Here is a 72,089-nt window from a genome sequence, read left to right on the forward strand (position 1 = left end):
GTGAGGTAAGTAATACAATAGTGTGCAGCAGAATTATGCTCGCTGCCCTTGCAAGCACTTGAGCAGTGCACCCTTGATTTTTCTGCAATTACCATATGGTGGCAGTTTGGTTCAGCTGACTGAAGTGATACCATTGAGTTAGAAGGTTGTGAGATCAGGCCCCACTTCGAGAACATGCGCACCTAATCATAATCATTATCGAGGCTGCTATTTCAGTGCTACAGTATTGGAGATGCTGTCCATTGGATAAAAATTAAGTTGCGCCTGTCTGTCTGCGCAGGTGGATGTTGCTGAACCCATGGCATTATTTGAAGGAGAGCTGAGAGTTCTCCTAATGTCCTGGTCAATATTTCATCCTCAAACAACACCACTAAATGTAATTTAACTGTTCACTCATCTCAGCTGGCCGTGAGTCCTTGCTGTGTACAAAATGGGCTGTTGCATTTGCCTACATAGCAATCGTATTTCAAAAATAATTCATGTGAAGAGCAGTGCTCTGGGATGGCCTTAAGCTGCTATTTAAAGGTAAACACTTTCTTTCGATATTTATCTGCAGTATGTTCTTGAAAGATGTTATTAGAAACATGCTATTGTGAGCTGAAAGAATATAGAACTGGATTTTCCGGTCCTTTGCGCTGCGGGTTTTGCCCCTGGAGCGCCGTGAAAGGCGATGAAGTCTCCAGCACTCCGCCGCGATCCTCTGGTCGGGTTTTGTGGCGGCGTTGAGCAGCACTGCTAGGGTGTGCAACGCTCCTGGTTGTGACCCCGGGGAGATGTACAATAACTCCCTTAGTGCTGCAGCCGCTGATGCAGGGCCCAGATGCCCTAACTTAAATACTAAAACGCAAACTATTCCCGGCCGCTAATTTTCCCGCCCATTATCACCATTATCGGACCGAAAACAGAAAAGCCTAAAATCCAGCCCATAATGTTAAAATGTGGACTTGAATCTTTGAGAAACAATGAAAATTTATATTTAACATAATCAAAATTGAGTGGTTCTGATGATGTAAGTCACAAGAGGGAAGAATGTACAGCTGATGACAAAAACTGAATTGAGAGATTGAATTACTGGTATAAATTTAATGTCATATATTTGTTATTCTTTGTACAATATAGTCTTACATAATTTACTTTAAATAATAACAAAATGTTTAGTTTTCTTACTGTTATGAGTGAAATCGCATGGCAAAGGCAGCAGGAGTGAAAGATTAATGAAGATGATAATAATGTGGAACTTACAGTAATATACTTGCTTTAATGTAATGCCTTAACATGTTGAAACATCTCAGAACATTTCACACAGTGAATTACTTATGAAGCACAATGACGGTTGTCATGCAAGCAACAAAACATTTCATTCATTTTGGGGATGTGGGCGTCACTGGCAAGGCCAGCATTTATTGCCCATCCCTAATTGCCCTTGAGAAGGTGGTGGTGAGCCGCCTTCTTGAACCGCTGAAGTCTGTGTGGTGAAGGTACTCCCACAATGCTGCTAGGTAGGACGTGCTAGGATCACAGCAATGATGAAGGAACGCCGCTACATGTCCGAGTTGGGATGGTGTGTGACTTGGAGGGGAACTCAGGGATGATGGTGTTCCTGTGCATCTGCTGCCTTTGTCCTTCTCGGTGGTGGAGGCTGTCTGTTTGGGAGCCTTGGTGTGCAATCATTCTGCATCAGCAATATCCCACAGGCAGTTGTGAGATAAATGACCAGTTCATCTGTTGTTCTCTTGGTGGTATCGGTTGCAGGAGAATACCAGGAAAACTCACTGCCCTTCACTACTCTCTACCCAGTCCCACTGCAACATTCAATTATCCATAGGCAAACCCTATGAATGAAACATGTCCTTATGCATGAATTAACTGTGTCAGCATACTACCGGACAAACAACGAGCTCTTTAATGCAATGGAAATAGTTTAAGATTTCACCACACACTCCTGGGCTGGGATTTTCCTCCTCAGCACAATCTGCACCGTAAATACAATTTCCACTTACCTGGGACAGTTGGCACTAAACTATTTTTCTTTAGCTTTGCACGCAATGTGAAGTATACATTAAATGAATAAATATGAGTGGATAGAATGTTGATGATTTATTTGCAGTGGATTATTAAAGAATTTGCCATTTTCTGATTCTGAAACTCATGCTATTTGTAATATGATCCAGACATGTGCACAGCCAAGGATGCCAAAGAACTCTGAATTGCCTTTCAATGCACATCAGTGCTTTCCAGTGGTCTTTTCTCTCTCACTCCATCTGTAATTTACTACACAAAATAAAAGCTCCTCTCGTTGATGTTAGCTCTTTGTCTCAGTCTCTATCTCTCTGGATATTTCATCGTACGACAATGAAAAGCTCCCTACTTTGTTCATCTGCTCCATGATCTGCACCCAGCCAGCCCATCTCAACAATGAACATTGCAACTGGTAGGTGCTATAGCACAGTATGGTAATTGGAGGGGGTGCAGTGCAGATTCACCAGAATTGTATCAGGATTTAAAGGGTTAAATTATAAGAACAGGTTGCATAAACTTGATTTGTGTTCCTTGGGTTTAGAAGGTTGAGGGGTGATCTACTCAGATTCTTAAAATGATAAAGGCATTCGATAGGGGAGCTATGCAGAAACTATTTCCTCTGGTGGGGGAGTCCAGAACAATAACATTTAGCATTTAAGTAGCTTCTTTAACATAGTAGAATGTTGCAAGGTGCTTCACAGCAACGTTTTCAAGCAGAATTTGACACCGAGCTACATATGGAGATATTAGGACAGGTGACTAAAAGCTAGGTCAAAGGCAGGTTTTAAGGAGCGTCTTAAAAGAGGAGGGGGGAGCAGAGTGGCGGAGAGATTTAGGGGATGGGTTCTAGAGCTTGGGGCCTCGGCAGCTGAAGGCACGGGCACCAATGGTGGAGCGAAGAAAATCGGGGAAGAACAAGGAGTATAAACTTAAAATTAGAGCTTGACGTTCAGAAATAAAATCAGGGAACCTCACACAAAGGGTAGTAGAAATCTGAAATTATCTAAGAACGTATCTGCCCCCTGAGCCTGCTCTGCCATTCTATAAGATCATGGCTGATCTTCTACCTCAACTCCACTTTCCTGCACTATCCCATATCCCTTGATTCCCTTAATATCCAAAAAATCTATTGATCTCTGTCTTGAATATACTCAAAGACTGAGCCTCCACAGCCCTCTTTGAATTCCAAAGATTCACCACCCTCTGAGTGAAGAAGTTTCTTCTCATCTCAGTCCTAAATCTCCCCTAAAGCTGTGGTTGCTGGGTTCATTGAAAATTTCAAGACAGAAATTGATAGATTTTTGTTCAGTAAGGGTATCAAGGGGTATGGAATAAAGGCAGGTAAATGGATTTGTGATACAGGTCAGCAATGATCTAATTGAATGGTGGAAGAGGCTTGAGGAGCGGAATGGCGTATTCCTGTTCCAATGTTTCTATGCTTATCACAAAGCATGCAACAGCCTTGCACAGTTATAAGTGCTCCCAGAATAACGCAATTATATTCTCTTACTTTTACAAGACTAACTTAAACAATCAATTGAAATTGTTGAAAATCTTGCATAAATAAAATGGATACGGGTGAGATACGTGTTCCACATTTCCCTGTGGTTGCATTTCCAATAACCTCCAATTTATATTGCATATCCTTTACATATGTAACTATTTAAAAGAGGTGATGCATCAGTGTGATATATCTTTGAAGCTCCTTGCATAGTCTCATTTCTCTATTGTGATTACCAGATGACATCTGATGAAGCTTTATCATTTTGAAATCAAGGGCTGCCAATATTCATCAAACAAATGCGCTATCCATCATTTCAGTGTCTGTAAAAGAACTGAGTGGCTTCGAGAGAATAGAACAGAACTGCTGCAGCTGGTGTGAATTCAGTCATTATTACCAAAGGAAGGAAGCAATCAACAATGAAGTTGGGTTGCAACGATTATAAAACCATCAGAGGTCCCTCACTCATTTCCCCGCGACCATTTTTGAGACTGAATAAACACGGGTAATAGCACTTCATTTTTTAAATCACTCTAACAAGAAACTCTTGACACTTTCTGAATAACAAATTACTAGGTGGAGAGTGCATCTAAACTCAGCGCAACCCTCTTTCCTCCCCTTTGAAACGTTTGCTTGTAAACAATTAGTAACTGCGTTACCTCTTTAGAAGCTGGACCGATTCTCCAGGCAACTGCTGCAATAAGACAATTTGAGCATAAATCTTCTTTGTAACTCCATTTATATGCAAAGTAACACACAGTGCCACATCTTCGCAGTTGAGTGGTATATTTTAATTGCAACCAAAAGGTAAAAAACAATAAAGAAGATGCTAATCAATCAAATTGAACTGGCAAATGTACAGCTGTTTGTTCACTAATTTAAGGAATCCATCACATTTTACTCTTCAGATCTGTAATAATTTAGATCGGTTTACAATACAACTAACACGAAGAATACTAATAAGTTACCCCCGCCCCAATTTTCTTGTCTTTTCTTCCTTCCTTTCCTCCACATGCTAACTCATGCTGGAGTATGGTACCATTGATGCCAACAGTCCTCGTGTGTGACAGATCTGAGGATCCTGTCCACTTCTGAGGAATCGCAATATTATTTATTTCCTATTCGAAACTGCAGCTGTGCCTAGTATTGAACCGACTTTAGAAAAGGGTTCCGTGATTGCATTCTGGGAGAGATTTCTGTTGTTTCAGTGAATAACCTGTATAGTTTTATATTGCAGTGTGGTGGGTGGGGGTGAAGGGTTGGGGGTTGTCAGCCTGCACTTTGTTTATGCCTTTGCCTGTAAACAGCGCTTCATCAGATTGGTTGAGCAGACTCCTCGGACTTGTGATACATTTAATATAAATACAAAGTTGGTACTGTGAGAGGTGGTACTGAGGATGTAACTAGTAGAGTGGACAAGGGAGAACCAGTGGATGTAATGTATTTGGATTTTCAAAAGGCTTATGACAAGAGATTAGTGTGCAAAATTAAAGCACATGGTATTGGGGGTAATGTATTGACATCGATAGAGAACTAGTTGGCAGACAGGAAGCAAAGAGTGGGAATAAACGGGTCCTTTTCAGAATGGCAGGCAGTGACTAGTGGGGTACCGCAAGGTTCAGTGCTGGGACCCCAGCTATTTACAATATACATTAATGATTTAGATGAAGGAATTGAATGTAATATCTCCAAGTTTGCAGATGACACTAAGCTGTGTGGCAGTGTGAGCTGTGAGGAGGATCCTAAGAGGCTGCAGGGTGACTTGGACAGGTTAGGTGAGTGGGCAAATGCATGGCAGATGCAGTATAATGTAGATAAATGTGAGGTTATCCACTTTGATGGCAAAACAGGAAGGCAGAATATTATCTGAATGGTGACAGATTAGGAAAAGGGGAGGTGCAACGAGACCTGGGTGTCATGGTACATCAGTCATTGAAAGTTGGCATGCAGGTACAGCAGGCGGTGAAGAAGGCAAATGGCATGTTGGCCTTCATAGCGAGAGGATTTGAGTATAGGAGCAGGGAGGTCTTACTACAGTTGTACAGGGCCTTGGTGAGGCCACACCTTGAATATTGTGTTCAGTTTTGGTCTCCATTCTGAGGAAGGACATTCTTGCTATTGAGGGATTGCAACGAAGGTTCACCAGACTGATTCCCAGGATGGCAGGACTGACATATGAAGAAAGACTGGATCGACTAGGCTTATATTCACTGGAATTTAGAAGAATGAGAGGGGATCTCATAGAAACATATAAAATTCTGACAGGATTGGACAGGTTAGATGCAGGAATGATGTTCCCGATGTTGGGGAAGTCCAGAACCAGGGGTCACAGTCTAAGGATAAGGGTTAAGTCATTTAGGACCGAGATGAGGAGAAACTTCTTCACTCAGAGAATTGTGAACCTGTGGAATTCTCTACCACAGAAAGTTGTTGAGGCCAGTTCGTTAAATATATTCAAAAGGGAATTAGATGTGGCCCTTACAGCTAAAGGGATCAAGGAATATGGAGAGAAAGCAGGAATGGGGTACTGAAGATGCATGATCAGCCATGATCATATTGAATGGCGGTGCAGGCTCGAAGGGCCGAATGGCCTACTCCTGCACCTATTTTCTATGTTTCTATGCTTCTATTGGCACTCCTTAATGGCTGAACAGTCAAAAATGAGCTTTGCTTCTGGGGTGAAATTAGCACTCTCTGGTTCAAAAAGATGCAGGTGTTAATGCCAATCAAAACAGTATGCAAACATCTTGTCATTAGTTCTTTGTTTTGATATTTACATACCAGTCTGTCTCCAAAGAGAGTGCAGGCTGGGAATAAGTGTGATAGATGCCAGTTGATTGCTTTAATTCATGTAAGTCCTCTAGTTAGCTGTACTTTCCAGTTGTGAGCCAGTACTTCATGGAGTCTAAAGGTTAGAAATTTGGTATCGCCCTTTTTGAGGTGTTAATCCTGTCTGGGCGGTAACACTAGCGGCCTTAAAAAGTTTGCGCCGTCTACTGCAAAATTAGATTTTCTGCGTCCCAAGAGGAAAAGGGAAAGTGAGTGCTAAATCAATCGATGCACAATTCTCTTCGGGCAGTGGAACCGAAAATCTCAGCGGTAAATTTCCAGAAGGGATGCGCTTGGTGCGACGGTAGCTATACATCACGTGGACAGCCAAATCTTCAAGGCATCGTCAAATAAGTATGCACATGTGCAGTTCCAACTTCTCAGTCTGATCCGAGCGGGAAAATGGAGGAGGCATTGGTGGAGGCAGTGGAGAGTCACCGGAATGCGCTGGAAGGAGGTCCGCTCCTGGAACATTCAGGAGGCTATGGAGGGAGGTGGCCCAGCACATCTGACACAGTGTCAAGTCTTTGCAGTACCTGCTCCTGTGTGTACCAGGCCATGGTCTTTGTAGTAAAGACACTATAAAAGTTCAGGCGCTGTTCAGCAGCCATGCCCTAGTCATTCAAGCGCTGCTTACTTTCTTCTTCCCTACTCAGTCTGACCCCTCCTAGAACTACCGTTCCACTCTTGTTATGCATTCGCACCACTTCAGCCTTATCTTAGATGGTGTCATCTCATCCCACTGCTCACACAGCCATTCTGCGCAGACACGCACATTCAAATTTAGATCTGCACACTTCCATTTGGTAGGAGCTATTCAACCATGGAAGGCACAGGTGGCACACGATGAGCTGCTCACTCACTCACACCTTGTTTCACTGTTATTCCTTCGATTGAAAGGCTGCATTAGAGGGAGCAGCGTGCGGCAGCCCGGCCCGGCCCGGAAATCACCGCGGTCCCGGCCTGCAAGACCATCAGCAGGCCGGGGCCATCAGAGAGAGCAGCGTGCGGCGGTATACCACTGCAGGAGGGCAACAGCTGCAAAGTCAGGTGCTGATTGCAGTGCGGGCAGGCACAGCAGGAGGGGCGAAGGAGCAGCAAGAGTTTGTAGAAGGAAGTGACCGGGGCCCAGGAGAGGCGTAAGTCTGGGGCCCAGTGTTGTGTATGCATGCCTGTTTACTGTGTGATATCTGTAACACTGTTATGCAACACTGAATGTACCCTTACACTGTACACACCTTGCCTGTACACCAGGGGTTGCTGCTGCTGGAGACCTAAGGGTTGCCTGCACACGGCAGGTAACCCAGTATAAAAACGAACACACAGCTTGTTGTCCTCACTCAGGAGCTGCAAATAAAGGACTACAGGTCTACACACTTTATGTATCATTGCCTGCCTCGTGGATGTCATTACTAAAGGTGCCTACATACGCTACAACTGGCGACGGGAATACGAGGTCACGAACCACAAACTCAGCATGTTGAATCTCAGCAACTTTCAGCAATTTACTAATGGGGAAGATTGGGTAGCTTTTGTAGAAAGATTGGAACACTTAAGGAGACTGGCTGCACCATGCGACTTTGGCGACCACCTAAATGAAGCACTAAGGGACTCCTAAACGACGAGAGCAGTGCACCGCATTGATACTTCTAAGGGCAGAAATGCTGCCTCGAGTCCCGCAACCCTGAGTCCGCCACATGGGGCAAACTGGCTAGCCCCGTGCTGGCGTTGTGGAGGAAACCACAGGGCCTACCAGTGCCACTACAAAGCCTATGCATGCAAAGAGAAAAGGCACCTTCAAAGGATGTGCAGAGAAAGCTTTACTCACCACGTCTCTGATGAGTTGGCTGATCACAGGGGCTCCGACACAGAGGAAGGTGAAGTTGCTCAATCCCTGGAAGAAGAGTATGGAACTCATACCTGCTCCACCAGAAGTTCTCTGTGGGCGATGAAAGTAGACATTGACGGGGTCCCAGTTTCTATGGAGAGCGACACAGGGGCGAGCCAGTCTGTGATGAGCCAAGCGACCTTTGAGGAACTTTGGATGAATCCCGCCAATTGACCATGACGGCAGCCTGTCCAAGCAAAGCTGCTCCCAGGCCTCCGGGCTCCAGCAATCGACCTCGAACATGGATCCATTGCAGCATCCAGAGGTTCCACTGTCCAGCTCGACTGCCCACAGCAGCCCGGCAAAATCTCCGAGACCGAGGATCCAACTCCACTTTCCGGGCCGGGGCAGCACTCCAAGAGGTGAACATTGACAAAAGAAATGGATTCCCAACATTCAGGATTGAACCTGTGGAAGAAAAGAGCACCACAGCCTACCTGCAGCAAGACCAGAAAATGGCTGCAGCACCACAAGCAGCAGAACCTGTAATCAAAATGGCCTCTGCCATGCCACAAGTGAACATGGAGGTGTATCACGTGACACCGCGCGGCCAATCGGATTTGAAGGCTCCCTTAAAGGGGACCGGTAACAAAAAAAAATCTAAAGGGTAAGTTTCAACTATTTGAGTACACGGACTTTAAAGCTAAAGATGCAATTAAAGGGTGCAAGTATGAAAATGTATGCAATGTAACCATGAATTGTGATGCTGGTTTAACTAATGTGACTAATGAGATGAATGCAGGTGTCAGTAAGGTTAAAAACAAATTTATTATGCTTAAGAATAATGATAAAGAATGTGCAATGCCTAATGTAACCATGTCTGTTGAAACCAGGACACCCAAAAGTGATGCAAATGCTAGAATATATAATGCAGGCTCAACTATGTGTGCTCAGAGCCAAGGTGTAATGTATACTGGTAGGACACTGCCAAAGGACATTGGGTCCGACAGGGACCATGCTGATGCCAATGGAATCTCCCTGTGGGAGACCCCCAGGTCCAGCAGACTACCTGACTATGTAGCCTGGACCTTTGGAATGAATGTGATGCCCCTTGCAGGACACACACACAGGCAGTTGGAGCAGACCCACTACAGGGACAGTGGTCAAAGGGCAGCCCAGCCACCACCAATGGCAACCTGCACCAGACCAGCCCTACAACCCCTGGCCACCAGGGCCAACACCAGGAGCATGAAGCTAATACCCTCCAGCTTCCCTGGCAAACCCTGGGATGACCTGACCCTCATCCCAATTGGTGGACAAGGAGCCCACCCAGTCTTGTGGCCCTGCCCACAACCCCACAACAACAGTGGACAAGGAGCCCATCCAGTCTTGTGGCCCTGCCCACAACTACCCACATCACAGTGTATACACACTACCCACTTCTGCCATGGCTACACCCCAAGGGATCCCACAACAGTAACACCCACATGGTCTGCGTGTGAGGGAGGGGAAACGTATGAGGCCATCCTCAAGCACAGGGGTCACACCTGGAAACCACACAACCCTCACCACAACCTCCCATAGCCCACCACTGATCACCTCCCCTGGGCATGACAATAAGGATATGAAAATGCTTAGGGGCGAAGTGTTGTTGTGTATGCATGCCTGTTTACTGTATGATGTCTGTAACACTGTTATGCAACAATGAATGTACACTTACACTGTACACATCTTGCCTGTACACCACAGGGTGCTGCTGCTGGAGACCTAAGGGTTACCTGCACACTGCAGGTAACCCAGTATAAAAAGGAACACACAGCTTGTTGTTGGCACTCAGGAGCTGCAAATAAAGGACTACAGGTCTGCACAGTTTAAGTATCATACCCTGCCTCGTGGAGTCATTACTAAAGGTGCCTACATACACTATACCCAGAAGAGGCGAGGGCCCAGGGACAGCATGAGCTAGTCCACACTGCGATATGTGTGCGCACTCGGTCTGTGCAGCAGAGCTGGTCTCCAGTTAGTCTTAGGTAATCCTTGCCACTGGACCAAGACCGAGCTCTGTCAAGCCCGAGTGGTGGCTGGTGTGCAACGGCCACCACACGTTTAAAAAAAATGCACACACAGGCATCTTCCACCCTCCAAGATGTAGTTCGGGATCTGGAATAGAAACATAGAAACATAGAAAATAGGTGCAGGAGTAGGGCATTCAGCCCTTCTAGCCTGCACCGCCATTCAATGAGTTCATGGCTGAACATGCAACTTCAGTACCCCATTCCTGCTTTCTCGCCATACCCCTTGATCCCCCTAGTAGTGAGGACTTCATCTAACTCCTTCTTGAATATATTTAGTGAATTGACCTCAACAACTTTCTGTGGTAGAGAATTCCACAGGTTCACCACTCTCTGGGTGAAGAAGTTTCTCCTCATCTCGGTCCTAAATGGCTTACCCCTTATCCTTAGACTGTGACCCCTGGTTCTGGACTTCCCTAACATTGGGAACATTCTTCCTGCATCTAACCTGTCTGAACCCATCAGAATTTTAAACGTTTCTATGAGATCCCCTCTCATTCTTCGGAACTCCAGTGAATACAAGCACAGTTGATCCAGTCTTTCTTGATAGGTCAGTCCCGCCATCCTGGGAATCAGTCTGCTGAACCTTCGCTGCACTCCCTCAATAGCAAGAATGTCCTTCTTCAAGTTAGGAGACCAAAACTGTACACAATACTCCAGGTGTGGCCTCACCAAGGCCCTGTACAACTGTAGCAACACCTCCCTGCCCCTGTACTCAAATCCCCTCGCTATGAAGGCCAACATGCCATTTGCTTTCTTAACCACCTGCTGTACCTGCATGCCAACCTTCAATGACTGATGTACCATGACACCCAGGTCTCATTGCACCTCCCCTTTTCCTAATCTGTCACCATTCAGATAATAGTCTGTCTCTCTGTTTTTACCACCAACGTGGATAACCTCACATTTATCCACATTATACTTCATCTGCCATGCATTTGCCCACTCACCTAACCTTTCCAAGTCACTCTGCAGCCTCATAGCATCCTCCTCGCAGCTCACACTGCCACCCAACTTAGTGTCATCCGCAAATTTGGAGATACTGCATTTAATCCCCTCGTCTAAATCATTAATGTACAATGTAAACAGCTGGGGCCCCAGCACAGAACCTTGCGGTACCCCACTAGTCACTGCCTGCCATTCTGAAAAGTACCCATTTACTCCTACTCTTTGCTTCCTGTCTGACAACCAGTTCTCAATCCATGTCAGCACACTACCCCCAATCCCATGTGCTTTAACTTTGCACATTAATCTCTTGTGTGGGATCTTGTCGAAAGCCTTCTGAAAGTTCAAATATACCACATCAACTGGTTCCCCCTTGTCCACTCTACTGGAAACATCCTCAAAAAATTCCAGAAGATTTGTCAAGCATGATTTCCCTTTCACAAATCCATGCTGACTTGCACCTATCATGTCACTTCTTTCCAAATGCACTGCTATGACATCCTTAATAATTGATTCCATCATTTTACCCACTACTGAGGTCAATCTGACCGGTCTATAATTCCCTGTTTTCTCTCTCCCTCCTTTTTTAAAAAGTGGGGTTACATTGTCTACCCTCCACTCGATAGGAACTGATCCAGAGTCAATGGAATGTTGGAAGATGACTGCCAAGGCCACCTCTTTAAGTACTCTGGGATGCAGTCCATCAGGCCCTGGGGAATTATCGGCCTTCAAACCCATCAATTTCCCCAACACAATTTCCCGACTAATAAGGATTTCCCTCAGTTCCTTCTCCTTACTAGACGCTCTGACCCCTTTTATATCCGGAAGGTTGTTTGTGTCCTCCTTCGTGAATACCGAACCAAAGTACTTGTTCAATTGGTCTGCCATTTCTTTGTTCCCCGTTATGACTTCCCCTGATTCTGACTGCAGGGGACCTACGTTTGTCTTTACTAACCTTTTTCTCTTTACATACCTATAGAAACTTTTGCAATCTGTCTTAATGTTCCCTGCAAGCTTCTTCTCGTACTCCATTTTCCCTGCCCTGATCAAACCCTTTGTCCTCCTCTGCTGAGTTCTAAATTTCTCCCAGTCCCCGGGTTCGCTGCTATTTCTGACCAATTTGTATGCCACTTCCTTGACTTTAATACTATCCCTGATTTCCCTTGATAGCCACGGTTGAGCCACCTTCCCTTTTTTATTTTTATGCCGGACAGGAATGTACAATTGTTGTAGTTCATCCATGCGGTCTCTAAATGTCTGCCATTGCCCAATCAACCCCTTAAGTATCATTCGCCAATCTATCCTAGCCAATTCACGCCTCATACCTTCATAGAAAAAAATAGGTGCAGGAGTAGGCCATTCGGCCCTTCTAGCCTGCACCGCCATTCAATGAGTTCATGGCTGAACATGCAACTTCAGTACCCCATTCCCGCTTTCTCACCATACAAAGTTACCCAACACAAAGTTCACCCTTCTTTAAGTTTAAGGGTAACTTCAAAGTTACCCTTCTTTAAGTTCTGGACCATGGTCTCTGAATTAACTGTTTCATTCTCCATCCTAATGCAGAATTCCACCATATTATGGTCACTCTTCCCCAAGGGGCCTCGCACAACGAGATTGCTAATTAATCCTCTCTCATTACACAACACCCAGTCTAAGATGGCCTCCCTCCTAGTTGGTTCCTCGACATATTGGTCTAGAAAACCATCCCTTATGCACTCCAGGAAATCCTCCTCCACCGTATTGCTTCCAGTTTGGTTCGCCCAATATATGTGCATATTAAAGTCACCCATTATAACTACTGCACCTTTATTGCATGCACCCCTAATTTCCTGTTTGATGCCCTCCCCAACATCACTACTACTGTTTGGAGGTCTGTACACAACTCCCACTAACGTTTTTTGCCCTTTAGTGTTCTGCAGCTCTACCCATATAGATTCCACATCATCCAAGCTAATGTCTTTCCTAACTATTGCATTAATCTCCTCTTTAACCAGCAATGCTACCCCACCTCCTTTTCCTTTTATTCTATCCTTCCTGAATGTTGAGTTCCCAGCCCTGATCATCCTGCAGCCACGTCTCTGTAATCCCAATCACATCATATTTGTTAACATCTATTTGCACAGTTAATTCATCCACTTTATTACGGATACTCCTTGCATTAAGACACAAAGCCTTCAGGCTTGTTTTTTTAACACCCTTTGTCCTTTTAGAATTTTGTTGTACAGTGGCCCTTTTTGTTCTTTGCCTTGGGTTTCTCTGCCCTCCACTTTTCCTCATCTCCTTTCTGTCTTTTGCTTTTGTCTCCTTTTTGTTTCCCTCTGTCTCCCTGCATTGGTTCCCATCCCCCTGCCATATTAGTTTAACTCCTCCCCAACAGCACTAGCAAACACTCCCCCTCGGACATTGGCTCCGGTCCTTCATTGAAACACCTGTGAACTCATTCCTTTTTGGCGTGGCGATGATGATGTCCCTGCGGCAATAAAATTGCCAACATTTCATACATACCAAACTTTGCATCATAGAAAGCATTGGTTTGCCTATGGAAGTTCCTTTTTGAATTTTGCATTCGAAAAATTATTTGCTCGAGTACAATCTCTAGTATTGCACCCAAAATGGCATTTTTCATGTGTGAGTTTAACCAGGGAGGATTGGCAGTCTGAGGTAAGTTTATCCAGTCCTCAGCTGATGTCCACATATGCACATTATCGAGCAAAGATCTCTCAATAGCAATCTGGAGCAAGATGTTTGGCTGACGTTTCCTTTCCTAACAAAGAAGCACAGAGATTAATTGTAGCACGCGCAACAGCTGAATCAGTGCAGACTGCAATTCAACCTTCCCGGATGGATGGCTCAATACAATATTGTGCAGTGCCCTTAGTTATTAAATTTTCTAAGGACTACTAATAAGATAATTTCATATATTAGAGTATCTATATTTAGATAATAAAAAAAAATTATATTGCAAATAAGTTACAAGATTATCAAAGTTTGATGGTATTGGATTTTTTTCTATGGCAGGTTTGCAGTCAAAGTTGGGTTGGGTGAGGCTTCCATTCACCACCCCAGGCCAGACCCGTCTTCCTAGGTTTATAATGCAGGGTGGTCTCCTGGCAGTATCGCCACCACATACAGGGCGGTAATGACCTGAAAATCTCAGGAAAGAAGTTACAGCTTTCCACCATCGCTGTAGCGATCGCCATTTTGCCGGGGGTCTTGGAACTGGTGGCATGGATGGGGCCTCAGGTCAACACTCAGCTAATATAGGTATTTAAATTGGGTTCCTATGTTGTCAATAGGACCCTGTGCTCTCAAAATGGACTGGATCTCCCATTGGTACTATCTGGCTGAACACCACAAGCAGGAAATAGCTACACAAACATCCCAGTGACAGCCTCAGTTAAATAGGGCCTTGCAAAGCTATATATTAATCGATTTCCTGTGGTGATGCATACAGGAAGTCAATACCATGTGCAGCACTCAGGTCAAGTTAGAAGCTGGGTGATAAGTTACATAACAACATAAGAACATAAGAATTAGGAACAGGAGGCGGCCATCTCGCCCCTCGAGCCTGCTCCGCCATTCAACAACATCATGGCTGATCTGGCCGTGGACTCAGCTCCACTTACCAGCCCGCTCCCCGTAACCCTTAATTCCCTTATTGGTTAATAATCCATCTATCTGTGATTTGAATACATTCAATGAGCTAGCCTCAACTGCTTCCTTGGGCAGAGAGTTCCACAGATTCACAACCCTCTGGGAGAAGAAATTCCTTCTCAACTCGGTTTTAAATTGGCTCCCCCGTATTTTGAGGCTGTGCTCCCTAGTTCTAGTCTCCCTGACCGGTGGAAACAACCTCTCTGCCTCTATCTTGTCTATCCCTTTCATTATTTGAAATGTTTCTGTAAGATCACCCCTCATCCTTCTGAACTCCAACAAGTAAAGACCCAGTCTACTCAATCTATCATCATAAGGTAACCCCCTCATCTCCGGAATCAGCCTAGTGAATCGTCTCTGTACCCCCTCCAAAGCTAGTATATCCTTCCTTAAGTAAGGTGACCAAAACTGCACGCAGTACTCCAGGTGCGGCCTCACCAATATCCTATACAGTTGCAGCAGGACCTCCCTGCTTTTGTACTCCATCCCTCTCACAATGAAGGCCAACATTTCATTCACCTTCCTGATTTCCTGCTGCACCTGCAAACTAACTTTTTGGGATTCATGCACAAGGACCCCCAGGTCCCTCTGCACTGCAGCATGTTGTAATTTCTCCCCATTCAAATAATATTCCCTTTCATTTTTGTATTCCAAGGTGGATGACCTCACACTTTCCGACATTGTATTCCATCTGCCAAACCTTAGCCCATTCGCTTAACCTATCTAAATCTCTTTGCAGCTTCTCTGTGTCCTCTACACAACCCGCTTTCCCACTAATCTTTGTGTCATCTGCACATTTTGTAACACTACACTCTGTCCCCTCTTCCAGGTCATCTATGTATATTGTAAACAGTTGTGGTCCCAGCACCGATCCCTGTGGCATGCCACTAACCACCAATTTCCAACCCGAAAAGGACCCATTTATCCCGACTCTCTGCTTTCTGTTAGCCAGCCAATTCTCTATCCATGCTAATACATTTCCCCTGACTCCGCATACCTTTATCTTATGCAGTAACCTTTTGTGTGGCACCTTATCGAATGCCTTTTGGAAATCTAAATACACCACATTCATCGGTACACCTCTATCCACCATGCTCGTTATATCCTCAAAGAATTCCAGTAAATTAGTTAAACATGATTTCCCCTGCATGAATCCATGTTGCGTCTATTCTAACCTAGATGTCCCGCTATTTCTTCCTTAATGATAGCTTCAAGCAGTTTCCCCACTACAGATGTTAAACTAACCGGCCTCTAGTTACCTTCCTTTTGTCGGCCCCCTTTTTTAAACAGAGGCATTACATTCCAATCCGATGGTACCTCCCCAGAGTCCAGAGAATTTTGGTAGATTATAACAAATGCATCTGCTATAACTTCCGCCATCTCTTTTAATACCCTGGGATGCATTTCATCAGGACCAGAGAACTTGTCTACCTTGAGTCCCATTAGCCTGTCCAGCACTACTCCCCTAGTGATAGTGATTGTTTCAAGGCCCACCCTTCCCACATTCCTGTGACCAGCAATTTTTGGCATGGTTTTTGTGTCTTCCACTGTGAACACCGAAGCAAAATAATTGTTTAAGGTCTGAGCCATTTCCACATTTTCCATTATTAAATCCCCCTTCTCATCTTCGAAGGGACCAACATTTACTTTAGTCACTCTTTTCCATTTTATATATCAGTAAAAGCTTTTACTATCTATTTTTATGTTTTGCGCAAGTTTACATTCGTAATCTATCTTTTCTTTCTTTATTGCTTTCTTCGTCATTCTTTGCTGTCGTTTAAAATTTTCCCAATCTTCTAGTTTCCCACTAACCTTGGCCACCTTATGCGCATTGGTTTTTAATTTGATGCTCTCCTTTATTTCCTTGGTTATCCACGGCTGGTTATCCCTTCTCTTACCGCCCTTTTTCACTGGAATATAGTTTTGTTGAGCACTATGAAAGAACTCCTTAAAAGTCCTCCACTGTTCCTCAATTGTGCCATCGTTTAGTCTGTGTTTCCAGTCTACTTTAGCCAAATCTGCCCTCATCCCACTGTAGTCCCCTTTGTTTAAGCATAGTACGCTTATTTGAGACACTACTTCCTCACCCTCAATCTGTATTACAAATTCAACTATACTGTGATCACTCATTCCGAGAGGATCATTTACTAGGAGATCGTTTATTATTCCTGTCTCATTACACAGGACCAGATCTAAGATCGCTTGCTCCCTTGTAGGTTCTGTAACATACTGTTCTAAGAAACAATCCCGTATGCATTCCATGAATTCCTCCTCAAGGCTACCCCGTGCGATTTGATTTGACCAATCGATATGTAGGTTAAAATCCCCCATGATTACTGCCGTTCCTTTTTCACATGCCTCCATTATTCCCTTGATTATTGTCCGCCCCACCGTGAATTTATTATTTGGGGCCTATAAACTACGCCCACCAGTGACTTTTTCCCCTTACTATTTCTAATCTCCACCCACAATGATTCAACATTTTGTTCATTAGAGCCAATATCGTCTCTCACAAATGCCCTGATATCTTCCTTTATTAACAGAGCTACCCCACCTCCTTTCCCTTCTTGTCTATCTTTCCGAATTGTCAGATACCCCTGTATGTTTAATTCCCAGTCTTGGCCACCCTGCAACCACGTTTCTGTAATGGCCACCAAATCATACCCATTTGTAATGATTTGTGCCGTCAACTCATTTACTTTATTTCGAATGCTGCGTGAGCTTAGGTAGAGTGTTTTAGTACTCGTTTTTAAACCATGATTTTTAGTTTTGACCCCTCCTGCAGCCCCTTTATATTCATACATTTTGTCCCTTCCTATCACCTTGTGGTTTACACTGACCCCAGTGCTACTCTGCTCTGTTGCCTCCTGCCTTTTGCTTTCTTTCTTGGGATCCTGTTCATCTGAGCTCTCACCCATACTAACTAGCTCAGAGCTCTCTCCTGTGTTCCGAATACTCCTTGCATTGAGGCACCGAGCTTTCATGCTTGCCTTTTTATTACACTTTGACCCTTTAGAATTTTGCTGTACAGTGGCCCTTTTTGTTTTTTGCCTTGGGTTTCTCTGCCCTCCACTTTTACTCATCTCCTTTCTGTCTTTTGCTTTTGTTTCCTTTTTGTTTCCCTCTATCTCCCTGCATTGGTTCCCATCCCCCTGTCATATTAGTTTAACTCCTCCCCAACATCACTAGCAAACACTCCACCTAGGACATTGGTTCCGGTCCTGCCTAGGTGCAGACCGTCCAGTTTGTACTGGTCCCACCTCCCCGAGAACCGATTCCAATGCCCCAGGAATTTGAATCCCTCCCTGCTGCACCACTGCTCAAGCCACATATTCATCTGAGCTATCCTGCGATTCCTACTCTGACTAGCACGTGACACTGGTAGCAATCCCGAGATTACTACTTTTGAGGTCCTACGTTTTAATTTAGCTTCTAGCTCCTTAAATTCGTCTCGTAGGACCTCATCCCTTTTTTTACCGATATCGTTGGTACCAATGTGCATCACGAGAACTGGCTGTTCACCCTCCCTTTTCAGAATGTCCTGCACCCGCTCCGACACATCCTTGACCCTTGCACCAGGGAGGCAACATACCATCCTGGAGTCTCGGTTGCGGCCGTAGAAACGCCTATCTATTCCCCTTACAATCGAATCCCCTATCACTATCGCTCTCCCACTCTTTTTCCTGCCCTCCTGTGCAGCAGAGCCAGCCACGGTGCCATGAACTTGGCTGCTGCTGCCCTCCCCTGATGAGTCATCCCCCCCAACAGTACTCAAAACGGTGTATCTGTTTTGTAGGGGGATGACCGCATAAGGATGGCGGGGGGGCAGTGAGAAAGAGAAGGGAGAGAGGAGGCAGAAAGGAGGGGATGGGGAAATGGTGGAGGGAGAGGAGAGGAATGGGTTGGAGAACATAAGAACATAACATAAGAAATAGGAATAGGCCATTTAGCCCTTCGAGCCTGCTCTGCCATTCAATAAGATCATGGCTGATCTGATCCTGGCCTCAACTGCACTTCCCCACCTGCTCCCCATAATCCTTGACTTCCTTATCTTTTAAAAATCTTTCTATCGCCATCTTAAATATATTCAATGACCCAGCCTCCACAGCTCTCTGGGGTAGAGAATTCCAAAGATTCACGACCCTCTGAGAGAAGAAATTGGTCCTCATTTCTGTTTTAAATGGGCGATACCTTATTCTGAAACAATGCTCCCTTGTTCTAGATTTCCCCACGAGGGGAAACATCCTCTCTGCATCTACCCCGTCAAGCCCCCTCAGAATCTTATACTTTCCAATAAGATCACCTCTCAGTCTTCTAAACTCCAATGCATATAGGCTCAACCTGCTCAACCTTTCTTCATATGACAAACTCTTCATCTCAGGAATCAACCTAGTGAACCTTCTCTGAACTGCCTCCAATGCAAGTATATCCTTCCTTAAATAAGGAGACCAAAACTGTACGCAATACTGGTGAGGAGAAGTTGAGGAGAAGGGGAGGGGGCTGGAGGGGATAGGAAGCTGGGAGGGGAAGAGGGAAAATGTGCTTGGAAGTATTCATTTATCCTGTATTTTTCAAGTTAAAAGAACATGTTAATCTTTTTCTTCCTTCAACCTCTCATTTTGGAGGTGGGCGCATGTTTGTTCAAAACAAAAACATTCTTTTAAGTTTTTAGCAGCTAATTTAAAGCCCAGACATCAGTAGTTAAGATGGTCACATCCTAGGATAAAATAAGATATACCTCTCTACGTCAATCTTTGCCAAAATTGTGTTCAAAACTCGGGGTAAGCTAACTGAGGCAAAGACTAAGACTCATTCAAGAGACAGTTCGACGATGTGGTCGGGGGAACACACATGTTTTTACTCCTGATGGGTGAGCTAAGATCTGTCGAATGGGTCACCTCATCTCTATCTGTTTTGCACCTGCACATATAAAACATACTCATGATTTTGTGGGACCAGGAGTGTTTGTAACAGCTGATTCCATGGCTGACTCCAGATGTAAATATCCAGTATCGTATTTGATCCATGAGAGGATTCCGTTAGTGTTGTTGATTCAAGGTCTTGTGGAGAGGAGATGAGTTGAGATAATTGGTAAGAAATGAAAATATTGATATAGTTGATAATTCAAAACCACTTGCTTCAAAAGAAAACGTTGCTCTCCGTGAGTCACTCATGAGCTTCTCCTAAGAGAGAGCAGGTGAATGGACAACCTCCACCAATGTTGTTGGGAAAATGGCAGCAAGGGGATACTCAAGCATGTTGTATTTCATTCTTCTTTCCCCTTCTCCATGTGGAAGGTAGGATCTGACCTGTTTTCAGCACATCTCTTCACCCTCTTCCCAACCATTGCAGCTAAGATTGGGATTGACGTAATGTGGGAATCCTGACCATGATCCCCAAACCCGCTTCTCTCAGATGCTGTGCTTTGGTGCCACCATGGCTTATATTTTTACATTTTTATTCTTGTCTTCACCTCAAAGGGAACAATAGCATACAATGGAAAACGGTGAGATTCCAGTCTCAAATCAAAATGGAATGGAGAAGGTTTTAGGCAGAATACTGTCACTTCAGTGCACTGTATGCTTGCAGATGAAGATCACAACTAGCCAAGGAGAGCTCAAGATAGGCTAAGAGTGTTTAATACAGTGTTGAGTTAGCTAATGCCAAGCAGGGAGGCATTGCTACAGTGTCATGTATCATTTTGCAGGAACATAAGAAGGCGACCAGGAAATAGCTGCAGCCATCTTGATATTTTGGGCTGGAATTTTGGCTTTCCCGATTTCGGGGCATTAATCGCGGCAGGGCGGTCCCGATACCGCCTGAAAAAAGTTTGCTCCTTCGAGTGAAAAATTCAGCAAAAAATGAGGATCCATGATCGTGGGCATTAAATCAGGCATTACACAGCGGACTTTGTGCGCCTGATCCGAAAATCGGGGCATTAAAAGAGGCGGCCATTTTGCACATGCGCAGTTGCGATTTTGTTTTCCTGGGCGCAGACGCTATTTCAAGGCACAGCAGCTTCCTCCGCACACGCGCAGATGATTCACCCGACTTCTGGCACTTCTGCACAGATGAAGCAGCAGGGGGCCAGGCAACATGCCAGGTATTTTTCCACAGAGGCTGCTGAAGCATAAGTCCACACAACGGAGAGGAGGTGGTCATCACTCCATCTGGCTGGGGGAGCGAGACCGCTGCCATCTATTTTTAAAAGAATTTGGCGTGAAATTGCCCATGAGGTACCTGCGGAAGATAAGCCACAGCCACTTTAGAGCTACCATTTAAGCTGTTGATGCTTAATGCAGATTCTGGGTGCAAACCCATATCGGAATTGCCCCCCGACCGGAAAGTAAGTGCACTTACCGATGTTGATGTTTTCTCTCCGCCCCAATCCATGGTGTGGATCTTGCCCCGATCTTCAGCTCGTTGTTGTGGACTTCTAGTTGGGGCGGCCCAGCTGAACCCGTGGCCACCATTGCCGGGTCGATCTCGGAGTTGGCCCGACAATTAAAATAAAATGGAGGCAGTGCGCCCTCCCCTTTAAGGACGGATGTGCCGCCCAGCCACACACAGCTTCCCACAGGGGAAAGCTGTCAGTGACACCGACTGGCAGCGGCAGCGCTCCCGCGGGGCAATTTCCCACAGGGGTCAATAAGGGGATCACGGCCGGTCGGTGTGGGATCGCCGCATGCCCGACCGGGCGGCAGCACGGGCGACGTGGAATACCGCTCCCGCTACTCCCGGCCCAGGGACAATTTGGGATGGGTCAGCCCTTCTGTCTGCCCCCGGTCGGTGAGGCCTATCCGCTCCATTGCTGCCTCTTAGAGGCGGTAATAGAGCTTAAGCAGGGCGGCAATTTCGCCCCATCGACTTGTTCCTTTGCATGTAATGTTCCCTTGTATCATCATTTGCTCCCATTATAGAGGATTACCAATCCAAGCATAATGTATTCTCCAATTGTTTTCATGTTTTCAAGGCTCATAAGGCTGCTGGTCAGTAAAGCCGGCCCCAGTGTTGGCGGGGAATTCGGGACATGCGCCAAACCTTGCAGAAAGGTCCGCCAGACCCCAAATGTGGGTGGACCAGGACGCGTTTCACTGGGCAGTAAACTTCCTTCTGATGCTATCACGACTGAAGTTCACCAGATGCCAGTAAACTGCAAGGTGTGAAAGCAGGGTGACGGAGGGACAATGGATGCTATCTACCTTGGCCTTAACTTAAGCCCACCCAAACTGTCCTAGAAATTGGTAGGATGAATACAGCAACAGCCTGCGGCCTTTGCACACCCCAAGTAAAGACTCAAGTCCCCAAGTGAAGGGAATCCGGAACCCACAGTTTCAGACGTCACCCTTGTGTGAAATACATGAAAAAATCTAAACAACTGGAGGTCGTGGTCCGACTCTGGCTCCCAGCTTGGCTTCCAAAGGTGGGATGCTTCTGGGAAGCTTCCTCGGCCTGAACTGATGGGGAAAGTTGGTGTTGAGGCCCTGGGAACAGAGATGAGGGCCTCAGTATCCACCTTCATTGTCGGTTCAGCCTGAGGAAACTTCCTGGAGGCATCACGCCTTTGGAAACGCTTAGCTAAGAGCTCATGAATACAAAGGCCGATCGAGTTTGACCCGCCAGACGTGAGCCCCAGCCTCTTGGGGGAGGTGCCCCTGAGGCACACATATCCCCTCCCTGGGAGTGAGAGCCCTTGGAACCTAAATGTCCCATAGGAATTGGTAGTGATCCTGTCACCAGTAGGCACGGACTCCTCTGAGCCAGCTGGTGCCAAGGGAAGACTCTTTCTCTTAAATCTGGGAAGTCTCGGTCCATATTTGTTCCGGGGTTTCACCCAATGGTGTGGAATGGGATGTCAGAGACTGGCTGGCTAGTGGCCCTAACCAGCCTTTCCACTCGACACCATCGGGCAACAATCAGATCGTCCCTTCTTGAGACTTTCCTGTTTAGTCGTAAGGTGGACCCCTGGCTGGCACTGGTTGGAGATGTCTGCACAGCCTGGACTTTATCCAGTGGCAGTGCAGTTAACCCCAAGCAGTGCCAAACTGAGCCTGGAGTTGGAGCAGGATTGGTGCTTGATGCCGATGCAGGGACATGAGGGCTAGATGGATCTGTGGGGGTGTTGGTTATTGGCTGCCAACTTAAAAACGAATTGAAAGATGTAGGGCTCAATTTTCCCCAAAGCTGTTTCTTGGCGTACTTGAAGTGTTACGCCCGTTTTTTGGGGGCCCAAGTACGCCAAAAAAAAGTTCCAAGTTTACCCTGTTTGATTTCTTCATTTTGGCGCAGCCTAACCTGTCCTTTAGTTTTGGAGATGGAGCCTTGATCTGCGCCAAAAAGATTGGGTTGTCACGGTAACCAGCGACACAATGCGGGCTGAGGCTGCAAAGTGAAACATGCAGCCAGCTTGCAACCTGCACAAGCACATTAAAAAACATTGCAGCAACTTACCTCCTTTAAATTATTAAAGTCCCCCACCCGCCCTCCCGATGTCAGTGCCGATCCCCGCACCTATCCCAGGCTGAGTGGCCTCCTCCCTCCACACCTAACTATATCCAAAAGGCTTCCACCCCACCTCTCCCCCTCTCTCTTACCTTTCCTGCTGCTGCTGTCTGGGCACTTGCCTGCGCCAATTTCCTTACCTGCGCTGATTTCCTTAACTCTCCAGAGGGTTTTTCTGCAGAGGCCACATATGGTGGCCTAAGCAGAACTGGAGTAATTCTCAGCTAGCCAAACTTGCCTAACTGGTCAGATTTGGCAATTCTGGCAGGTTACGCCCCCTTTGGCTGAAAAAAAAGTACCTAAAAAAAATCGTAACTAACTGAGTTACGCTGGTGCAAATTGATCGCGAATCTTGGGTTTTTTAACTTAGGCCAAAAAAAGCGGCCTGCGACTAAAAAGCGGCGCAAGTCACTGGGGAAAATTGAGCCCGTCGAGTTGGCGCTCAGAAATGGGTGGGACACAGAGGGATGGTGTGAGGAGAATTTCAGTTGCACTGTTCCCTCCTTTTGTGGTATCTCAGCTGGCATTGATTTAATTTCTGTCACAATGTGCTCGCTCTTGTGTGTCTGATCCACTTGTCTTTGCGGTTTTGCTACTCACAACTTTCATCTGTAGGTAGTTTGATAAAAACCACCCATTTCCTCTCTCTCATCCAGACGCCAACTGTGTACCTCTGGCAGAAGAATAAATTACAGATTTTTTAAAAATCGCTGGATCGCAACAAGACAACTACAGACACTTTAGAGCTACCCTTGTATAGTAAACCATTTAAGCTGTAAATGCTTAATGCAGATTCTGGGTGCAAAACATATCGGGGCCGAAATTGCCCCCCAGCTGGAAAGTAAGCGCACTTACCGATGTTGATGTTGATTGCGGATCTTGCCCCGATACTCAGCTCTTTGTTGTGCACTTCTGGTCGGGGCGGCGTTGAGGGGAGGAATTGCCCTTCGGTCGCGTCTGCCGTCCCAACGAGTCGTTAGTTAAAGGGGAGGGCCGCTGCGAGCTCTGCATTATGTTTAATTAGGCCCACTGGGCCACCAGGGAGGGTTTCGGCCAGGCCAGCGCCTTGGAACCCAAGAGGGGGTGCCGGGCTGCCTGTTGGCCACCATTGTCGGGCCGACCTCGGCAGTGCACCCTCCCCTTTAAGGGCGGACGCGCCGTCCAGGCACACACAGCTTCCCGTAGGGGAAAGCTGTCAGTGGCACTGACCGGCAGCAACGGCGCTCCCGCAGGGCAATTTCCCACTGAGGTCAGTAAGGGAGTCGGTGCGTGCCCGATGGGGTGGCAGCACGGGTAGTGCGGAAACCCGTTGCCACCGCTCCCGGCCCAGGGGCAATTTTGGGATGGGTTGGCCCTTCCATCTGTCCCCGGTCAGTGAGGCCTATCTGCTCCATTGCCGCCTCTTCGAGACGGTAATGGAGTTTAAGGAGGGGGGCAATTTTGGCCCATCGACTTGTTTCTTTTCATATACTGTTACTGGCCACAGATTCTGATGCCACCTGAATATTAAAGGTTCTGGAGTTGGGCAATGTACACCTTCTTCAGAATCAGAAAGATGGTCCAGAATGGCTGCAATGCCATCAGGTGAACCTGAATCACTGGCACAAGGAGCTTCTCTGACACAATCGGAGGGCATTTGGTGGCAGCTGACCTGGGCAGAGGTCCTTGGCAAGGATCCAGGGATTGGCAAGGTCCGAGGGTATCAGTAACACCTGGGACAAGAGTTTCTCATCGACTCCTTGTCCAACAGATTATCCCAGGGCCCAAGAGCAGCTGATCAGAACAACTAGCATGTACTGATCTGGTTTCAGTTTCCAGGATTTGAGCAATGATGTCTGCATGGTCACTACAGTAGATTATGCTGTTGCACACTCTGACTTTCATGGGGAATCTGGCTGGGGGAGCGAGATTCCTGCCATCTATTTTTAAAAGAATTTGGCGTGAAATTGCCCAGGAGACGTCTGTGGCAGATCAGACATAGGCACGTTAGAGCTACCATTTAAGCTGTAGATGCTTAATGCAAATTCTGGGTGCAAAACATATTGGGGCCGAAATTGCCCCCCTGACCGGAAAGTAAGTGCACTTACCGATGTTGATATTTTCTCTCCACCCCGATCCATGGGGCGGATCCTGCCCCGATCTTCAGCTCCTTGTTGTGCACTTCTAGTTGGGGCGGCCCAGCTGAACCCGTGGCCACCATTGCCGGGTCGATCTCGGAGTTGGCCCGACAATTAAAATAAAATGGAGGCGCCCTCCCCTTTAAGGACGGATGTACCGCCCAGCCACACACAGCTTCCCACAGGGGAAAGCTGTCAGTGACACCGACCGGCAGCGGCGGCGTTCCTGCGGGGCAATTTCCCACTGGGGTCGGTAAGGGGATCACGGCCGGTCGGTATGGGATTGCCGCATGCCCGACTGGGCGGCAGCACGGGCGGCGTGGAAACCCGCTCCCGCCGCTCCCGGCCCGGGGACAATTTGGGATGGGTCGACCCTTCCGTCTGCCCCCGGTCGGTGAGACCTATTTGCTCCATTGCTGCCTCTTAGAGGTGGTAATGGAGCTTAAGTAGGGCGGCAATTTCGCCCCATCGACTTGTTCCTTTTCATGTAATGTTCCCTTGTATCATCATTTGCTCCCATTATAGAGGATTACCAATCCATGCATAACGTATTTTCCAATTGTTTTCATGTTTTCACGGCTCACGTGACCTGAATTCTGAGCATATGTCTACTATTCATGCACTAACAGACCCTTGCAAAACACAGTAAGTGCTTGAATTTTATTTCCTGAAATTAAATTATTCAATAGCTAAGGTACAGACATTACAAACGAATGATTTTTAAACATGTTTTTCAGCAGCACCAGTTTATCTAAATCCTGCTTCCATGACACTCCAGTCCATTTTTAGACAAGCAAGTTTGTTGATCAGGATTCCTCAACTAGGTTCAACATCATTACTCCGGCATTCACATCTTCCATTGAATCCAATGTTAATACTGGAAGGTCATTAATAGAGTAGGTTAAGAAATCGTGACCACTATTTTAATACCGAGATGGAAGACATAAGGACCCCAGCAGGATTGTTTTTATAAATGGAAGGTAAGAAGAGATATGTCAGAAAGTAGAGGCTAGCTTAGGTCAATATTTGCAGGAGGAAGGGTAGACTGAGGGAATTAAGGAGTTCGCCCTTAGCATGGACTTGTGACAATGAAGATCCCGTTTTCCCACCCCAGAAAGCAATTTTATTCTTTTTATTTGTATTGAGAGTGATGACTTCCCCTGCCATGCTTTAGAATCGCACAGTGCAGAAGGAGGCCATTCGGCCCATCCTGCCTCTGCCAGCTCTTTGAAAGAGCGATCCAATTAGTTCCACTCCCCTGCTCTTTCCCCACAACCCTGCGATTCAAGCCCCTTCAAGTATTTATTCAATTCCCTTTTGAAAGTTGGATCTGTTTCCAACACCCTTAAATGCAGTGCGATCCAAATCCTAACCACTCATTGCGTAAAAAGAATATCCTCATCTCCGTCTGGTTCATTTGTCAATTATCTTCAATCTGTCCTTTGGTCACCGACCCTCCTGCCACTTGAAACAGATTCTCCCTATTTGCTCTATCAAACCCCCTCATAATTTTGAACAACTCAATGAAATCACCTTCAAGAGTTTTTTTATTTTAAAAAGGAAGACTGAATTGCATTTATATAACACCTTTCATGACCACAGGACATCCCAAAGCGCTTTACAGCCAATAAAGTACTTTTGAAGTGCAGTCCCTGTTGTCATATAGGAAATGCGGCAGCCGATTAGAGCACAGCAAGCTCCCACAAACAGCAATGTGATAATGGCCAGATAACCTGTTTTATGATGTTGATTGAGGGATAAATTTTGGCCAGGACACCGGGGAAAACTCCCCTGCTCTTCTTCGAAAAAGTGTCATGAGAATTTTTTACATCCATCTGAGGGGTCAGACAAGGCCCCAGTTTTAAAGTCTCATCTGAAAGATAGCACCTCCGACACTGCAGCACTCCCTCAATACAGCACTGGAGTGTCAGCGTAGATTTTTGCACTCAAGTCTCTGGAGTGGGATTTGTTCCCACAACCTCCTGACTCAAAGGCAAAAGTGCTACTAACTGAGCCACAGCTGACACTACATAAGATACAGCTGAGATCAGCAATCAAGGCAGCAAGCCTTAAATATTACCTGATATTCTTCACTGTACAGATGTGCATGGAGAAGTCTACCGGGTTAGATGGCCAGGCCCATTTGGTTATTTGTCTTGTAAGATCATTCACCAGGTTACAAAATGGAGAGTGAAATTGTCTATGTGGTTGATAATGAAGAGGAAAGTCATGGACTGTAGGAGGATATCAATCTACTGGTCTGGTGGGCAGAACAGTGGCAAATGGAATTTAATTCAGAGAAGTGTGAGGTAATGCACTTGGGGAGGGCTAATAAGGAAAGGTTATACACATTAAATGGTAGGCTACTTCGAAGTGTAGATGAATAAAGGGACCTTGGAGTGCTTGTCCACAGATCCCTGAAAGTAGCAGGCCAGGTGGATAAGGTGGTTAAGAAGGCATACAGAATGCTTGCCTTTATTGGCCGAGGCATAGAATACAAGAGCAGAGAGGTTATGTTTAAATTGTATAATACACTGGTTAGGCCACAGCTGGAATACTGCGTGCAGTTCTGGTCGGCGTATTTAAGGAAGGACGTGATTGCACTGGAGAGGGTGCAGAGGAGATTTATGAGGATGCTGCCTGGAATGGGGAATCTTAGCTATGGGGACAGTCTGGGTTTGTTCTCCTTGGAACAGAGGAGGCTGAGGGGAGACCTCATTGAGGTGTATAAAATTTTGAGGGGCCTGGACAAAGTGGATAGCAAGGGCCTATTTCCCTTAGTGGAGGGGGCATAGGTTTAGGGTGGTTGGTGGAAGGTTTAGAGGGAATTTGAGAAGAAGCTTCTTCACGCAGAGGATTGTGGGTGTTTGGAACTCGCTGCCTGGAAAGATGGTAGAGGCAGAACCCCTCACCACATTTAAAAGGTGCTTGGATGGGCACTTCAAGTGTCGTAACCTGCAGGGTTACGGACCTAGAGCTGGTAAGTGGGGTTAGACTGGATCATCATCATCATCATAGGCAGTCTCTCGAAATCGAGGAAGACTTGCTTTCACTCTAAAAGTGAGTTCTCAGGTGACTGTAAAATTCAATATGGGAATTACAGTCTCTGTCACAGGTGGGACAGACAGTCATTGAAGGAAAGGGTGGGTGGGGAGTCTGGTTTGCCGCACGCTCCTTCCGCAGCCTGCGCTTGTTTTCTGCATGCCCTCGGTGACGAGACTCGAGGTGCTCAGCGCCCTCCCGGATGCTCTTCCTCCACTTAGGGTGGTCTTTGGTCAGGGACTCCCAGGTGTCGGTGGGGATGTTGCATTTTATCGAGGAGGCTTTGAGGGTGTCCTTGAACCGTTTCCTCTGCCGACCTGGGGCTCGCTTGCCTTGTAGGAGTTCCGAGTAGAGCACTTGCTTTGGGAGTCTTGTAAGTACTTCAGGAGTCTAATACGGCCAGAGTGGTCTCCTGGACTAGTTTCGATCGCCTGGATGGGTTGGAGAGGAATTTTCCCAGATTTTTTTCCCCAATTGGCCTGGATTTTTATCTTTTTTTTGCCTCTCCCAGGAGATCCCATGGCTCCGATTGGGGTGGAGTGTAAAATGTTGCGATACATGGGGTATCGCAGTTGTGTGGGGCGGACTGGTTGGGTCGGGTGTTCTTTACCTGTCCACCATTGTTCATTGTTCATAGGTTTATATGTAACCTTCAGGGTTGCTGACCGAGGGCCGTGTGGCTCTTTGTCAGCCGGCGCAGACACGATGGGCCGAAATGGCCTCCTTCTGTGCTGTAGATTTATGTTTCTATAAGATGATGGCAACATGGCAACCATCCTCCCCTCCCCACCTTTGTTCTGTCACACAAAAAGGAACAGTTCAAAAAATAAACTAAAACTGCAATAATCAGAAAACCATATTGGAAACATTTTTATTGCAATGCTTTACTGAGCCAAAGATTCAATTGGGCCAGAAATGATCCAACAAGGTGATAATGCTCATTTAAATAAGGCCAGATGTTCCTTGGTTTAATCATGGTGTTGTGCCATCATTTTTATGTCCAACTGTAAAACGACACAGTAAAACACTCAAAAGGGTTAGAAGCTCATTTCTTGTCAAATACCCATTGGATACCGAAGCTGGCCTGGTCAATGGGAAAATGGAATAAAATATTGCATTGGTCAGTACCATCGTGCAAACTGGATATATTCTGATCAGTTCCTGTTGGTGCAACAGATTCATTATACTGGCTGAAATGTCATGTTGTTCTTCTCACTATAGAAATAGTGAAAACATTAGAAATGTTAAAATATGTTTCTCACACCAGCCTTCGTGTTGATCTTTCTGAGAGAGACTACAAGAGCTGAATTATGTGCAATTGTGCTGTAGGTTTCCATCTCCCAGAACTGGCCTCACTCCCTCTTTTAACTTGATGAATATAAAACTTGAGAATGTTATTACAGATTTTCCCTCTTATTCTGCTCAGGCATAATGGATCACTTGGGAAAAGCACCTGGAGGAAAATCAGGGAGAGAGGATTGCTCAGAAACAGGAGAAGAGGAGCTTTGCAATATGTACGCAATCTCCCCTGGCAGATTTCCCTCCATGCACTGTGCCCGTGTGATCCTTTAAACCCAAGTTCAAGAAGAGGAAAATCCCCTCCCATTTTCAACTCTTAAACTCATTTTGACATTGCTGTTTGTGGGTCCTGGCTGTGCGCAAATTGGCTGCAGCATTTCCTGCATTAGGTAGCACACTGGCCTCTGAGTCAGAAGGTTGTGGGTTCAAGTCCCACTCCAGGGACTTGAGCACATAAATCTAGGCTGACACTCCAGTGCAGTGCTGAGGGAGCGTTGCACTGTTGGTGGTGCCGTCTTTTGGATGAGATGTTAAACTGAGGCCCCATCTCCTCCCTCAGGTGGACGTTAAAGATCCCAGGGCACTATTTCAAAGAAGAGCAGGGAGTTACCCCGGTGTCCTGGCCAATATTTATCCTTCAATCGACATCACTAAAACAGATTATCTGGTCATTATCACATTGCTGTTTGGGGGTGCTTGCTGTGCTCAAATTGGCTGCCGCGTTTCCCACATTACAGTGACTACACTCCAAAAGTACTTCATTGGCTGCAGAGATTTGAGATGTCCGGTGGTCGTGAAAGGCGCTATATAAATGCAAGTCTTTCTTTCTATTACAACAGTGACTACTCATCAAAGGCACTTCATAGGCTGTAAGGCATTTTGGGATGTCCTGAAGTTATGACTTGGCTCTAAATAGAAGCAAGGCTTATTTTTTTTAAGTGATCACGCCGAGTGCCTAACTGGGTGAAGTGGCCGAGACACAAGGTGAAAAACAGAAGCGAGGCTGCAACCCGGCTCACTCTATCCTTGGGTAACGTTGAATTTCCATTCGAAGTACAAAAGCAATAGCGCAACTGTAGCAGTGATATTTCAGCAGGAAAACAAATGAATATTTTCTGATAAGTTAACAACGTGTGCAGGCTGAAGAGAAATCAACGATATGATGATTAATAAATAATTAATGTTTTCTGGCACAATTCGAGCCATTCGGGGCTTATTTAATTGGATAGCGAATCAAATGATGCACCTCTAGCTGATAATAGTTTACAGTTATTAAACCACGCTGCTTGAAACGCATGCGTGACAACAGAAAGCACGGCCAAGGCCTCAGTTTCAAGTCTGGTCGGAATATGTCGATGAAGACGCTGCAACGTCAAGAAAATAAATACTTATTGGCTGACTGCTGCTCCTGCCCACCAGCCAGCCAGCCAAAGCAAGCAGATAATCATTGGGTTTTGCAGCAATGTGGACTGAAGTGTTTCTTACTGAAACAAAGCAGTGCTTGGCCGCAGTGTCTTCCGTGGCCTCCTACTGGAGCAGTCGCCTGGTATGAAAAATAAAAGACATCGTCAAATTGCAGACAAGGAAAAAAAAAGTTGGTAATTTTTTTTAAGAAAGGGAAAAACTGGAACAGAACAGCAGATGTCCTTCCTGTCATAACTCTCTCCAGCTCTGACAGCCTCCTCGCAGAGGAAATCCTTATGGTTGCAAAAGTCAATAGGGATTTGACTCCCTCGATTGAGGTTGGAAAAATCAGGGAAAATTATAAAGCCCAGATGTCAGCCGTTTTGAATGTAATGTCAAATTAACAACATAATATCACTGGAGGCAACAAAAAGAGAACTTTCGCTGCTATGGAATTTGCAAACGCTTCCTTGGCCTGAATGTGGTTGAGCAGGTTACATGCATCACCGATTGTTAAGCCTGGTTTAATAAGATTCACCTGACAGTTCACTGCACCGCTAGAGAATATCCTGGGAAATTCAATTGAACATACAAATCTTTCAAGAAAGTGTCTCACCACGTGGACCTCTCTGTACAAACTACAGGGTATTGTCACATTCAGTTAAGTTTATTTTTCCCCCCCACCCCCTCCTGCAGGCACGGTTCCTGTATGGTTCTGCAGACACTGCAACAATTATCCATTCTTTGTGTATGAGTCTAGCCAGTGAGTATTCCCAGGCTATTCCAGCTATGGAGCCAGAGGAAGATGCATCATAGTCAATATCTATGTGAACCACACAGTAACCAATGTGCACACAGCAAGGTCCCACAAACAGCAATGAGATAAATGACCAGATAAACTGCTGTTGGCGGGATGATGGGATAAATGTTGGTCAGGGCATCAGGAGAACTCCCCCATTCCATTTCAAATATTGCCATGGGGTCTTTTACATCCATCTGAGAGGGCAGTCACAGTCTCAGATGAATGTCTCATCTGCAAGACAGCAACTTCAACAATGCAATACTCCCTGTCTGCCTAGATAACATGCTCAACTCTCTAGGCTGGGGTTTGAACTTACAACTTTCTGAATTAAGAGAATTAAGCCTCATGCCTCACTTCTTTTTAGGAAGACTTAGGCTGGTTATTACATGATCTAGAGAAAAAGGCCAATGTACTTTGACAGTGTGGTAAATGGGAATTTAAGAGGGTGTCTGTGTATTTGCCCTTGTTAACTTGCTCTTGCCCACGGACTTTCTATGGGCAATTGCACGGCAAGTTCCTCTCGGCCAAACATCCAAAATGTTCAGCGCCCTCTACAGGACTATCCTGGACCTTTGTGAACAGGGTAAGCACCTGTGTACTTCCTTAACCAATCAGATTGAAGAATCATTTAATGAACAGCGCAGGGTCTAAGCCAGGCTGTATCAGTTAGAATATTTCATTCAATGTCATACCGGGTACAGAAAGCAAAATAAAGAGAGGGAAAGAAAGATTGGATTAATAAAGAGAGATAAAAGAGTTAGAAAGAAAAAGTGAGAATATTAAAAAAAATTTAATCTTCAACAATAATTATATGTTGAAGTGATGAGACTCCACACTTGTAAAAGTTAATTTTCTGTGCCAGAGAGGTTGTTTCACAGAAATTAAGGGGGAGAAATTCGGCTGTTTTGCGCCTCCCGTTAGTGCCTGCGGGGGGTGATAATGGGGCACTAAGGGGTTACCGACCGGGCGCGGCAAATTCACTGACGTCCGCGAACTTCCCTGCCGGTTTTGCACTGGCGCTAACAGTTACCGCCTTGCTCTCTTATGCCCCGTGGATCGTGAGCGCATATAACATCCGGTGCGCAGTGCCCCGTTACCGCCCCGGAAGTGATATGCGCTCCTGCCCCCTGCCGCATTGCCAGGTGTCAACAACGGCAGCAACAGGAGGCATTGTTGCCTTGGCTGGCTGCTTGGGGAGCGATATTTAAAGGCAGTGGTGGTCAAATAGTGGTGGCAGTGGTGGACAAACTTTATTCTTCACAGCAGCCTGGTGCCTGCTGATTGTTTTTGATGGCACATTGCTGCGTGATTCCTCGAACCTCCAGAGAATGCGTGGGACTGTAATGGAAGTCGCACATGTCGTGTGGCCTTACAGAAATAAGAGGAAGAATCTTGAAACCCAGCATTGGCCCTTCCCTTTAATCAAGGGAAGGAGACTCTGGTGCCAGCAGCACTGCACTAATCATTCGACCCTCTCACACACTTTAGCGCCCTAAGAGAAGTGGTCGCACTTGATTTAATGCTCCATTTCCCACTAAAGCTGAAGTTCCCGGGATGAAAAAAGGATTATCGCCTGGCGATACTTCCCTCACTTCTCAAAAGTTATCGGCCCAAATGGGGCGCAATGGAATTTCTAGCTCTAAGACTTAATATGCTGTTAAAAGGGAATGGACAAGCCTAACTTTTTCTGGTGAATTTATTCCATATGTGAGGTAAGTACAGGAACTTCACGCCAATCAAGACTTTTGGATGGTGAGTCAGACGGCGAGATGCTGTTTTCAGTAACTTTACAGAGGAACGTCGCATCTCAGACAGCAACTTCTGGATTTCCGTGTTTAACTGCGCATGTGTGGTTGCTGGAAGTTGCTGTCCAATTTATATATAAATTCCGGTGGCCCCTGGCCTGCGAGCGGAAAGAGCAGTGTGGCGGCATACCACTCCAGGGAGCAGCACATGCTGGAGCAGGAGAGCAACGGCAGTGAAAGGGACGTCACCAAGGTCCAGGTCGGTGATTGGAGCGTGGGCAGGTACATCAGGAGCGGCGAGGTCGGGGCGAAGGAGCGGCGAGAGACTGTAGAGGGACATGATCGCGGCCCAGGAGAAGCGTGAGTTTGGCCCCAGGGGCAGCACGGGCCAGCCCACACTGTGATGTGTGTGTGCACTAGGTCTGTGCAGCAGATCAGGTCTCCAGTCGTCTTGGTTAATCCTTGCTACTGGACCAAGGCCTAGCTCTGTCAAGCCCGTGTGGTGGCTGGTGTGCAATGGCCACCCACGTTAAAAAAAATCCAAGCACAGGCATCTTCCCCCCTTCACAATATAGTTAGGTCCATCATTGAAACTTCTGTGAACTTTTTGACGTGGAAGCATGTCAACCTCGACTCGAGGGACTGCCTATGATGATGAAATTCTGGTGGGCACTGCCAGCCTCACAGCGCCCACTGTTATTTTCACAGTAAAATCTTACCCATTAATTATGGATGTCAGTGTCAGCCATGGCTCAGTGGGTAGCACTCTCATGTCCTGAGTCAAAGGTTTGTGGGTTCAAGTGCATCTCCAGAGACCAGAGCACAAAATCTAGGCTGACGCTCCAGTGCAGTGCTGAGGGAGTGCTGCATTGTTGGAGGTGCTGCCTTTTGGGTGCACCATTATACTGAGGCCCCGACTGCCCCCTTAGCTGGGTGTAAAAAAATCCCATGGCACTAGTTGAAGAAGACCAGGGGAGTTATCACCGGTGTCCTGGCCAATATTTATCTCTCAAGCAACACCTAAAAGCAGATGATCTTGTCATTTAGCTCATTGCTGTTTGTGGGAGCTTGCTGCGTGAAAATTGGCTGCTGCATTTTCATAGAATTACATACATGGGATATCCGACACAGAAACAGGCAATTCGGCCAAACCAGTCCATGCCGGCATTTATGCTCCACTCGAGCCTCCTCCCGTCTTTCCTCATCTAAATCTATCAGCATAACCCTCTATTCCTTTCTCCCTCATGTGCTTGTCTAGCATCGCTTCAACCACTCCCTGTGGTAGCGAGTTCCACATTCTCATCACTCTTTGGGCAAATAAGTTTCTTCTGAATTCGCTATTGAATTTCTTGGTGACTATCTTATATTGATGGCCTCCAGTTATGCTCTTCGCCACAAGTGGAAACATTCTCTCTCTATTCACTCTATCTAAACCTGTCATAGTTTTAGGTCACCCTGCAGCCTTCTTTTTTTAAGAGCAAAGAGACCCAGCCTGTTCATCCCTTCCTGATGTGTGCCAGGCAATGACCATCTCCAACAAGAGCAGATCAGAGGCTGGGTATTCTGTGGCGAGTGTCTCACCTCCTGACTCCCCAAAGCCTTTCCACCATCTACAAGGCACAAGTCAGCAGTGTGATGGAATACTCTCCAATTGCCTGGGCAAGTGCAACTCCAAAAATAATCAAGAAGCTCAACACCATCCACGACAAAGTAGCTAGCTTGATTGGCACCCCATTCACCACCTTCAACATTCACTCACTCCACCCCTCGCGCACTGTGGCTGCAGTGTGTAACATCTACAAGATGCACTGCAGCAACTCGCCAAGGATTCTTCGGCAGCACATCCCAAACCCGCGACCTCTACCACCAAGAAGGACATGGGCAGCAGACACATGGGAACACAATCACCTCCAAGTTCCTCTCCGAGTCACACGCCATCCTGACTTGGAACTATATCGCCGTTCCTTCATCGTTGCTGAGTCAAAATCCTGGAACTCTCTCCCTCATAGCACTGTGGGAGTTCCTTCACCATAAGGACTGCAGCGTTTCAAGAAGGTGGCTCACCACCACCTTCTCAAGGGCAATTAGGGATGGGCAATAAATGCTGGCCTTGCCAGTGATGTCCACATCCCAGGAACAAATTAAAAAAAATATGTATACCCTCTCACTTCTGGTGTTATCCTTGTAAATCTTCTCTGCACCCAATCCACTGCCTCTACATCCTTTTTATAATATGGCGACCAGAATTGTACACAGTACTCTAAGGGGGAGAAATTTCCCTGCAAGGTAGTTTCTGCCCGGGGAAGAGGGGCACTACTGCCACCCGGGAAATTGCCCGCAAGGTTTCGGAGGCGATGACTTGGCAGCGCAGCACCTAACGGCTAGCACCCCGGGCCGCCAGGCAACCGGCCATGACGTCATCACTGTGTGCGGTGACCCCCTCACTTAACCGATCACTTAACACCCAACGGGCGGCGAGGCTAGTGCGAGTGGATGTCAACGCCAGCTTTGTGATCGCGAAGCTGGCGAACATCCGCTCTCAGGGCGCCCCTTAAACGGGAAGGCGCCCCTTAAAGGGGAGGGTGCCAACGTGGTAAAGGCCGCTATCGTGCACTCCGTCTTGGGTGCTGGGCTGCTGGCCCGGTCTCACGCTGCCCTGGTAGACCAGTGGCGGCCAGCAAAGGGACTGCAGAGTGCGCAATGGCCCTCTCCTTTAACCGAAGGGGAGAAGCATTTTAGCACGGTAACACCGAGCGGAGCATCAGTGTAGCCCTGGACTCAGCGCCATGGGATCGCTTCGAAAGGAAGGAGTGCCGGAGACAGCGTTACGCTTCCTTTGAGGGGCAGTAGGCCCAATTCAGCTTCAGGAGCGGGATTCCTGAGCTGGCCGGTAAAAGTCCCGGCCCCAGAGGTTTAGCACTCCCAATCGGGACGCGTGGCAATTTAGTCCCCTAAGTGTGGTCTAACCAAGGTTCAATACAGTTTAGCATAAGTTCCTGACTCTCCAATTCTATGGGTTGGATTTTCCGGTCTTTTGTGCTCCGTTTCTCATCCCAGAGCACCGCCAATGGTGGCAGTGAGGTGCTTTGGCTGAGCAGTCAGCCTCCAGCGCCCCGCAGTGATCCTTGGATCCAGTTTAGCGGCGGCGCTTAGCAGCACCGCCCGGAAGAGCTGCACCCGGTATGCAATGGCCCTGGGTGCGATACCGGTGCCAGTTTTGATTTTAGCCTGACCCGTACGCCCCGCAGCTTGCCTCACAGTGACCGCCTGGGAAATCAGGTGGTTCACGATCCCAATAGTGGAAAGGTAAGTGATGGACTCCTGAGGTAAGTATGATTGTTTTTCCTTTAAATTTGTTTTGTTGAGATTTGTGTTGTGGTGGCGTGGGCAATGTTTTGCGATTGTTTTTGTGGGGTTTATTTTAGGGTCCCCCCCCCAACCACCGCCCCCCCACCGCCCCCAACCCCACCAACCGTCCCCTGCCGTCTCTCGGAGCACTCCCAGCCCGGCTCTTTAGCTCAGGAGTTTCCCCATTCTAACGCCCTAAGAGAGGTGTACAATGCCTTCCTTAGCGCTGCGCCCCCTGACTCAGGGCCCAGATGCACAAACTTACATACTGAGGCGCAAACTGTTCCTGGGTGCCTAACCTTCCCGGCCTGCCGCCATTACCGCCTCAAAAACATCAACGCCGAAAATCCAGCTCTACACCTCTCGGAACAAACCCTAGTGTTTTTTTTATGGCCTTGCTAACCTGTGTCACAACTTTTAGTGATTGTGTATTTGTACTTTGATGTCCCTTTGTTCCTCTACCCCACCTAGACTCGCTCCCTCCAATTAATAAGTGACCTCCCTATGCTTCCTAGCAAAATGTAATATCTCACATTTATCTGTATTGAACTTCATTTGCCAATTATATGCCCATTCTGCAAGTTTATTCATGTCATCCTGTAATTTGTTGTAGTCCTCCTCGGTATTGAATTTGGCCGCCCCCCTCCCCCCCCCCCCCCAACTCCAGTTCTCCAGTTTGGTGTCATCCGCAAATTAGAAATTGTGTTTTTGATTCCAAAGTCTAAATTGTTAATATAAATTGTGAACAACAGTGGTCCCAGCACTGATCCTTGTGGAACACCAGTACCCACCTTCTGCCACTGTGAATAGCTACCCTTTGCCCTACTCTCTGCTTTCTTGAAGCCAGCTAGCTATCCATTCTGTTACTTGTCCCCTGACTCTGCATTCTCTGACCTTGTTCATCAGACTATTGTGGGGTACCTTATTGAAGGTCTTTTGAAAATCTAGATAAATTACATCTATTGCATTATCATTGTCTATTCTGTTACCTCTTCAAAAAATTCAATGAGGTTGGTCAAGCAAGAACTCCCCTTCCCGACATTACAACTGTGACTACACTTCAAAAAAGGTCTTCATTGGCGGTAAAGTGCTTTGGGATATCCTGAGGACGTGAAAAATGCGATATAATTGTAAGTTCTTTCTCTCTTTCCTTCTATGAATCAATGACAAGGGGTATTGCATATTCATGGGAAGCTAGTGTTTTCTACTGCGATGACAAATGTTTGTTTCACTATGCAAATTGAACAAGGGAAAATATAATTGCATTGCACATGTTGTTAGATTTTCTTTAGTCCTGCGTTTCTATTGTAATTAGCTACCATTAAGCCAGCTACCATTAAGCCAGCGATTACCCGCTATAATAGGCTCTAGGAGAATTTAGATGTTGAACATATGAGGGAAGTTGAATTACTTGCCTATTTCCATAGCTGTCAAGATCAATGACCTTCTAGGAGTGAGATTTATGATCAAAAAGACTGAGGAAGATCACAAACCCTTTTAAACATATGGAACCATGTTTATTTTAAAAAGTAAAATATGCCAAAATAGGTCACATATTTAAAACTCACTCAAAGTGAGCAAGACTTGGCAAATCTGTATTTTCCATTTTCAGCGAGGTGGTACCTGCGTTCAAATAGCAGAGAGGAATTTGCTACAAATACGTCGAGCGATTGTACGTGAATGTCTTTGATCGTAATTTAGACCCACTAAACTGGATATACAGACCAGGTTTGAAAATAAAATAAAAAGATGGGCCAAAGTTTTGGATAAAGAATCTCAGAGATTTGACATCTCTTTTAAGCTGCTGGTGAATCTGCCGTTGCAGTCTGTTTCTATTTCATATTTCCAGCGTTTGCAATTTTGCTACATTGAGGTGTTTATTCAAGGTTGTTGTCAGAAAAGTACAACAATAATGTAAAACTAGCTTTGCTCTGCTTATTATGCTGTAAATTGTCAAAACATGCCAAATCAATGCAAAGCTTTTTGTCCATAACATAACTGAAGATCATGGGGGAACACGCCTCTGGCCACACAGTCTCACTCAGGTCATTCTGGTTTGATATCCATCAGCAACACTTAAGCTATCATCCAATTCTTCCAAGACTGTTAAGCTGCAAAGGGTTGTTTTGGGTTTTACATGAACTGTTGTCGGCTCCCCCTCTGGCACTTCACATTCCTTGCAGAAATCGTGTTGGTTCTGAGTGAGTTCAACATCTCTCTTTAAAGAAAGAAGAAAGAAATTGCATTTATATCGCTGCTTTCACGACGCCAGGATGTCCCAAAACACTTTACAGCCAATGAAATACTTTTGGAGTGTAGTCACTGTTATAATGTACCGAACGCTGCTGCCAATTTGTGCACAGCAAGCTCCCACAAACAGCAATGTGACAATGATCAGATCATCCATTTTCAAGTGTTGGTTGGGGGATAAATATTGGCCAGGTCACTGCAGAGAACTCCTCTGCCCCTTCTTCGAAATACTGACATGGTATCTTTTACGGCCACCTGAGAGGGCAGAGAGGCTTCGGTTTCATCTGAAAGACGGCACCTCCGACAGTGCAGCACTCCCTCAGCACTGCACTGGAGTGTCAGCCTAGATTGTGCTTTAAGTAACTTTTGGTGTACAGTGTGTAGGTTAAAACCTGAAAGTTAAAAATCAACAATTCTCGGAGCGCTGAATTGGTATAATCAGCAGCGAGTCTCTGTAATGATTACTTTGTACGCTGAACAAACATCTAAACATGCAGCCACAATCAAACCCAGACCTATTAAGTTGCGCTATAGTTGTTATTTGCAGCACAGCTTTCAGAAGCTTGGCATACCACTAAATAATTTAATGCTGGGATGATCTGCATAAGGTTTCCTAACCATCATGTAGAACAGTAGAAATTTGCAAGTGAGCTTTATTTAGAAATTACTGTTGCCGATCATCGGGCTGGATTTTCGCCTGTTTCCGGGCGCATTTTGCAACGAAATCAAAAATTTAGTGCCGGGTTAACGTTAGCGTCAGAGCGCACAACTTTTGCCAAATCAACGTTCACGAGGAGCGTTAGCGCTAACTCCTGCACCATACAATTTGTGTGCCGGAGCCGAAAGTACCGGCGCTAAAATATTTGCATGCGCAAATTTATTTTCCCGCACTTTTGGTCTGCTGTCCGATCGCAAACGCTAATGCAGGACGCAGCCACGCACATGCGCAATGCACTCGGAGCTGAATCATCCATTTAAAATTGGATTTTCATGATGGAGGATGAGGAATCGAGAGAGTGTGCCAGGTGATTCAGCCAGGAGGCTAACGAAACTCGAGTCAGAGCTGTGGGGAGAAAATAGCAGGAGTTACATTGCAGGGGTGGATTTAGGCCATCGATTTTAAATGCATTTGGAGGAAAATTGCTGAGGAGGTCTCTGCCTCAGACACAGTGGTTAGGAGTGGCACACGGTGCCGAAAGAAGTTCAATGATCTTTCGAGGGTCATTAGAGTGAGTACAATTGCTTCAATTATAAATCTGACACACTATTGTTCTCATGCTGTTGGTGTCTCTCAGCACTCTGTGGGTTGCCTTCTAAAATGCATGATACATAGTTAGGCTTAGTTCAGCACCCTATTTTCCATGAATGATCTTTACACATTATTAAGATTGCTTTCTGAGACCTCATAACATGTCTCCGCACTTTGATGTCCTCCTGATGAACCACGTGTAACTTCCAAGGCCATTAAACATACAGTTAGACAGTATGGTATAAGTGCTTTGGTGGCTATCTGTGTGTGCCACAAGAGCACTTGTAACCATTCCCATTTTTATCTTTGCAGGCAAGGAAGTCCCATAATCGGTGTGAGCAGGTGCGGACAGGCAGCGGTCTGCCTTGGACCCCGCCACTCATTAACAATGAGGAAAGAGTCACTGGCTTCATTGGCATCTCAGGTCGGCAACTGAGGGTAAGTCCTGCACACTCCCTGGACTGGGTTGGGGCAATGTCATGCAGTTTCTGTGGACTAGGGTTGGGGCAATGTCCTGCACACTCCTGGGCTGGGTTGGGACAATGTCATGCAGCGTCTCTGGACTAGATATAATGGAGTAGTGGCAGTCCTTCAAATCAGCCTGCGCTATGTGACCTTCCTCATGTCACCCTGCCCCCTCCCCTGCTGCTCACCACTTGTCTGTTGCTTTCTACTTCCAGATGACCAGCCACAGCCACAGCATCCCTCAAGGCAACACTCCATGTCAGGCCATCGTGTGGAGGACGAGGAAAAAGAGGAGGAGGAGGAGGATACTGATCAGCTGACTCCGGCGTAGATGCAATCCACCCGTTTTACCACCGGCACTCAGCTCGTCTTTCTCGGGGTTTGATAACTCCGAGGCTCCTGGGACTAGTGGTGTGCAGCGACGCAGTTCTGGAGTTGAATCCCATATGCCATCTCTCCGGAGGGTGAGTCGGCAAAGTCAGTCTGCTGACAGACAGGCAGACGTGGAACTGGACATGGTGGGAATATCCAGGGAGACCAGCTCACCCGTCAGCTCCTTGATGTCTTGGATAGGATTCCCGCGGCCATCGAGAGTCTTATAGCGACCATTAACGGAGGTAGGGTCACAGATTGTCGGTGCGAGCCATGAAACCTGCGAGGCCATCAGTAGCCACACGAGGCTGGTGGCCTCCAGCAGTGACACTGGAGTCCCGGAGAGTGTGGCGCGAAGCCTTGCCAAATATGGTGCATCACAGGCACAAGCTCTGCTTCAGCTTGGGCAGGTAATGCAGTCCATAAACCCTCCCACCATACTCTGTGTTCCCCACTGTCACACCCAAATCCAAACCACCTGTGACTGGCGACACAAATGGAGAGGCTCACCAGTCAGAAGCTGGGCCTTCCATGCCACGAGCTGGTCCAGTGTGTTCCCAGGCAGCGTCTCCATTGTCTCTAACCCCAACACAGCAGCGCTCTGGCAACCTTGCTGCATGGCATCTCGGTACCACTTGGGTTAGGAGCAGCAAGTAAGGGAGGGTGGCAAGGGGGAAGGGGTCAAAAGCCGGTGGTAAAAGATAGTGAGACAGGGATTGCTGCATTTATGCTGTTGATGCTGGGTGCATCTTATGTTTTATGTTTCATTATTATGTTCTGATTTATCGTGTTCATAATGTTGTTGTTGTTGTTGTTGAATGATCACACTGCTGGATGCAGCTAATTTATGTTATTTTATTAAAGTTTCACAATTAAGTTTACAAAGTTGACAAAGTTTACAATGTTTAACATATTCTTTTGTTCCTGTGTAGTGTCTCATTTGCAGAATAAAAGTGGGAATAGTCAACATGGTGGGATAGAGTGGACAGGCAATGGTCAAACGTACCGTTCACTCTTCAAGCAAAGCGTTCAATTATGAGCTGCTGACGTAAGGCTTTTGCAGCGGCAAAAGCTCAACGAGGCCTCTCCTGTGGTTGTGGTGGCATGGGTTCTTCGTCAGGCTCCTCTTCCCCCTCCCCCCCTCCCCTCTCTCCTGAGGTGGTCCTGCAATCCCCATTGGCAATTCCTGTCTCCTCATGATGGCTAAGTTGTGTAGCATGCAGCACACCACAAAAAACTCAAGAGAACTGCTGAGGGGAGTATTGCAGGCAGGCTCCAAAATGGGCCAGGCATCTGAAGTGCTGCTTGAGCATTCCAATTGTCTGTTCGACAATGTTGCGTGTGGCTGCATGGCTCTCATTATAGCGATGATAGGCTTGTGTCTGAGGGTTGCGGAGGGGGGTCATGAGCCAGGTGGTGAGGCCGCAACCTTTTACCCCCAGCATTCAGCTCTGGCTTTGTGCTGGACCATGCGTGAGACCTTGCTGCCACACAAGATGAACGCATCATGGATGCCCTTAGATATTTGGCTTTGACTGCCATGATGTGCTGAGTATGGTCACAGACGATCTGTACGTTTATGGAGTGGAAGCCCTTTCAGTTTTGGTAAACCTCTGGATTGAGTAAAGGTGCTCGCAGGGCGATGTGCGTACAATCAATGGCACCATGAACCTTGGGGAAGCCAGCAAATCGTCCAAAACCTACAGCCCTCTCATTTTGGGTCTCTTGGTCATTGGGATGTTTATGAAGTCCATCCTGTATGCGTACAGTGCATTAGTCACCTGCCGATTGCTGCACTGTGTAGCATGCTGTGAAATGGAGCATATGTCCACTGCTGATGCCTGAAAGGAGCCGGAGGCATAGAAGGCAAGTGCTGCAGTCACCTTCACCTCGACGGGCAGTGCAGTCCTGTTGCCGCTGGTAGGCTGTAGGTCTGCCTGTATGAGCTGGCATATCTCTGTCAGCATTTCTTTTCGGAAGCACAGCCATCTAACGCACTGTGCCTCAAAGAGCTGCAGGTATGAGCGATGTTCTCTGTAAACTCGTGGAGGGTAAGGCCTCCTCCCCATACGTCTGCGACCTCTTTGATTACGTTGAAAATGATCACCAATAAGTCTACTTCCAGCTCGACGCTGTATGATATAGCAGCCAGGATTACTGACTCCCGACATAGCATGGCCCCCATCTTTTAAAATGTCCTTAAATGTTCTTTAAAACAAACTAGAAACTCACATAAACTTCACAATCAAAAGTATGCAGTAATGCAGCATTCTTCTCCCAAAGCTTTTAATCACTCACAACTGTGACTTTTTCTTCCATTTTGAAGATGGCGACGTTAGTGCCTGGTGTGCCCTGGGTGTGACTGCTTTATGCTGGCGGGTTCCCGGGCGAACGCTAAAGTTCCACCCGGGGTGCCAGCGCAGCGATGCACGACGACTTACATAGAAACATAGAAAAAAGCTGCAGGAGTAGGCCATTCGGCCCTTTGAGCCTGCACCACCATTCAATAAGATCACGGCTGATCATTCCTTCAGTACCTCTTTCCTGCCTTCTCTCCATACCCCTTGATCCCCTTAACCGTAAGGGCCATATCTAACTCCTTCTTGAATATACCCAATGAACTGGCATCAACAACTCTCTCCGGCATGGAATTCCACTGGTTAACAACTCTCTGAGTGAAGAAGTTTCTCCTCATCTCAGTCCTAAATGGCCTACCCCTTATCCTAAGACTATGTCCCCTGGTTCTGGACTTCCCCAACATCGGGAACATTCTTGCCGCATCTAACCTGTCCAGTCCCGTCAGAATCCTATATGTTTCTATGAGATCCCCTCTCATCCTTCTAAACGCCAGTGAATAAAGGCCCAGTTGATCCAGTCTCTCCTCATGTGACAGCCCAGCCATCCCTGGAATTAGTCTGGTGAACCTTCGCTGCACTCCCTCAATAGCAAGAACATCCTTCCTCAGACTAGGAGACCAAAACTGAACACAATATTCCAGGTGAGGCCTCACCAAGGCCCTGTACAAGTGGAGAAAGACCTCCCTGCTCCTATATTCAAATCCCCTAGCAATGAAGGCCAACATACCATTTGCCTTCTATACCCCAGGTCTCTCTGTTCATGTACCCACTTTAGAATTGTACCCGTTAGTTTATATTGCCTCTCCTCATTCTTCCTACCAAAATGTATCACTTCGCACTTTTCTGCGTTAACTTCATCTGCCATGCGTCTGCCCATTCCACCAGCCTGTCCCTGTCCTCTTGAAGTCTATCCCGATCCTCCTGACCGTTCACTATACTTCCAAGTTTTGTGTCATCCGCAAATTTTCAAATTGTGCTCTGTACACCCAAATCCAAGTCATTAATGTGTATCAAGAAAAGCAGTGGTCCTAGTACCGACACCTGGGGAACACTCCTATATACCTTGTTATTCAATGAGCTCATTTGCTGTTTCAATGCCCATACGTCATCCAAACAGTCAAATCAGCGGGCGGGTAGAAAGTTTTAGCACCGCCGCCAAAACCATTGGCGAAAATTCCACCCTGGCGCGAAATCTTGTGCGCCTCGCTTCACGTCCCCAAAAATCATTTTTTGCCCCACTGAGGCGCTAAATGGGGCACAAATGAGCCGAAAACCCAGCCCATCACGTTTCTGGATGTTTTGATTTGTTTATCTACAGAAAGGATCTAGATCAGAGTTATTTCAAAGTGTGCTTTTAAAATACATCTGCTGCCCATGTCCTTGTGGATTGTGGAGGTCACGGGTTTAGGCTGGGCGGCAGAAGAAGCATTGGTGAGTTGTTCCAGTACATTCCGCAGATAGCGCACACTGCAACCACAGTACGTTGATGATGGTGATGTTTCACTCCCAGAGCTTCAAAGAAAGCATTGTTTCACAACAACTACATTGTTTATTTCAATAATAAGACTGGTTAAATCATCACTGTGGCAAGCCACTCTGTCTGTCTGAGATCATTTATATTATTCCTAATGGTTTCACTTTATTCTGCATGCATTAATTTAACTAGATTATGAATGATCCAACTCTCATTAATAATTAATTAACGAGTTATGCGTACATTAGACATATTTTGGAGTGTTATAGACTCAGAAAAAGATGATCACTATATAAATGATCCCGTTAGGCAGCCGAAACGATAACTGTTGAGAATAGTGTGTTTCCTAAGCTCCTTTACTACATGAAATAATACAAGTTAATAAGCCCCAATAAGTTGTTGTAGGAACACAACTTTGAAAAACATTGCAAAGTACTGAAGATTTATTAAGGTTATCTGTGGGCTGGCGGTTTAGGGAATGTTAAACACTTCAGAAACAATTGGATTTCCTCATTTTACTAAACCTCCAGCAGTGGTGTGCCATGCTCAGGGACTCCGAACAAAGCAGATCGGATAATCAACCTGTGCCTTCTCTGCAGGAATTTTAATAAAAGACTATTTAGGAAGGAAATCAGCGAGCATTGTTTCACACAAAGGGCAATAAAAATCTGGCACCCTCTCCCCAGAAAGGGTATGGATGCTCAGACAATTGAAGCTTTTAAGACTGAGATTGATAGCTTTTTTGTTGGGTGAAAGTATAAGGAGATATGGAGCAGAGGCGGAAAAATGGAGTTGAGGTGCCGATCAGTTATGTTCTAATTAAATGGCGGAGTGGGTCTGAGGATATAAATGGCCTGCTCCTGCTCCTGCTCCGAACGCTACTATAAAATCTGAATTCAAACAATTATCCGGTGATATTTTTTTGGCTGCCTTTACTGATTGGTTTTCATTTCTTTGGAATGCAAGTTTACATTAGGTAAGGAATCTTTTCTTTGTCCCATGTAGCATTCATTTTCGTATACAAGGCATCGCAACGAGACATTGAACAACAAAACAGGAATGTGCAATACCACAGTACTGGTGATAAGATTACTTCAGGACAGAGACATGCAGCCTTCTCCCAGGCAGCCACAGCCAGTGCACTGCCAGCTCTCATTCCACCCAGTCAGCCAGATCCACCACCACCACCACAACTTCAACAATATATAAAGCGCACACAGGCATTCCAGCAAGGCTTGCATGAATTAAATATAATTAAAAGCACACAGCGGCTCCCTGGCTGACTCAGCAGATGAGTGCACTGTGTGGTGTGGAACTGAGCCATGCAATCCAGTAAGGCCCCAGATTCAATTCTTGGTCTGTGCTGAGTTACCTCAGTTCAGGCAGAATTCTGCAATTGCTGTCCAATGACCCCGCCCCACCCCCGCTGTAAATTGTGTGTGTGGATAAAGAAAGGATTGGGCTTGTCGATGGTGCCTCCTGCGGTCAAATAGCCTGTCAGCACTCGCAGTCCAGGATCACGCATCACAAATGAACATTTGGAAGGCTGTCAGTGTCTGCGTAACCATGACTCACTGCCTTCAGGAAAGATGGGGAGAAAATGGAATAAAGAAACTCCCACACAATATGGGAGCATAATTCCTATCTTTTTTCAAATAATAATGGAAGAAATTATCTTTTTTTGGGGGGGGGGGCGGGTGTAGGTGGGGTGTCCAAATGAAATCGTTAACATGTTCTTAAAATCACGATCCCACTGTGTGGTTTAGATTAAAATTGGGGCTCGTCAAAAACATTTAAACAACACAAGGAAAAATTATTTTCTGTTCTTTAAGCATAAGCTTTAGTTTATGTGTTATTGAGATTGCCTTTGTAGCAGTAAATGGAAAGGACTGTGCACATAGGTAATATATTCAATTAAGGCAATTTCTAAATTTTCCTTTGCCCCACCATTGGTTACAGTGACTTCAGGCACTTGGTGTCATGCTCTGGAAGTTCCCCCGCTAAACGCATCGGCCTCTTCCCCACCTCAGCCGCTTGTGAAAGATTCTGTATAAATGCAAGATCTTTCTTTCCCTGGAGGCGTTGGCATCAGCATGAGCGATAAGCCAGAGGAGGGAAAATTAAAATTAGAAAATGTGATCGAGAGTGAGGTTGGGGACTTGATAATCTTCACATGAGAAGATTATCATGACAGTAGGGGATTTGGGTGTAGGCAGGGAAAATGTATTAGGCAGTAGGGAAAAAGAAATGAGTGGAGAAAGCCTCGACAATGAGAGGGACCTCATAGGTCTCAAGACCATATGTGATGGCATGATCACCTCTCTTCAAGAAGTCCTCTACCTTACCTATCACTGCGTCTCTCACCCGAGCACCTGAATTTAAATATTCACATTTTAATTTGACGAGGCAGCAGCCGATAACGGCACAATTTCCTCATTAATAACCGTAGCAAGCAAAAATCTATTTTTTTAGAAGGACAAAAACGGTAGGCGCATCAGTAAACACAAGCGATTACTCCTTTTAGCTGTTTTGACTTCCATCCCACCACATTTTATTTGTATCTACATGTTTACAGGAATTAGCAGGGACAGGAATTTTGGGCTCATAGCCACATTTTGAGGCTGTAGCACATCTGCCATTTATAAAATTTGCATCTTTACCCCTACGGTTCTGGATGTATTAAGAGTCCTTGACCTTTCCAAAGTGCATCAATAATGGAATCCAATAGTCAGATTCCACTGCCTGAAAGTTTAGACTTTTAATAAAACTCACTGTCATGTATCTTACATTGTTATATATAACTGTAATAAGATATGACCTGTAACCACCAGCATACCTTACCACCAGGAGTGCACTTGCAAGAGACAGGTATATAAGGACAGGTCTCAGGCAAGTGCAGCATTCCAGAGCTGTGAAATAAAGGTGCAGGTCCAGAGTGACCTTGACTTCACTACATACCTCGTGTGAATCTGTACTGAGGGGACAGGACTTTACAATGGCGACGGGTTACGGGATTACAGAATCCACAGAATGGTGAACAACGGATCAGATGAAAAGTACAATTGGGAGGACTTTATAGAAAGGCTCCAGCAAAGCTTTGTAACCAAAGACTGGTTAGGCGACGATAAGGCAGACAAGAGAAGAGCCCATCTCTTGACCAGCTGTGGCTCGAAAACATACGCTTTAATGAAGGATCTGTTGGCATCCGAGAAACCAGCAAGCAAGTCGTTTGAAGAATTAAACACACTGGTAAGAGACCCCCTGAAGCCAGCGAGCAGCCTACACATGGCCAGACACAGGTTCTACAACTACAGACGCGGTGTGGGCCAGAGCATACCCGACTTCGTGGCGGAACTTCAGAGGTTGGCTAGTTTATGTGAGTTCTCCGATGAACTGAGGAGAGAAATGCTGAGAGACTTTTTCATTGAAGGAATAGGCCTATTCCAAAAGCTCATAGAGACCAAGCACCTGACATTAGAGGCAGCAGCACTGGTTGCACAGACATTCTTGGTTGGGGAAGAAGAAACGAGATTGATTTACAATGCAGGTACGACAACTAACGAAATAATGGAACAAGGAGTTCACAGCATTAGACAAGCTGCTACCCCCACACACAGACAAAACTGGGAGAACAGGCTCTCGACAGCAAGCAGAAGCCACCAAGGGCCACAGGAACGGCCGTTCACACCTCATCAACCCACAATGCGAGCAATCAACTACAAACTGAGAGAAGCTCAAGAGAGATCAGCCAGATGCAGCTCATTCTTTGCAAGCTGTCAAAATAAAGTAAATGAGTTGACGGCACAAATCATTACAAATGAGTATGATTTGGTGGCCATTATAGAAACGTGGTTGCAGAGTGGCCAAGACTGGAAATTAAACATACAGGGGTATCTGACGATTCGGAAAGATAGACAAGAAGGGAAAGGAGGTGGGGTAGCTCTGTTAATAAAGGATGATATCAGGGCAGTTGTGAGAGATGATATTGGCTCTAATGAACAAAATGTTGAATCATTTGGGTGGAGATTAGAGATAGTAAGGGGAAAAAGTCACTGGTGGGCATAGTATATAGGCCCCCAAATAATAACTTCACGGTGGGGCGGGCAATAATCAAGGGAATAATGGAGGCATGTGAAAAAGGAACGGCAGTAATCATGGGGGATTTTAACCTACATATTGATTGGTCAAATCAAATCGCACGGGGTAGCCTGGAGGAGGAATTCATAGAATGCATACGGGATTGTTTCTTGGAACAGTATGTTACAGAACCTACAAGGGAGCAAGCTATCATAGATCTGGTCCTCTGTAACGAGACAGGAATAATAAACGATCTCCTAGTAAAAGATCCTCTCGGAATGAGTGATCACAGTATGGTTGAACTTGTAATACAGTTCGAGGGTGAGGAAGTAGTGTCTCAAACGAGTGTACTATGCTTAAACAAAGGGGACTACAGTGGGATGAGGGCAGAGTTGGCTAAAGTAGACTGGAAACACAGACTAAACGGTGGCACAATTGAGGAACAGTGGAGGACTTTTAAGGAGCTCTTTCATAGTGCTCAACAAAAATATATTCCAATGAAAAAGAAGGGCGGTAAGAGAAGGGATAAACAGCCGTGGATAACCAAGGAAATAAAGGAGAGTATCAAATCAAAGACCAATGCATATCAGGTGGCCAAAGTTAATGGGAAACTAGAGGATTGGGAACATTTTAAACAACAGAAAAGAATGACTAAAAAAGCAATAAAGAAAGGAAAGATAGATTTCGAAGGTAAACTTGCGCAAAACATAAAAACAGATAGTAAAAGCTTTTACAGATATATAAAATGGAAAAGAGTGACTAAAGTAAATGTTGGTCCCTTAGAAGATGAGAAGGGGGATTTAATAATGGGAAATGTGGAAATGGCTGAGACCTTAAACAATTATTTTGCTTCGGTCTTCACAGTGGAAGACACAGAAACAATGCCAGAAATTGCTGGTCACAGGAATGTGGGAAGGGAGGGCCTGGAGACAATCACTATCACTAGGGGGGTAGTGCTGGACAGGCTAATGGGACTCAAGGTAGAAAAGTCCCCTGGTCCTGATGAAATGCATCCCAGGGTATTAAAAGAGATGGCGGAAGTTATAGCAGATGCATTCGTTATAATCTACCAAAATTCTCTGGACTCTGGGGAGGTACCAGCGGATTGGAAAGCAGCTAATGTAATGCCTCTGTTTAAAAAAGGGGGCAGACAAAAGGCAGGTAACTATAGGCCGGTTAGTTTAACTTCCGTAGTGGGGAAAATGCTTGAAACTATCATTAAGGAAGAAATAGCGGGACATCTAGATAGGAATAGTGCAATCAAGCAGACGCAGCATGGGAAATCATGTTTAACTAATTTACTGGAATTCATTGAGGATATAACGAGCATGGTGGATAAAGGTGTACCGATGGATGTGGTGTATTTAGATTTTCAAAAGGCATTCGATAAGGTGCCACACAAAAGGTTACTGCATAGAAACATAGAAACATAGAAAATAGGTGCAGGAGCAGGCCATTCAGCCCTTCTAGCCTGCACCGCCATTCAATGAATTCATGGCTGAACATGAAACTTCAGTACCCACTTCCTGCTTTCTCGCCATAACCCTTGATCCCCCGAGTAGTAAGGACTTCATCTAACTCCCTTTTGAATATATTTAGTGAATTGGCCTCAACTACTTTCTGTGGTAGAGAATTCCACAGGTTCACCACTCTCTGGGTGAAGAAGTTTCCCCTCATCTCGGTCCTAAATGGCTTACCCCTTATCCTCAGACTGTGACCCCTGGTTCTGGACTTCCCCAACATTGGGAACATTCTTCCTGCATCTAACCTGTCTAAACCCGTCAGAATTTTAATCGTTTCCATGAGGTCCCCTCTCATTCTTCTGAACTCCAGTGAATACAAGCCCAGTTGATCCAGCCTTTCTTGATAGGTCAGTCCCGCCATCCCGGGAATCAGTCTGGTGAATCTTCGCTGCACTCCCTCAATAGCAAGAATGTCCTTCCTCAAGTTAGGAGACCAAAACTGTACACAATACTCCAGGTGTGGCCTCGCCAAGGCCCTGTACAACTGTAGCAACACCTCCCTGCCCCTGTACTCAAATCCCCTCGCTATGAAGGCCAACATGCCATTTGCTTTCTTAACCGCCTGCTGTACCTGCATGCTAACCTTCAATGACTGATGTACCATGACACCCAGGTCTCGTTGCACCTTCCCTTTTCCTAATCTGTCACCATTCAGATAATAGTCTGTCTCTCTGTTTTTATCACCAAAGTGGATAACCTCACATTTATCCACATTATACTTCATCTGCCATGCATTTGCCCACTCACCTAACCTATCCAAGTCACTCTGCAGCCTAATAGCATCCTCCTCGCAGCTCACACTGCCACCCAACTTAGTGTCATCTGCAAATTTGGAGATACTGCATTTAATCCCCTCGTCTAAATCATTAATGTACAATGTAAACAGCTGGGGCCCCAGCACAGAACCTTGCGGCACCCCACTAGTCACTGCCTGCCATTCTGAAAAGTACCCGTTTACTCCTACTCTTTGCTTCCTGTCTGACAACCAGTTCTCAATCCACGTCAGCACACTACCCCCAATCCCATGTGCTTTAACTTTGCACATTAATCTCTTGTGTGGGACCTTGTCGAAAGCATTCTGAAAGTCCAAATATACCACATCAACTGGTTCTCCTTTGTCCACTTTACTGGAAACATCCTCAAAAAATTCCAGAAGATTTGTCAAGCATGATTTCCCTTTCACAAATCCATGCTGACTTGGACCTATCATGTCAACATTTTCCAGATGCACTGCTATGACATCCTTAATAATTGATTTCCATCATTTTACCCCCTACTGAGGTCAGGCTGACCGGTCTATAATTCCCTGTTTTCTCTCTCCCTCCTTTTTTAAAAAGTGGGGTTACATTGGCTACCCTCCACTCCATAGGAACTGATCCAGAGTCAATGGAATGTTGGAAAATGACTGTCAATGCAACCGCTATTTCCAAGGCCACCTCCTTAAGTACTCTGGGATGCAGTCCATCAGGCCCTGGGGATTTATCGGCCTTCAATCCCATCAATTTCCCCAACACAATTTCCTGACTAATAAAGATTTCCCTCAGTTCCCCCTCCTTACTAGACCCTTTGACCCCTTTTATATCCGGAAGGTTGTTTGTATCCTCCTTAGTGAATACCGAACCAAAGTACTTGTTCAATTGGTGTGCCATTTCTTTGTTCCCCGTTATGACTTCCCCTGATTCTGACTGCAGGGGACCTACGTTTGTCTTTACTAACCTTTTTCTCTTTACATACCTATAGAAACTTTTGCAATCCGCCTTAATGTTCCCTGCAAGCTTCTTCTCGTACTCCATATTCCCTGCCCTAATCAAACCCTTTGTCCTCCTCTGCTGAGTTCTAAATTTCTCCCAGTCCCCAGGTTCGCTGTTATTTCTGGCCAATTTGTATGCCACTTCCTTGGCTTTAATACTATCCCTGATTTCCCTTGATAGCCACGGTTGAGCCACCTTCCCTTTTTTATTTTTATGCCAGACAGGAATGTACAATTGTTGTAATTCATCCATGCGGTCTCTAAATGTCTGCCATTGCCCATCCACAGTCAACCCCCTAAGTATCATTCGCCAATCTATCCTAGCCAATTCACGCCTCATACCTTCAAAGTTACCCTTCTTTAAGTTCTGGACCATGGTCTCTGAATTAACTGTTTCATTCTCCATCCTAATGCAGAATTCCACCATATTATGGTCACTCTTCCCCAAGGGGCCGCGTACAATGAGATTGCTAATTAATCCTCTCTCATTACACAACACCCAGTCTAAGATGGCCTCCCCCCGAGTTGGTTCCTCAACATATTGGTCTAGAAAACCATCCCTTATGCACTCCAGGAAATCCTCCTCCACCGTATTGCTTCCAGTTTGGCTAGCCCAATCTATGTGCATATTAAAGTCACCCATTATAACTGCTACACCTTTATTGCATGCACCCCTAATTTCCTGTTTGATGCCCTCCCCAACATCCCTATTAATGTTTGGAGGTCTGTACACAACTCCTACTAACGTTTTTTGCCCTTTGGTGTTCTGCAGCTCTACCCATATAGATTCCACATCATCCAAGCTAATGTCTTTCCTAACTATTGCATTAATCTCCTCTTTAACCAGCAATGCTACCCCACCTCCTTTTCCTTTTATTCTATCCTTCCTGAATGTTGAATACCCCTGAATGTTGAGTTCCCAGCCCTGATCATCCTGGAGCCACGTCTCCGTAATCCCAATCACATCATATTTGTTAACATCTATTTGCACAATTAATTCATCCACCTTATTGCGGATACTCCTTGCATTAAGACACAAAGCCTTCAGGCTTGTTTTTTTAACACCCTTTGTCCTTTTAGAATTTTGCTGTACAGTGGCCCTTTTTGTTCTTTGCCTTGGGTTTCTCTGCCCTCCACTTTTCCTCATCTCCTTTCTGTCTTTTGCTTTTGCCTCCTTTTTGTTTCCCTCTGTCTCCCTGCATTGGTTCCCATCCCCCTGCCATATTAGTTTAAATCCTCCCCAACAGCACTAGCAAACACTCCCCCTAGGACATTGGTTCCGGTCCTGCCCAGGTGCAGACCGTCCGGTTTGTACTGGTCCCACCTCCCCCAGAACCGGTCCCAATGCCCCAGGAATTTGAATCCCTCCCTGCTGCACCACTGCTCAAGCCACGTATTCATCTGCGCTATCCTGCGATTCCTACTCTGACTATCACGTGGCACTGGTAGCAATCCCGAGATTACTACTTTTGAGGTCCTACTTTTTAATTTAGCTCCTAGCTCCTTAAATTCGTTTCGTAGGACCTCATCCCTTTTTTTACCTATGTCGTTGGTACCAATGTGCACCACGACAACTGGCTGTTCTCCCTCCCATTTCAGAATGTCCTGCACCCGCTCCGAGACATCCTTGACCCTTGCACCAGGGAGGCAACATACCATCCTGGAGTCTCGGTCGCGCCCGCAGAAACGCCTATCTATTCCCCTCACCATTGAATCCCCTATCACTATTGCTGTCCCACTCTTTTTCTTGCCCTCCTGTGCAGCAGAGCCAGCCATGGTGCCATGAACTTGGCTGCTGCTACCCTCCCCTGATGAGTCATTCCCCTCAACAGTACTCAAAACGGTGTATCTGTTTTGCAGGGGGATGACCTCAGAATACCCCTGCACTACCTTCCTTGCACTACTCTTCCTGCTGGTCTTCCATTCCCTATCTGGCTGTGGACCCTTTCCCTGCGGTAAGACCAACTCACTACACGTGATACTCACATCATTCTCAGCATCGTGGATGCTCCAGAGTGAATCCACCCTCAGCTCCAATTCCGTAACGCGGACCGTCAGGAGCTTGAGGTGGACACACTTCCCGCACACGTAGTCCCTGAGTTCCCACATGGTACAGGAGGAGCATAACACCCGACCGAGCTCTCCTGTCATGACTGAACCCTTAGATACACTTAAATTGGCAACAACAATGTTAAAAGTTACTGACTAATATAAGAAGAAAAAGAAAAACTACTCACCAATCACCAGCCAATCACTTACCCCCTAGCTGTGACGTCACCTTTGTTTCTTTCTTTGCCTTCTCCCTGTAGCTGCAGAAGATAAAGGTACGCGGGGTCAGTGGAAATGTATTATCATGGATAGAGAATTGGCTGTCTAACAGAAAGCAGAGAGTTGGGATAAATGGGTCCTTTTTGGGTTGGAAATCAGTGCTTAGTGGTGTGCCACAGGGATCGGTGCTGGGACCACAACTGTTTACAATATACATAGATGACCTGGAAGAGGGGACAAGAGTGTAGTGTAACAACATTTGCAGATGACACAAAGATTAGTGGGAAGGCGGGTTGTGTAGAGGACACAGAGAGGATGCAAAGAGATTTAGATAGGTTAAGCTAATGGGCTAAGGTTTGGCAGATGGAATACAATGTCGGAAAGTGTGAGGTCATCGACCTTGGGAAAAAAAACAGAAAAAGGGAATATTATTTGAATGGGGAGAAATTACAACATGCTGCGGTGCAGAGGGACCTGGGGGTCCTTGTGCATGAATCCCAAAAAGTTAGTTTGCAGGTGCAGCAGGTAATCAGGAAGGCGAATGGAATGTTGGCCTTCATTGCGAGAGGGATGGAGTACAAAAGCAGGGAGGTCCTTCTGCAACTGTATAGGGTATTGGTGAGGCTGCACCTGGAGTACTGCGTGCAGTTTTGGTCACCTTACTTAAGGAAGGATATACTAGCTTTGGAGGGGGTACAGAGTCGATTCACTTGGCTGATTCGGGAGATGAGGGGGTTACCTTATGATGATAGATTGAGTAGACTGGGTCTTTACTCGTTGGAGTTCAGAAGGATGAGGGGTGATTGTATAGAAACATTTAAAATAATGAAAGGGATAGACAAGATAGAGGCAGAGAGGTTGTTACCACTGGTCGGGGCGACTAGAACTAGGGGGCACAGCCTCAAAATACAGGGGAGCCAATTTAAAACCGAGTTGAGAAGGAATTTCTTCTCCCAGAGGGTTGTGAATCTGTGGAATTTTCTGCCCAAGGAAGCAGTTGAGGCTAGCTCATTGAATGTATTCAAATCACAGATAGATAGATTTTTAACCAATAAGGGAATTAAGGGTTATGGGGAGCGGGCGGGTAAGTTAAGCTGAGTCCACGGCCAGATCAGCCATGATCTTGTTGAATGGCGGAGCAGGCTCAAGGGGCTAGATGGCCTACTCCTGTTCCTAATTCTTATGTTCTTATGTTCTTATGTGCAGGAGGTGTGGGGGTGGGCACTCGTCAAAGGGATGTCGATTTCAGCAGGCTGTTTGCAGGAACTGTGAATATACAGGGCATTTGGCCTGCACGTGCAAAAAAACGACAGCTCGGCTGGTATGCGAATCGGATGGATCGGAAAGCAGACCAGAAGACGGTGGGGACAGTACCCGGGACACCAATGTACAGCGGGTCAACACGATCAATGGCTGCTGCTCCTACAACAGGACGCCTCCTATAATGATGAGGGTCCTACTCAACGGGATATCTGTCAACATTGAGCTGGATACGGGAGCGAGTCAATCTCGCATGGGCGCTCAACAATTTGAAGAACTGTGGCCGCATAAAAGAGACAGACCAAAACTCACAAGGATCGACAACAAACTAAGGACTTATACCAAAGAAATCGTACCAGTCCTCGGCAGCGCCATGCTCTCTGTCACACACAAAGGGACAGTGAACCGACTTCCCCTGTGGATTGTCCCCGGAGACACCCCAGTACTGCTGGAGAGAAGCTGGCTGGCAAAACTAAACTGGAAATGGGATGATGTCCATGCCATATCATTAGAGGAATGGACCTCCTGCTCAACAGTTATAAAGCGATTTGAACATCTCTTTCAGCCAGGTGTGGGCACTTTCAAAGGGGCCAAATCAAAATCTACATCACACAGGATGCTAGACTGGTCCATCACAAGGCCAGAGCTGTACCCTATGTGATGAGGGAAAAGATTGAACACGAACTAGTCAGGCTTCTGCGGGAAGGCATTATATCACCAGTGGAATTTAGCGACTGGGCAAGTCCCATCGTCCCAGTGATGAAGCTTGATGGATCCGTACGAATCTGTGGGGACTACAAATCTACCATAAACAGAGTCTTCCTACAGGACCAATACCCGCTGCCCAGAGTGGAGGACTTATTTGCCACATTGGCTGGAGGTAAACTTTTCTCAAAACTAGACCTCACATCTGCGTATATGACGCAAGAATTGACCGAGGAATCCAAGCTACTCACCAACATCAACACACATCGCGGCCTTTTCATGGACAATCGATGCCCATTCGGCATCAGGTCGGCAGCTGCCATATTCCAGCGCAACATGGAGAGTCTTCTCAAGTCCATCCCGGGGACGTTTGTATTTCAAGATGACATACTTATCACGGGCAGGGACACTGACTCCCATCTCTATAATTTGGAGAAAGTACTAAAGCGGTTGGATCAGGTAGGCCTACGAGTCAAGAAATCCAAGTGCCTGTTTCTCGCACCCGAGGTTGAATTTTTGGGCAGAAGGATTGCCGCTGATGGAATCCGCCCAACAGAGTCCAAAACAGAAGCAATTCGCCTGGCACCCAGGCCCCGGAATGTCTCAGAACTGCGCGCCTTTCTCGGGCTACTCAATTACTTTAGGAACTTTATGCAGAACTTAAGCACACTGCTGGAGCCTCTCCACGTGCTACTCAGGAAAGGGTGCGATTGGTTTTGGGGGGACGCCCAGGAACGCGCCTTCAATAAGGCACGCAACCTTCTGTGTTCCAACAGTGTTTTGACTTTCTTTGACCCAGGTAAAAAGCTAGTTCTCACATGCGATGCATCAGCGTACGAGGTCGGGTGCGTTTTGCAACATGTGAATAGTGCGGGCAAATTACAACCCATAGCTTATGCCCCCAGATCACTTTCGCGGGCGGAACACGGGTACAGAATGGTAGAGAAGGAGGCGCTCGTGTGCGTGTATGGTGTCAAAAAGATGCACCAATACCTTTTCGGGGCCAAGTTCACATTAGAAACCGACCACAAGCCCCTCACGTCCCTCCTATCCGAGAGCAAGGCAATAAACGCCAACGCCTCGGCACGAATTCAACGGTGGGCACTCATGCTGGCGTCCTACGACTATACCATAAGGCACAGACCAGGCACAGACAACTGTGCCGACGCGCTCAGCAGGCTACCCCGGGTGACCACGGAAGGGTCTGACGAACAGGACTATGAGATAGTCATGGTAATCATTGCCTTTGAGTCCACAGGTTTGCCCATGACGGCTCGCCAAATTAGAGCCTGGACGGCCAGCGACCCCACGTTATCCTTAGTAAAATGATGTGTCCTAACCGGTGACTGGGCAGAGGCTCGCGATGCCTACCCTGAGGAATTCAAACCCTTTCACAGGCGCTGCATGAGCTATCACTACAAGCAGACTGCCTGATGTGGGGCAGCCGAGTCATCATGCCTCTGCGATGCAGAGAGTCATTTGTCCGGGAGCTCCACCGCGAGCACCCAGGGACCGTTCTCATGAAGGCCATAGCCAGATCCCACGTCTGGTGGCCTGGTATTGACGCCGACTTGGAACTCTGCGTCCGAAGGTGCACCATTTGTGCCCAACTCAGCAATGCCCCCAGGGAGGCTCCACTGAGCCCCTGGCCCTGGCCTACCAAACAGTGGTCGCGGGTGCACGTAGACTATGCGGGCCCATTCATGGGCAAAATGTTCCTCGTAGTTGTAGATGCATTTTCAAAGTGGATCAAATGCACCATTTTAAACTCGAGCACAACCTCCACCACTGTGCAGAGCCTCGCAACCATGTTTGCAATGCACGGAATCCCTGACATATTGGTCAGTGACAATGGTCCGTGCTTCACCAGCGCAGCATTCCAAGACTTTATAATTGACCACGGCATAAATCACGTCAAGACGGCACCGTTCAAGCCAGCCTCCAACGGCCAGGCGGAGAGAGCAGTGCAAATCATTAAACAAGGCATGCTTAAAATCCAAGGTCCCACGCTGCAGGGTCGCCTGTCGCGACTGATGCTGGCATACAGATCTCGTTCGCACTCATTGACTGGGAATCCCCCCCGCACAACTGTTGATGAAAAGGACTTTAGAAAAAAGGCTCTCATTAATCCTCCTAGACATGCATGAAATCGTTGAGGCAAAGCACTGTAAGCTGACTGAGTACCATGACAGAAATTCGAGGGGGAGATGGAATGAGGTAGGGGACAAAGTGTTTGTACTAAACTATGGCAGGGGTCCCAAATGACTTGCAGGGACAGTAACGGGCAAGGAAGGAAACAGGCTACTGGTAGTACAAATGGACAATGGCAAATCCTGCCGGAGGCATGTAGACCAAGTCAAAAGCAGATTTACCAACAACACTGCGGAACCAGAGGCAGACTACAATGTGGAACTCGCACCACACCTGGTGGACAGACAGAGGGAACAACCTGAGGAAAGGGCAATCCCAACAGACAGACCAGGCGAGTCAACAACAATCACACCAATCGAAACAGACAGCCCAGGCGAGATACCAGCAACCACATCCAAAGAAAAACAGACACCGAGGCAAACAACTGAACCACAACTCAGACACTCCACGCGAGAGCGTTGACCACCTGAGAGATTGAACCTATAAAGACAATAAGACCTTGGGGGAGGGTGATGTCATGTATCTTACATTGTTATATATAACTGTAATAAGATATGACCTGTAACCACCAGCATACCTTACCACCAGGGGTGCCCTTGCAAGAGACCGGTATATAAGGACAGGTCTCAGGCAAGTGCAGCATTCCAGAGCTGTGAAATAAAGGTGCAGGTCCAGAGTGACCTTGACTTCACTACATACCTCGTGTGAATCTGTACTGAGGGGACAGGACTTTACACTCACATGCTCCATTCAAGTGCTTTGCCTCGAATAAAGTAAGATCAGAGCTGATGCACCACTACAAGGTAAGCAATCAGTGTAGTTCTTCCATCTATCACTCTCTATTAGAACCGAAACAACTGGTATAATCCTATAGAGCCATGGAACTGGGCTAGGAACTGCACAAGACAATCTTGCCTTTTTATTGTCACTGTCAGCTTGTCTGTCCCTCAAAATTTGATAATAACAGAACTTCCATCCCAACACGTTTCAGTTTTCACTGACATTCACAATTAGGCATTTTACAAGAAAGCCCTACAACTGTACTTTATTCTATTTCTCAGAGCAGTTAGCTATATTAACAGGTCCTACATTCACTGCTCCTTTTTATTTATCAGTGCTATTTCTCCAAAGCCTTGCAGTTCTCAAAACAGACAATAAAACTGTATTAATCTTCAAGCTACCAGGAGACTGATGCCTAGAACACTTTAAACGTCCCTTGAAATGTATCAACAAACATATCAATAGGAGATTTGAAAACATTCTCCGAGGAGTAAGTGCCTTTCTGCAGAATTTGTGATGCAAATATATTCTCTAATGGCTGATTTTGCCCTCCATTTTCCTTACCGTGTTTTATTTCTAATGTTCCCTGAAGGCAGGGAGAGGCGACATTACTGTATCGCGTTTCCTACATTATGACACTGACCACACTTCAAATTACTTAATTGGCTGTCAAGCACTTTTGGACATCCTGAAATCGTGAAAGGTGTTATATAAATGTAAGCCTTTCTTTCCTTTAGCATTGTGTTAATTTTTAGATTACTATATTGACCATCCGACTTCATAGTGCTCCTCAAAAATGTGCAATATTGTGGCACACAAGAATAAATTATATAAATGTATGTTTTTAAAATTAACCTGAAACTTACATGAATGGGTCATATGCCCAAAGATGACTTGGCATCTTGCAGATGATCATCAAGATTTTGGGTAAGGGAAGCACTTAGGAAAGCTGCACATCATTTTGAATCAGGACTCTTTAAAGTGACATCTTGACGTTTTTGCATTTCATGTGAATGCAATTTGTCTCAAAGTTTCCCACATTGTCTTTCAACAGCTACAATAGCCCCATTAAAGATGAGCCCCTTGTTTTTCCTTGCCGGAAAGCACTGATCTGTGCAACTGATGGATGCCATCTTCTCTCTGCTCTCCAACATGTTTGGCGCCCCGCTGTTACTACGCAGAGAAAATACATTACAGTTGTCCAATGATTAATTACTGATTGGCATAAAGAACCCCTTGATGCCACTGATTAAAATGAGTTAAAAAAAATTTGTTATTATTTGCTCATGGGATGTGAGCGTCGCTGGCAAGGCCAGCATTTATTGTACATCCCTAATTGCCCTTGACAAGGTGGTGAACATAAGAACATAAGAATTAGGAACAGGAGTAGTCCATCTAGCCCCTCGAGCCAGCTCCGCCATTCAACAAGATCATGGCTAATCTGGCCGTGGACTCAGCTCCACTTACCCGCCCGCTCCTCATAACCCTTAATTCCCTTATTGGTTAAAAATCTATCTATCTGTGATTTGAATAGATTCAATGAGCTAGCCTCAACTGCTTCCTTGGGCAGAGAATTCCACAGATTCACAACCCTCTGGGAGAAGAAATTCCTTCTCAACTCGGTTTTAAATTGGCTCCCCCGTATTTTGAGGCTGTGCCCCCTAGTTCTAGTCTCCCCGACCAGTCGAAACAACCTCTCTGCCTCTATCTTGTCTATCCCTTTCATTATTTTAAATGTTTCTATAAGATCACCCCTCATCCTTCTGAACTGCAACGAGTAAAGACCCAGTCTACTCAATCTATCATCATAAGGTAACCCCCTCATCTCCGGAATCAGCCTAGTGAATCGTCTCTGTACCCCCTCCAAAGCTAGTATATCCTTCCTTAAGTAAGGTGACCAAAACTGGTGGTGAGCCGCCTTCTTGAACCACTGCAATCCATGTGGTGAAGGTATTCCCACAGTGCTGTTAGAAAGGAAATTCCAGAATTTTGATCTAGCGATGATAAAGGAATGGCGAGATATTTCAACATCAGGATGGTGTGTAACTTGGTGGGTGTAAAGTCCTTACACAATACCACAAATCCACACGAGGCACATTCTATGGACAAGGTCACTCCATGACCTGAACCTTTATTCACAGGACCAAGAAGAGGTGACCCTGCGTGGGACCTCCCTTTATATACCTGTATGACCAGGTGAGGAGTGTCTCCCACAAGTTCACCCCCTGTGGTCAAGGTGTGCATTTCTTACGTATATTCAGTATTGCAGTGTTGTTACATAAAGGTTACATACATGACAGAGGGAATCTTGCAGGTGATGGTGTTCCCATGTGCCTGTTACCCTAGTCCTTCTAGGTGGTAGAGATGCAGGTTTGTGAGGTGCTGTGGAAGAAGCCTTGGCGAGTTGCTGCAGTACATCTTGTAGATGATGCACTCTGCAGCCAAGGTGCGCGGTGGTGGATGGAGTGAATGTTTAAGGTGGTGGGTGGGGTGCCAATCAAGCGGGCTGCTTTGTCCTGAATGGTGTCAAGCTTCTTGAGTGTTGTTGGAGATGCACTCATCCAGGCAAGTGGAGAGTATTCCATCACTAAATATATTCAAAAAGGAGTTAGATGAGGTCCTTACTACTAGAGGGATCAAGGGGTATGGCGAGAAAGCAGGAATGGGGTACTGAAGTTGAATGTTCAGCCATGAACTCATTGAATGGCGGTGCAGGCTAGAAGGGCCGAATGGCCTACTCCTGCACCTATTTTCTATGTTTCTATGTTTCTATTCCTGACTTGTGCCCTGTAGATGGTGGAAAGGCTCTGAGCAGTTAAGAGGTGAGACACTCGCCACAGAATACCCAGCATCTGACCTGCTCTTGTTGCCACAGTATTTATGTGGCTGGTCCAGTTAATATTTTGGTCAATGGTGACCTCCAGGATGTTGATGGTGGGGGATTCGACGATGGTAATGTCGTTGAATGTCATGGGGCAGTGGTTATACTCTTACTTGTTGGATATAGTCATTGCCTTGCACTTGTGTGGAGTGAATGTTGCTTACCACTTATCAGCCCAAGCCTAATGTTGTCCAGGTCTTGTGCAATCATCAGCAAACATTCCCACTTCTGACCTTATGATGGAGGGAAGGTCATTGATGAAGCAGCTGAAGATGGTTGAGCCTAGGCCACTGCTCTGAGGAACTCCTGCAGTGATGTCCTAGGGCTGGAATGATTGACTTCCAGCAAACACAACCATCTTCCTTTGTGCTAAGTATGACTCTAGCCAGTGGAGAGTTTCCCCCTGATTCCCATTGACTTTGATTTTGCTCGGGCTCCTTGATTTCACACTCGGTCAAATGCTGCCTTGATGACAAGTGCGGTTACTCTCATCTCACCTCTGGAATTCAGCTCTTTTGTCAATGTTTGGACCAAGGCTGAAATGAGGTCTGGAGCTGAGTGGTCTTGGCAGAACCATGAACCAAGACACGCTGCTGATACGGACTTAAACATAATGGCATCAAATATGATCATGGGCGGAAGTTACGAAGAAATAACAGTGCTAATAACAATGACTAGGAACTGACTGAAAATAACTAGACTTTGTGAAAAGATGTATTAAACAGGAAGTGACGATACTGCAACAGTTTTTATTGGAACAGTAGTTAACATCCCCAAAGAAGAATGATGTTAATTTAGCTTCCGAAAAAATGATGTCGTAATTGTCAGCACAGCTGTTGAAGAACTACCTGAGAATTTTAGGTACAGGAAATGCCCATTAGGCCCAAAAAGTCTCTCTATTCAAAAATAAACTCCTCACACACACAACATTGACTGATATTTCAATGTGCTGAATTTTTTTTGCACTTTATAGATCTTTATAGAATGTATTAAATAGGACCAAATGGTCTGACCTCGAGTTGCTACCTGACCTGAGCTAGACAAGAAAGATGAATCATTAATCATCCTCACACTGAGGATTTTATGCAATCTGGTATAGGTTAGTAGACAGCCAGGCGTGTGTTACAAGGCAGTTCAGATGACATAAAACATAAAAGTGAAGCTGAAGAGATTTATGAACATCATGATAAACAACATGCAAGTAACGCGACATTATACGGATCACTTAATTAAATGCACACAGTACGGTATAAGTGCTTTGATGACTGTCTGTGTGTGCTACGACAGAAGGCCCTTCTCTTAAAAATGTCTATTGCCATCTTTGCAGAGAAAGTTGTCCGAGAACCAACAACAGCAGTGGAAAACTGGTGGGGGTCCGACAAGACTGCTCCCACTCACAGCCCTGGAAAGTCGGATTGCAGGTCTCATTCTTGCATCGCAGAGATCGGCCACCTGCGTGGATGCTGAGCCCAGGTTTGAGAGAGAGGCTAAGTTCTGCAAAATCCAGTCTGGGTTGGCTCAATGTTAAGTACTGTGTGGGCTAGGCTTCGGTTTATGCGATGTACTATCATTCGTCATGGTCCTTCAAATGAGCCTGTGCTATGTGAGCCTACTCATGTCACCGTGTCCCCTCCCCTGCAGCTAACCAGTCATCTGTTCTTTTACATTTTGCAGATGTTTCAGGTACATCTAATAATGGAGAAGACCCCGCCAGCTCGATACAAGCGGAAGTGGATGACACCGAACTCATCCATCCTGCAGAACCTCCACAGAAGGAGGAGGAGGATGATGCTTCAATTGATGTTTTTTTTTTGGTGGGGTGGGGGGGCGGCGGAGGATGATCAGATGGTCGGATTGAATTTGGAGGAAGTCAACGCCACGGAGATAGAAAGGGTTTTAGCCTGCCCTACGCAGGAGGGGACATATGTCGGGTATGCACCATCTGAGGTTCTAGGTCCCAGTGGGTTGCAGGAACCTGCACCCAGGGCAGCAGCAGGCCCGTCTGTATGGAGGCGGAGATGTGAAGAGCGCTCTCCCGAGATGCAGGCTCCACGGGAGGTAGTAGAGCTGATAGGAATGACTGGGGAGTGTGTCCAGCTCACCAACTCACTCTTTGAGGCCATGGGTGGGATGTCGAGAAGCATAGCAGTATTATCTGCTGAGATTATGGAGGGCATGTCTGAGATAGTTGCTGCAATGCGGGAAAACATCGAGGCTACCATTTCCCAGCGGCAATTGATGGTCTCGAGTGATGCCACTCCAATCCCCAGACCAACCTCAACAGTCAGTGTAGAGGTTGATCCACAGGCTGAAGAGTCTGAAGCCGGGCCTTTGGCAGCCAGAGATTTTCAAGGGCTTCCATTGGCGTCACCTTCGCCTGTCCCCCAACAAGCAGAGCACCGTACCCGACAAACTAATAAGAACCTTGGGCTCACCGGGAGAACATAAGAACATAAGAACGTAATAGGAACCCCTCGAGCCTGCTCCACCATTTACTAAGATCATGGCTGATCTGATCATGGATTCAGCTCCTTTCCCCTGCCCTCTCCCCATAACCTTTTATTCCCTTATCGCTCAAACATCTGTCCATCTCCGTATTAAAGATATTCAATGACCCAGCCTCCACAGTTCTCTTAGGCAGAGAATTCCATTGATTTACAACCCTCTGAGAGAAAAAATTCCTCTTCATCTATTTTAAATGGGCGGCCCCTTATTCTGAGACTATGCCCCCTAGTTTTAGTTTCCCCCATGAGTGGAAATATCCTCTCTGCATCCACCTTGTCGAGCCCCCTCATTATCTTATATGTTTCAATCTCATTCTTCTGATCTCCAATGAGTATAGGCCCAACCTACTCAACCTTTCTTCATAAGTCAATCCCCTCATCTCCGGAATCAACCTCGTGAACATATACATTACATCATATGCACTGCCTTCATCGACCCTCCTGGTTACCTCCTCGAAAAATTCAATCAAGTTAGTCAGACATGACCTTCCCTTAACAAAGCCACGCTGATTGTCCTTGATTAATCCTTGTCTTTCTAAATGTAGATTTATCTTGTACTTCAGGATTTTTTCCAATAATTTTCCCACAACTAAGGTTAGGCTGACTGGCCTGTAATTACTCGGTCTATCCCTTTCTCCCTTCTTAAACAAAGGTACCACATTAGCAGTCCTCCTGTCCTCTGGCACCACACCTGAAGCCAGAGAGGATTGGAAAATGATGTCAAAGCCTCTGCTATTTCCTCTTTTGCTTCGCTTAACAGTCTGGGATACATTTCATCTGGGCTGGGGACTTATCCACTTTCAAAGCTGCTAAACCCCTTAATAACGCATCTCTCAGTATATTTATTTTATCTCCTCCTCCTCAATAGCAGTGTCTGCATTGCCCCTCTCTTTTGTGAAAACAGATGCAAAGTATTCATTAAGAACCAAAAGCCACATCTGCCGCCTCCACACACAGATTACCCTCATGGTCTCTAATAGGCCCTATCCTTTCTTTAGTTACCCTCTTGCTCTTAATATGTTTATAGAACATCTTTGGGTGTTCCTTGATTTTACTTGCCAAAAATTTTTAATGCTCTCTCTTTGCTTTCCTAATATCCCTTTTGATCTTATCCCTGGAATTTCTATACTCCTCTAGAGATTCTGCAGTATTTAGCCCTCGGTATCTGTCATAAGCTTCCCTTTTTTTCTTTATCCTATTTTGTATGTCCCTAGACATCCAGGGGGCTCTAGATTTGTTAGTCCCACCCCTTTTTCTTTAAGGGCACATATTTGGCCTGAACCCTCTGCTCTCCTCCTTGAATGCCTCCCACTGCTCTGACACTGATTTACCTCCAAGTAGCTGTTTCCAGTCCACTGTGGCTAAATAACCTCTCACCTTAGCAAAGTTGGCTTTTCCCCAATTTAGAACTTTTATTCCTGGTCTAACCTTGTCCTTTTCCATAATTACCTTAAATCTAACTGAATTATGGTCACCAGCACCTAAATGCTCTCACACTGATGCCCCTTCCACCTGTCCAGCTTCATTCCCCAAAACTAAATCCAGAACCGCCCCCTCCAGTGTTGGGCTTGCTACATGCTGGCTAAAAAGGTTCTCTTGAATGTATTTTAGGAATTCCACACCCTCTGTGCCCTTCACACTAATGTTGTCCCAGTTAATATTCGGATAGTTGAAATCCTCTACTATTACTGCCCTATGGTTTTTGCACTTCTCAGAAATTTGCCTACATATTTTCTCTTCTATCTTCTCTCACTGTTTGGGGGTCTATAGTACACTCCCAGCAGTGTGATCACCCCTTTTTTATTTTTCTGTTTGACCCGTATGGCCTTGTTTGATGATCCCTCTAACATATCATTCCTCCTCACAACTGTAATATTTTCTTTAATCAATACTGCGAACCCCTTCCCTTTTTACCCCCCACCCCCTCTATCCCGTCTGAAAATCTTGTAATCAGGAATATTGAGTTGCCATACCTGCCCCTCTTTTAGCATGTCTCCATCTAGCAAAAATATCATACTCCCAAGTGTCTACCTGTACTCTCAGCTCATCTGCCTTATTTGCTATACTCCTTGCATTGAAGTATATACCATTTAGTATAGCCAGACCTCCTTGTTCCCCACTTTCTAGCCCTAGTTTCCTCTGTCTTTCAACTTCACTTTCTACATTTTTGCTTTATAATTCCAGCTTTACTCCCCTCCCTACTGAATCTATTCTCAGGTTCCCATCCCCCTACCAAGCTAGTTTAAACCCTCCACAAAAGCGCTAGCAAAACTCCCCACGAGGATATTGGTCCCGGCTCTGTTGAGGTGCAACCGATCCGGCTTGTACAGGTCCCATCTCCCCCAGAAGCAGTCCCAATGCCTCAGGAATCTAAAGCCCTCCATCCTGCACCATCTCTCCAGCCATGTGTTCATCTGCTCTATCCTCCTATTTCTGCACTCACTAGCTCGTGGCACTGGGAGTAATCCGGAGATTACTACCTTTGAGATCCTGCTTTTTAATCTCTCTCCTAGCTCCCTAAACTCTGCCTGCAGGACCTCATCCCTCTTTCTATCAATGTCATTGGTCCCAATATGGATCACGACCTCTGGCTGTTCCTCCTCTCCCCCCAGAATACCCTGTAGCCGTTCGGTGACATCCTTGACCCTGGCACCAGGGAGGCAACATACCATCCTGGAGTCACGTCTCCGGCCGCAGAAATGCCTGTCTGCTCCCCTGACAATTGAATCCCCTACCACTATAGCTCTTCCATTCTTCTTCCTCCCCCGCGTGCAGCTGAGCTACCAGTGTTGCCATGGACTTGGCTCTAGCTGCACTCCCTAGAGGCATCATTGCCCCCACCGGCACTCAGAACAGAGTACCGGTTGGAGAGCGAGATGGGCTCAGGGGACTCCTGCACTACCGGTCTAGTCCTCCTGTTCTGCCCAGCGGTCACCCACTCCCTCTCTGCCTACACACTCTTAAGCTGCGGGGTGACCACCTCTAGAAACGTGCTATCCGCGTAGCTCTCAGTCTCACGGATGTAGTGACTCCAGCCGCCGCTCAAGCTCCAAAACGCGGAGCTCGAGTTGGTGCAGCTGGAGCCACCTCCTGCACACATGGTTGTCCCAGCTGTGCAAAGCATCCAGGACTTCCCACATGCCACAAGATGTGCAATCTACGGGACTGAGCTGCCCTGCCATCCCTCTAGTTACACTCGGATCTATGAAGCAGAAATCAACTCTAAACCTTAGCAAAACACACCCAGCTGCTACTCAGCAAACAGCTGATTTAATTAATTAGGTTTTTTTTTAGATAATAAATAGCACTTATCTATTTAATTGCAGCTCCAACTTATACCAATGTCCAAGGTTTTTAAAAAAAGAAAGGGAAAAATACTCACCACGTTGGAGCCTGAGGTGCCCATGCAGCACCGAAAAACAGATGCTGCCCTATACAATTTCGAGGCCATTAACAGCAAGAGGTACTGAATATTAGAACAAAACCTGATTTGTTTTTTTCTACTTATAAACAAGAATCTATAAATCCAAACTGGAACCAAATTACGTTAACTCAACACCACATTAATGTTCCACATCCTATATCCTTTCATAGCCAATAGCAGATTGGGAAAAGTTTTGTTTGGGCATGGTAAAATCCTTAATAAGCTTGGTTCAGTTTAATCTCTCTGTCTCAGGATTATTTACTAAAATCTGGTGAGGCAAATAACCGAACCGACCCAATTTTGGTTGATTCAGATGGGCCATTTGTTTTAGCTCATTGGATATATTCAAGAGGGAGTTAGATGTGGCCCTTATGGCTAAAGGGATCAAGGGGTATGGAGAGAAAGCGGGAAAGGGGTACTGAGGTGAATGATCAGCCATGATCTTATTGAATGGTGGTGCAGGCTCGAAGGGCCAAATGGCCTACTCCTACACCTATTTTCTATGTTTCTATGTTTCCAAATTCAATTTTGCAGAGGCAACTGAGCCTTTCTGCCTAAAGCCAACATCTAAACTACATCCACATACTAAAGAGCCTGTGCAACCTACATAAACTGTATAGCATATCTTTTTTTTTCTTCTTCTTAGGTGGTCCCTCGAATCGAGGATGACTTGCTTCCAGGCCAAAAAGGGATGAGTTCAATGAGTTCACAGGTGTTTCAATGAAGGGCCTGATATTTCAGGTCCCAAACTTCATATTGAAGAGTGGAAGATGCCTGTGTGTGGATTTTATTAACGTGTGGTGACCGTTGCACACCAGCCACCACACGGGCTTGACAGAGCTTGGTCTTGGTCCTGTGGCAAGAGTTAACCAAGATGATTGGAGACTAGCTCTGCTGCACGGACCTAGTGTGCACAAATATCGCAGTGTGGGCTAGCTCATGCTGCCCCTAAGCCCACACCTCTTCTGGGCCCCAAACTCATGCCCCTCCAGGGCCCCGATCATGTCACCCTGCAATCTCTTGCCACTCCTGCACCCAAGTGTCTCTGTACAGTTACAGTGAGTGACACTTACCCTGAATAAACAGTGACTCTGTACAGTTACACATTGAATGGCCCTTACCCTGTTATAGCATATAGCTGCTTGGTGGATCCCCAATACTTGTTTGAAGGCGGTAAAAACAAGTGTCTATGCAAGTGGTCCTACCTGCTGTACTGGGATTTGCCATTATCTTATTGAATGGCGGAGAAGGCTCGAAGGGCCAAATGACCTTATAGAAACATAGAAAATAGGTGCAGGAGTAGGCCATTCAACCCTTCGAGCCTGCACCGCCATTCAATGAGTTCATGGCTGAACATGAAACTTCAGTACCCCCTTCCTGCTTTCTCGCCATACCCCTTGATCCCCCGAGTAGTAAGGACTTCATCTAACTCCCTTTTGAATATATTTAGTGAATTGGCCTCAACTACTTTCTGTGGTAGAGAATTCCACAGGTTCACCACTCTTTGGGTGAAGAAGTTTCTCCTCATCTCGGTCCTAAATGGCTTACCCCTTATCCTTAGACTGTGACCCCTGGTTCTGGACTTCCCCAACATTGGGAACATTCTTCCTGCATCTAACCTGTCTAAACCCGTCAGAATTTTAAACGTTTCTATGAGGTCCCCTCTCATTCTTCTGAACTCCAGTGAATACAAGCCCAGTTGATCCAGTCTTTCTTGATAGGTCAGTCCCACCATCCCGGGAATCAGTCTGGTAAATCTTCGCTGCACTCCCTCAATAGCAAGAATGTCCTTCCTCAAGTTAGGAGACCAAAATTGTACACAATACTCCAGGTGTGGCCTCACCAAGGCCCTGTACAACTGTAGCAACACCTCCCTGCCCCTGTACTCAAATCCCCTCGCTATGAAGGCCAACATGGCATTTGCTTTCTTAACCGCCTGCTGTACCTGCATGCCAACCTTCAATGACTGATGTACCATGACACCCAGATCTCATTGCACCTCCCCTTTTCCTAATCTGTCACCATTCAGATAATAGTCTGTCTCTCTGTTTTTACCACCAAAGTGGATAACCTCACATTTATCCACATTATACTTCATCTGCCATGCATTTGCCCACTCACCTAACCTATCCAAGTCACTCTGCAACCTCATAGCATCCTCCTTGCAGCTCACACTGCCACCCAACTTAGTGTCATCCGCAAATTTGGAGATACTACATTTAATCCCCTCGTCTAAATCATTAATGTACAATGTAAACAGCTGGGGCCCCAGCACAGAACCTTGCGGTACCCCACTAGTCACTGCCTGCCATTCTGAAAAGTACCCATTTACTCCTACTCTTTGCTTCCTGTCTGACAACCAGTTCTCAATCCACGTCAGCACACTACCCCCAATCCCATGTGCTTTAACTTTGCACATTAATCTCTTGTGTGGGACCTTGTCGAAAGCCTTCTGAAAGTCCAAATATACCACATCAACTGGTTCTCCTTTTTCCACTTTACTGGAAACATCCTCAAAAAACTCCAGAAGATTTGTCAAGCATGATTTCCCTTTCACAAATCCATGCTGACTTGGACCTATCATGTCACCATTTTCCAAATGCACTGCTATGACATCCTTAATAATTGATTCCATCATTTTACCCACTACTGAGGTCAGGCTGACCGGTCTATATTTCCCTGTTTTCTCTCTCCCTCCTTTTTTAAAAGAACAAAAGAATTATGTTCTTTTGGGACGTGCAGACTTCTCTCTTTTTCTCCCTCTGGAATTCACTGTGACTCTGAAAGATCAAGAAAGCCGGAATTAAAGGAGAGTCATATTTAGATCATTGGTTTCCCATCCCAGCGCTCTCCCCTTCTCTGGGGGGAGGGCATTAATTGTCAAATGCATGCGCCAGAAATACCAGAAGCATTTCATCTCTTTCCTCTTTACCCAAACTAGCACACCTAGCAGGGTATGCATGACTAACTATTCCAAGGATCATTAAAGCTCATCATTACCTAGCTAACAGCTCATGTATGACTACTTCGCAACTAATTATTTTCAATGCAACCTTAGGTAAACTAGCCAGTAGTAAATAATTTAGCTTGCAAATGACCATTATAATTAGCCATAATGTTCATTTGCATGCTAAATTTTAACGGTTTTCTAGCCTTATTAATCAAATTATTAGCCACAGCTATTAAAGTTTCATCAATTACACTGCCTAACTTGGTGCCTACCTTTAAAATCTAAGGGCTAGAAATTCGAGTATTAATCTGTTTTTGGGCGATAATCGTGGAGTTATTTATTTTTAGTGCCGGGGTAGCATTATCGCTGGACGTCGCAAAATTTGCCAAATTGTGACCAGCGATCGCGATCGTGGTAAATCCAGCCTTGCACGAGTGCATGGAGCCAAAACTTGCAATAGAAAAAAAAATGGACCTTCTGCGAATGTGCAAATGTTTTTTTTTCCCCCGATTCTTTTTCTACGATTTTTTTTCTTCTTC

The 72,089-nt window shown here is 46.1% G+C and overlaps 1 long non-coding RNA gene across 2 annotated transcripts; it reads left to right on the forward strand.

Moving 5' to 3' along the window:
* The first annotated feature begins 25,803 nt into the window (after positions 1-25,803).
* On the forward strand, positions 25,804-42,264 carry LOC139257124 (uncharacterized). Of its 2 annotated transcripts, XR_011592226.1 has the most exons (4): positions 25,804-26,115; positions 26,208-26,450; positions 29,939-30,026; positions 41,290-42,264. It is a non-coding gene; the product is annotated as an uncharacterized lncRNA (long non-coding RNA). The 2 variants fall into 2 exon arrangements; XR_011592223.1 differs by lacking the exon at positions 26,208-26,450.
* Positions 42,265-72,089: the final 29,825 nt, after the last annotated feature.

This window comes from Pristiophorus japonicus, chromosome 3, assembly GCF_044704955.1.
Source record: "Pristiophorus japonicus isolate sPriJap1 chromosome 3, sPriJap1.hap1, whole genome shotgun sequence".
In the NCBI taxonomy this organism is placed as follows: Eukaryota; Metazoa; Chordata; class Chondrichthyes; family Pristiophoridae; genus Pristiophorus; species Pristiophorus japonicus.